Genomic DNA, 52,454 nt, shown 5'->3' on the forward strand with positions numbered 1-52,454 from the left:
ATATATATATATCGTATCTATGATGGATTCTCTCCACGCTCTCAAGGGCGCAGCCTTCGCCAGTTGGTCACGCTACACATAATAGCTGCGGCTGAATCGCACGTGCACACATTTTGCGCACATTCCTACAAGTCATTTGTTTATTTTCTGATCCTCGCTCTTCGGCACTTGTGCCGACTGAGCTATCACGTGCAGGTGGCGTTGTTTACAACCGGGACGCGAATCATCAGCGAAATCCATCGCGCGCACCTGCGCAAGCAAGCGCTGGTTTGTAGGCTTGGCAGGCGGTAAAAAACAAACCTATGAGATGCACTGAGAGAACCTATTCCAATCGGGCAGCTCGAACGTGATGCCAAGAACGTGAGTGGAAAAATGCATATATATATATAAAAGCCTAAAGCGTATACTTTTTGCCCTGTATGGAGGAAGCGGAGATATACACGCAGCGCATTTTGCAGGAAGGAGGCACTCATACGGTCGCGTGTCGTGGGGACTTGCCGTTCAGTTTGCCGACTAAATTTGTCTTCAGTTCTCGCAGTGCCTCACTGTGCATGCACGTGACTCTGGTGGTGGACGCATCGTCGTATAATAGGGGTCCCGATGGAGATCAAGATGAATCAAATTAAATCATCGGATTAAACGTGCCAGAACAACGGTCGGATTATGAGGAACGCCGTAGTGGGAGACTCCGGATCAATTTCGACCACCTGGAGTGCTTTAACGTGCACCCAATTCACGCTACACGGACACTTGTATTTCGCCCCCGTCGAAACGCAGCCGGGATTTGATCTCGCGACCTGATGCTTAGCAGCGCGACGCCATAGCCGGTCAGCCGCCTCGGCGGCTAAGGTATGTTTTCTTGTCGAAGCATTGTTCTGATCAGTTCGAGTGTATACCCATCTTCCTGTGTCGCCCTGGCCTTTTTCGCACAGCGGTGAATAAGTCCCCTTCATAATTTGTAGTAACCTGCTTACTCTAGACGTCCGCTATTTATGCTTGGCCTTGCTTGAAATGTCGAAATTCTTCTGTTAATGAGCCCGATACTATAGTGTGTATGTATCGGAGTAGGCGTGACAGGATCAAACGTTCGTGTCAGTTATCGGAATTTGCTCGACATTGTCGCAACTCGGGGTAGTGTTTAGGCTAGGAATCCTCCAGGCACAGAGATGAGTGCATCCGGCAGTAGGGGCGAAAGAAAAGGGTTTATTTTACATTTACACTGACTCCGGGTATGGAAGCCCACTCCCTGTAGGAGCACTTCAAACGTCTGAGCTCACTACATGTCTCGGCCCACATCGGAACAGGTCAGGACACGTCACTGCACGAAAGGTGCCCGCTTTTAAAGCAGTTCATTTCCCAAGGTGTATAGACTAGGGACTCTGATGACTGTGTCTCGGCCAATCGCAATCGTCGAATGGCTCGAAAAATCTCACCCAGGACGTCGCACCGTTCCGCCGGACTCAGCCTCCAATAGAGAGGTTTAGCTTGTCCGGTATTCGGGTAAACGCAGGCGGTTCGGGCGTTGGGGTGGAGGCGTAAACGGGAGCGGCCTGCATGGCGCAGCCACCTGCGTCGCAGAACTCAAACAGACAAAAACAGCTAATATTGCAGTAACCAAGTGTATTTTACTTTGCTGTGGGTGTAAATTTTTGGCAGCAACACGATTACGCCAGTGCTGAAAATTTGCGTTGCGAGATTTGTGTGGCGTTGGCAAGTACACAAATTCCGCCTGCGTTTATCCGAGCACCGGACAAGTTAAACCACTCTAATGTTTTGCAATCGCGCCCGCGTTCGAGGCAACCACGTGGCAATCTAGGAAACCGAAGTCGACGCATATGTTCCCACGGAAATCCTCGACGTTGGCCCCTTGCATCAATTAGTGGGCTTTCCCAATTATTGTCAGGGTCAAGGTTGTTAGGGTCAGGAGACTGGCCTTCGCAGTAGCTACCGCATCCACGGAGGGCGGCGGCTGTTGTCGCCTCGAAGTAAGCTCCTTTGTTTGCGGGTCACAGTCTATGTCGGGCCCCGTCGATTGCCGCCTGGGCGGGTGCTGATGATGGAGCTGCCTTGTGGCAAGTACCTAAGGAATGTCCGTTGCCGTTTTGAGACACGAGGAGGAAAGTGGAGGAGGAGGGTATGGTGAAAGCGTGAGAAGGAAAGCGTAGAGCGGCGACGATGGCTATGAGATAGCGCCAGTGTAGCGCGCGTCGTCTGTGAGGTCTTTTGCGTCGGCTGCTGACTCGCGCCCAGGCATCACCCACGCGCTGCCTCTCGCGATCTCCAGATTAGCGAGGCAGTCGCGCCACACTTCGCTCCGTTTTCAACGTACCGCACGGGACAGATTGTCCGAGCCAGCCAATATATCGCAAAATGAAAACACGTATAGAGCTGCGCTCAAATTTCACATTAGGGAGTACCGTAATCGTCGGTAGCAGTAGTAGTAATTAAACTAATTTATTGGGGTCTTGAGGAGTTAGGCAGGGGGCCTGCTAGGTACGTCCCTACCCAGCCGTTGGCTAGTCCCATGTCGGTAATCATCGGCGATTTTTTTTAACCATGGTACTGCAACAGATGGTATTCAAAATGAAAAGTGTTATGAACGAAACGGCCGCGTGCGCCATCTTTTCGCGGCGCAGTTGCGAAGCTGCTGCATTTTGGCGCTGATATGTTGACAGGCTCGGAGATCGTCGCCATGCAACTATTCATACTGCCAAAGTTCAACAATCGCCTTCATCTTCCATCGATTAACGAACGGTAAACTTCAGCGCAGTGTCACGAGTAAACGAGGCCATGCGAACAACTTGTTGCGTCCTTATGGGGCTGACAGGATGGAGCTAAACCGGAGTACCCGCACTACGGGATGCCTAATTATCGTATCATGATTTTGCCATATGAAAGCACATAATTTACTTATTTATTGAACGCTGTTGCTGTACAGATTTGACAGACCGTCAGTTACAGTACGTAGTGGGTTGTACATAGAAAGTAATGTTTAAACATCCGTTGTCATATTATATCTTAAGCAAACAAATGAACGATAACAAACGGAGCTATTGCTCCTGCATCGTTCTTTCTACGTAAGCAACATTACAGCGCTCGCTAAGCTTGGCCAGAGACCAGAGTTGCGGAGTGGAGCCCTCCATTCCATTCCCATTGAATTCCAGAGATCGGAAATCCACGTGATTCCACTCCCTTTAACTCCCGGAATGGTGAGAGTTGAACAATTCTCACTCCTGGAGTGTCCGAGTTGGTTCATTCCATTCCTCAAATTCCAGTAAATTGAACATTTCCTCCGGAATTGCTATATATATATATATATATATATATATATATATATATATATATATATATATATATATATATATATATATATATATATATATATATATATATATATATATATATATATATATATATATATAGCGAGAAAAAAATGTTTTTTGAAGTCTTAAGAACGTAATAATTAATGCTACGTACTATCATGTCGCACGAGAACAAACATGCTTTGTGGCTTCTAATTTCTTCAGGGCGTTGCTACCTGTAATCTCTCTAATTATTTAATCATTGGAGTAAAACAAAGTACAAAGGAAGCTTATACCAAGACCCCGTAATAGACAAACGCTACCATTTGACAGACAAGCAAGCAAGGTTAAGATGGCGGTGTCCAAAATTCCGCTGTCGCATTGAACGAGTTTAGAACCGTGGGAATCGATGAAAGCCAGCGGCATGTTCTTGTCTCACACTTACTGGAATACTATCGGGTGCCATCTTTCAGCACATCTTGCTGACCGCCTGTTATCGCGCGTTCTGGATACTCGGCAGCGTGCGAAAAGACAGCGTGTTTTTGAAATCACCGTAGACTCGCGCAAGGTGCAACCGGGTGCGACGTGGCTGTCTTTGGTCAGCATACATTTGTCGTAGGTCAAGCATGCTCTTGCTGAATGGAGCAATAATGTCAAGAAGTTCACAGAAACTGAGGAATTACGTATACAAGCAACATATGTAACTCCTCAACTAAGAGTTCGAGTTTGGTGTAACTAAGAGTTGCTGTCTTTAAATACACTTCAACGTTAACAAATAAAGGTTTCCAGGTCATCAGAAATGTACAATGTGTTGAATACCGTGCTGTTTATAATTACCGCGGCAGAGGAAGTCAGCCTTAGGCGGATACCGAAAGAGCAGCATTGAGTAAAAAGCGAGAAATAAAAAAAAAAGACGGGCCAAGTCTACTTAAAGTCTAATCGGCAAATTTGCCAATTTTGTAATCTCGTTTAAGATAAACACTTAGCGCCCCGGGACTATATGCCTATTATATTCCAATTCCATTCTGGAATCTCGAGCTTTCATTCCATTCCCATTCCATCTGTCCGACTGGCGCCATGATTTCATTCCCATTCCATTCCAGGTGTTTGAAAATTGGGAATGATTCCGGAATCATTCCAACTCCAGAGTTGCCACTCCGCAACTCTGCTGCAGACGCTCAATCGCAGTTTTTACCGATGGACATGTTTGCAAATGTGCTTTTGAAGCAAAGGTATGTATGTTTGCCGGCGGTCTCGGCGTCAACAGGTATCAGAACCGGTCAAGCTCAGCCACGGTACTAACGCCAGCAGCTTGATGATTCTTACGTTACTTCGATTATTTCACTGTTAAGGGGTCACGATTCGGAGTTGATGCGCGTTTAAGCGAATATACACGTATCACAACAGTCTGCCGTTGCAGCTTGACATCGCGTGACTTGAGCAGTACACATACTCGAAAGCAGCAGCGCAGCGAAACTGCGCCTGCGACTTGTCGTGCGGCGCAGCTAGTGTTCGCATTCGGCACAGCTGTTTGTCTTTTTTGGCGATAGAAGGTATGCTACGAAGCCTCCCATGCACGAAATTCTCCGAAATTTCTACCGCAGCGAAGCTCAGGTGAGCAGATACACCGCTGCGGGCTCCGTGGCTTGTACTACCCGAAACCGATGAGCGCGGCACAGAGGGCGCTGTCGGCCGGCGCTTTCGCAGCGCCGCCTGCGGGGTCGCCCGTCACGCCCATAAGCGTTTGCGTTGCCTTGCAACCGAAACCAACGTATAGCATACTTTCGCAGTGATGCAGGCTTCTGACTTGAGCTAGGTGTGCTTTGAAAAAAAAATGTTAATTCGTTAAACTTCTAAAAAAAAAAACGAGAACTTGCGCTACTATGTCTCAGATTCGTTGCGCCCTCAAGAAGACGTGCCATATATGTCTGTCGGAATTGAAGGTCTGGCACTACACAGTGTTCGCATCAAAACTGTTAATAAGGTTTCGTGCACGAAAATAATGGACACTATAGAGCTGCTTATCGTTTGCGTTGGGTTTCCGCTTCGAATGCGTGAACTGAATCTGCGCACCGGCATGGTATACGCGCTGCGAAGACAAGGTGCGAAACAAAGGTGATCGGCAAGCTGGTGGTCAGTATTCGATTCCGAGTGTCGCTTTATTTATTCTTTCACCGCGCTGACAGAAGAGGTGTCAAGCGTGCGCGCGACGGGTCGCAAAACTATGCTCTGCTTTCTCGCCACGCAAATGCGCAATGCGGCATCTGTACGCTGAGCGCGTTTTCACTCCCTCGCGTTTCCTTTGCATTGTGTTGCGAGTGTGCTTTCGTGGTAAGTACGGATGGCTTCATTGTTTCAGGAGGCTCTGGCTGGAAAGCACTGCATAGCGACTGTATAGGCGACTTCTAAAAGCGTTGCGTCTGAATACCACAGCCGACGTGTAAATAGAAGACAAAGTGCGGGAAACGGACGCACGTGCGATTCAAGGAAACGTTAACGTTGTGCAACGGCGACAGCTTATTGGCGAGAGATCGCGCGGAACCAGCCGTATTCAGCTATACTGCCAATGCGCTGACGCGAGTGAGTGCAGAACACTTCTAGAATAAAAAAAAAGCTGCGTCCTATGAGGCTTATCTTGTTTCCAAATCATCGTGGCATAACGTCCCCGAGAGGAAAGTAGAGAGCGGAGAGCGTTAGAGAAAGTAAAGTCAAACAAGTGGAGTGGCGATTATTCTTTTGACTCGAGATAAGCCCCAAAGTGTGTGATTTTTTTTCTTTGAGTATATCATATAGGAATGTACACCAGCGGTCGTATATGACTGCTCTTTCTTTCTTTTGCTTTTTATTTCGTTTGGTAATATCTGCTGTAAGGGTGGATTTTCCGGAGCCCTCTTATATATACTTTAAGTGAATAAGTGGCAATAAAGAAAAAAGCTATAGAACGCATTCTGTGTTTCAGACTGAATCAAAGTATAACTTTTGTTAATACTGATCTTGCTTTTCGGGTGTTTTCTGTATTTTTATATTTTTATTTAGACTGAAAAAAAAAATATGTAGGCTCAAATATGTGGCGCGGAAACCTGTGACGTGTTTTTCTTTTTTTCTTTTTTTGTTCCGCTCACAAAACATATTCTTTTAGGCGCGAGAATGGGAGGCTTTCGTGCTTTTGATTTATGAAGAAAGGAAAAAGACAAAAGCTGGAAACTGCGTAGTTACAACAGAGCAGTACCTCAACATTATATATATATATATATATATATATATTTATATCGTTGCACACACACACGCGTGCGCGCGGTCGTATAATAATATGACTGAGATTTTTCGTACGGAAGAGCTCAAATTAAAACGAAGCTCGCGTAATGGAAGATAACCCAACAAGAATATTTCAGAGGACTATTATACATGTCGCTGTTAGCAACAGGACTCGATGGTACGAGATGCGAAATTAAATGCTGCTTTTACGTGATAAGAATTGCACCCAGTACGTTAGGCCGACCACTGTTTCGCACGTGGGTTTGATTTTTATTTCTTCATTCTGTTGTGACAATCGCTGAGAGAGCGAGCGAGAAATAACATTTATTTAGGTAGCCGGCAGATTGGTGGCGGGCCAACCCTGCCTAGATGGCGGCCAGAAGCCCTTGAGCTCCGGCGGCATCCTCGGCCTGCTGGAAGGCCAAAAGTTGGTCTTCGGGGGCCGAGCTGAGCAGCGCGGTCTCCCGCTGCTTCCCATCCTTAATTTTTCGGCCCTGTCGGGGCGCCCGAGGGCAGGCCCAGATAATGTGATCCAGGTCCGCCCTTTCTTGACAAAATTTGCATCTGGCCGAATATTGTTCTGGATTATAGTGATTATAAGTCACCGGATCTGGATGTGTATTGGTTTGAAGGAGGCGCCATTGCTGAAAAAAAAAAAGTTGTTCCAACTTGTTGCCAACGTTACCATGGATCGCTTGCTTTGCTCATGGCCGCGCACAGCAATGGTAGAACGTGAGTGAACAAAAGAGAATGCACCAGCTGTATGTGTAGCTATGCTATACTGTCAGCTGTACTATGCTATACTGTAGCTATGCTGTCCAGTCAGCACTGTCGCTTTGCCATGTCATAGACAAGATGGTGGATGGCGCTTTGCTGCAACGTCGATAGATATCTCATTTTACATTTTGGCTACCTAGGGAGATTTTGTGTAGAATCTTTAGACAGGAATGCTTGCGCGAAAGGCACACAGTTTTTAAAGAAGATGCACCATATAATAATCCAGTTACGCTAAGTTGCGACGGCCTATAGCCAATGACACGACAGTAGATATCCGGAAGGGCCAGCGCCAGGGTTAGTCGTTTGTCACCACTCCTCTTCGTGATATACGAGATAAGCATAGAAATTACGCTAGGGGAAAACGGGGTTGCTTATAATATGCTGAAGCAAGGTGTCGAGGTGGGCAAGTTCGTTTGGAATGGCAACACACGCTAAATTGGCCATAATATTTCGCGTATAAAAGAGGTGCTGTGGCGGTGTAGAGGCGTATTGCGGGTTTAATGAACGTGGATGACATTGTTTTGTTTGTAGATATATAGCCAGCCTCTTGAACATATATGTGGAAAGGACGGCACATCTCTGGTGTTCAACTTTAACGTAAAGGCATCGAGCCTGCATAGAAAGAAATGTTGTCTCATATTGGAGGGGAAAAAACACCAACGGTAACACTCAGCCACTAAATATTACACTTGTGGTGAACAGCAGCAGAAAAAAGCGTGCTAAATGTCAGGCATGCAGAGACAGTGTCTACCTAATAGGAGAAATGCAGATGAAGCCAGTTATGGCACATTATCGACAAGCAGTAAAATGAAATCGGAAACGAAAGTGTTTTGATAACTCAAAGCGCCAGTCTCCTACTTTTCGAAGCGTGATCATAATTTCTGGGAAAGCGCGACCAATCGAAAGATTTCTTTAATGACTCGTCATTTGAATTGAATTGAAATCTGGGGTTTTGCGTGCCAGAACCACGAGGCCTATAGGCAAACTCTTAGCGCCTAGGCCTGAGCACTTTGGAGTGTACGGATGTTAGTTCTGCAGGTATTGGTCAGCATTGTCAAGCTGTACCTCAGACATTTGAGAAAGAGCGTCCGGTACAGCTGCATTATCACGTGTACTGAAGTACCCAGGCTTTTCCTCCAAGAAGCTTGAAAAGATGAGAGATGGCTTTCGGTCGCTTATTTCGGTAAGCCACATGGGGACTCCAACAGAGGTTACGGTCGATGATTACCCCTAAAAACCTATACGCCCTTACATAAGAGACATTTTCTCCATCGATGGATATGGCGTACGAAATCATTGGCTTCCGGCTACATATGCACATTTTTCTGGAGAAATCCTGAGGCCTTGTTCCCTAAGGTACGTCGATATCAACGTCGCAGATTTCTGCAGCCTTGCACGTAGTTGAGGACGTGTCACACCAGATGCCCTGACGCAGTTGTCATGGGCATATATTGACTTCACTCTGATTAACACCAAAGGTCGTGGGTTCGAGTTCCTTAACTCTCTCTTAATTAACCGTGCCATAACTAACTTGGTCGCAATTAACACCAAAGGTCGACAGTTAGACTCCCAGCAAAGGTCGCTGGTTCGGGTTCCGTAATTAACTATATCCTAGTTAACTTTGCACTAATTAACACCAGCGGTCGTGCGTTCGACTCCCACGAACGGTCGTGGGTACGAGTGCCTTAATTAACTATATCTTATATGAATTGCGCCTTAATTAACTTTGCCGTAATTAACACCAAATGTGGTAGGTTTGACTCCCACCAAAGCTCGCGGGTTCGACCCCCAATTTCGGCGCCACTGAATTTTGGCGCTATAACGCCGGACGGTCCATTTTTCGATAATGCCGGACAAGAAATGTTTCGACCCATGAGCCACTTGAGGCTTTTGCCTTAATAACAGTTCGCTTCAACTGGGAAATGCAATGCGTGTTGGTGAAGGTTAGTAGCACAGACAACAGAATGCATAATTATGTATGTAGTACTTACTCGCGCAAGTCATTCGTGTCGGCCATCTTGCCTGGTGAAATACGCTGAAATTAGGCACGCTGCGTGCGCCGAGTTCGTTCTCCAAGTTCTTAAACACACTAACACAGGTATACATGACGAATAGAGCCTCTGCCCTCCCCCCAACTCATCCCTTCCCTTATTAATAAGTCATCCAACACACTGCGCTTATCGCGGTAAGGTTCAAGCAATCGCCATACACGAAAGTATTTTAAGATTATTTGTACTCATGACGGTGCACATACTAATCACGAGCAAAAAAAGTGCCTGGCACATGGTCGAGCGCAACTAGCAGCCTAAAAGAGAAAGAAAGAGAGAGAGAAAAATGATTAATTATATGAAAGGCAGGGAGGTGTTCCTAAAATTCATCCTCTGGCCAACCACTCTGCGCTGGGGAATAGGGAAAGAAAGAGGAGCACGATGGGTGACGACGGCGACAGAGGAAAGAGGCAAACATAATGGGCAAGTCTACAACTTAAGAGTTCAATCTCGTACTTTAAAAAAAAAAATAGAAAGATAATTAGGTCCTGGACGGCCTGATAACTAGACGTGCAGTCACGCCAAGGGCGCAATATAATTTCCTCTGACAGCGGTTGGCTGTCGAGGCGGGCAAGCTCGTGAATCAACATCTGTCGCACTTCCACACACTGAGGGCAGTCATATGGTGAACGCTTTATAGACTCATGCACATGGCACAGCTCAGTCTGGAGACTCACGGTGTCTCATTAAGTGCACGTAACCACGCGTAATCACCGCTTGCAGCCCAAGCCTGTGTAGAGGACTGGCACAGCTGCGCCGAATTTTTGGTGGTTTCCTAAATGTTTTGTTAGGGTGCAGTCTCTGGAGGCCATTGCGACTATTTTACCGATGGTCCGTGTGATTTTCTGTCACTTTTCGTATAAGACTTGAGAGAAGACAATCGGCGTCCGCTCTTGCAAATGGAATTGTAAGCATTGACGAAGTCTTCGGGCGCTTTCTTCGCTTCGGTATCGGGCAGTTCCTTGCCACGTGGATCACAGTGACCAAGAATTTTTCGCTTTGCGTTCTCTCCCGCTAGAGTGTGCCGCTTGGCAGTGCGAAGAGCCGACACTCTGTAGGGGGCTTCCTTTGTTAGATCTCTAAGTATAATTGTTCTCTCTCTCTCTGGCTTCTTTATATTCCCATTTTCCCTTCTCCCCCTGTAGGGTAGTCAACCAGACGCCTTTTCGGTTAACAACCCTGCTTTCTTTCTTTCTTGTCCCTCTCTTTCTTTCTCTCTTTCTCTTTCTTCCAAGTAGCTGCAGAGACGATTTCGCATTTCGCAGCCTCAAAGGAACATAAAACAACTGCATACGCTTTTTGCGCCGCACTGAGCGGCGATCCTGCGCGAGCAAGGAGTGGCTTTACCGCGTTCCTTTGAGGCACAAGATGGCGGACGTTGGCGCAAATCTCTCGCCCTGAAGAACCACATACAAAAGCACTAGTTGCGCCTCAGCTGAGAAGGCAAGATGGAAGTAGGAGGCCGTAAACATTTCACGCCCCCACGCCGGATACGGCAGACTAAATTGCGGAAGCAGCGCAGGTGCGCTTTTGCTGCCATTGTTTTCGTTCAGAAGACGCTGTGAGATGCCACATGTCTCACGTCTTTGCTTCCTTTTGCACGTGAACAGCACGCTTTCCTGATAGGTGGCGCCGGTCTGATCTGCATCCATCCACCTTTTTTCTTCTTTTTCTTTCCCTGACGTTGAGATAACGCGCTACTACCGTCGCACGCGCAACAACAGAAAAGCGACAAAAAGAAAGCGTTTTAGACCGCGAGACGCCTTCGCTGATCTAAGCGAAGAGGACGGAAATACCATTCGCGACGAGACAGCCAAGTGAGGACGTTCCACCCCTAGCTGACAATACACCTAGAATACTTTTTTATTGGATTTGTATTCGAATGTTAAGCCATCAGGTGAACTTCAAAAAGTTGCACGTCTGTATAATATGTGGCACGGAAGGCCCGAGGCGTTGGTAGTGCTTATAGTGAGTGGGAAAATGGGCTGTATAAGCCCAAATGTGCGCCAATCATTTGGCAAATAGGTGAGAGGGAAAATAGAGAGGGCATGCAGGCCGCCAACGCCTCGAAACAATGTCTTTTGAAATAATTTAGAAAAGAAATGTGGCTCTTTGCACGAATGGGAGGCGGAAAGGGTGACCATGTGTTATCACCTTAGTGTATTTAGCCCGCACACACCTTCATTTTACGTAAAGGACTACGCACTCTGGGAAATGACGTCAGGAGGTCGAAACACCACGTATTTCAATAGGTGGACGCCAGTGACGCTTAGTGCTGCAGTGTCCCTTAATTTTTTAGCTCTATATTTTTTTCCATGTTCGTTTTTGTTGTTGTTGTTAGCATGGTTTTCAGTGGGAGTGTCGTCCTTCCTAAGTGACTTGAAAGAGCGTAAGTTTGGGCATGTTGGTATTCCGTAACTTTTACGTTTTTAGCGCACGATAAGGGACGAGAGGCAGAAGAACGACGCGGACACAGCGCTAACTTCCAACAATTGCTTTGTATTCTACGTAGCGATACACAAATATATAGGGGACAGACAGCAGCGCACGCATGCGCATATGTACTGGTTTTGAACAAATAAGACAGCAACGAGACATGTGTAATGGAAAGTTAAGATGACATCGAAGATGAAAAAAGGCGACCATGTATAGCCCCCCCCCCCCAATTTTTTTTTTTTTTTTGTAACTGCAAGATTAAAATGCTATCTCCATCGCTGTGTCCGCGTCGTTCTTCTGTCTCTCGTCCCTTTTCGTGCGCTAAATACGTAAAAGTCCTAAGTGACGTCACAATCAGAGCGGGAAAGCCTGGTATCTATAGGTGGTACTCAGTAATAAAGGGAAAATGAGACATCCACCCAATCGTTACAATTGCTACAAAGAAACCCATACGGGTTCCTCGAAAGAAAAAGCTTCGCAGTTGAAGAAAAATTCGTCCTGGTTCGGGACTACCGTTTTTCCGGGGCAGCCGCTCAACCATCTGAGCTAACCAGGCGGCTAGCCGATGATAGGGCGAAGTCCAACTCATCAACAACTCTGAAGCAAAGGCAAGAGATTGACGTGATAGTTCTGCGGAAACCCGCAAGATGGAGGGAAGTAAGTTGAGGATGAGTTCGACTTCAACCTATGTATACCGTCTTCTAGCCGCCTGGTTAGCTCAGGTGGTAGAGCGGCTGCCCTGGGAAAGCTGTAGTCCCGGGTTCGAGCCCCAGACCAGGACGAATTTTTCTTCGAAGCTTTTTCTTTCGAGGAACCCGTATGGGTTTTCTTTGCAGCAATTGCTACGATTGGATGGATGTCTCATTTTTCCTTTACTTCTTACTTCCCTCCACCTGGTGGGTTTCCGCAGAACTATTACGTCAAGGGGTATTCATTTGGAGGCGAGTCACGCAGACCTGTTTTGCGAAATACTAGTAACTTGACTTTGCAACATGGCCTGCAAGAATGAATAAAGAATGGTACAGCTGACCAGAGTTTTTCCAACATGGTGGCTCCCGTCGATTGAAAACAAAGAGGTCCGTACGCCTACTTAGCTTTAGGTATTCGCATTATTGGAGCAGTGAATTCGGTTCATTGTCCTGCAAACATGCCTACGTGACTTCTTGATGTTTATACGTAGTATTCTCGATAAGACCGTGTGAGAACTGCAGTCAGATTGTGTGTTAACGGATCAAAATACATACGAAAAGAAGTGAAAGTCAAGGAAGCTAACCAAGGCGGAAAAGTTGAATAGCTAGTCTATACTGTGAAACGGGGAAGATGAAGGCAGAAAGGTAAGGAGACCGAGAGCACTGACACTCGATTACAGCCCATCGCGATGACTGCACACTAACATTGTACAGGATCACGTGCCACACGAATTAGGATGAATCCGTTTTCTTACTTTATGTTTATACACACAGCTGCCAAAAGACTTTCGGTTAAGCCATCTAGAACAACGCAAACTACATTAGTCTGCAAGCATATCGAGCTCTTCGGTAGAGCTAGAATGTTCGACAAATAAAATTTACTGCTAGATATAACATGAAAGCTACATGCATGAGCTGGACGCAAGAGGCACAGTCCTTATATTTCACCACATCAAGAACATGAATCTATAGTAAACTATCGCTGTAAAATAATTTACACCGTTAGAAGTGAAAAGGGGTGTAAATGTGTCTATAACTCACAGCCTTTGGGATCAGTTACATAAATAACACCCTAAGGGTGCGAGTTATAGACACATTTACGCCCTTATTTTACGCTACAAATATGGGACAGAGTGCTTAGTTTTCATTGGCTAACTTTGCAGTCAAAATTGCATGACCGGAAGTTTTCTGGGGTACATGAAAACACTGCTGCCACAGTGCAGATAAAAGGGTCTATATGTTTGTCGTCCCGTGGTCTTTAAAAACTGTAAGAATGCCTTCGTCGCCCTCCGCTTCGATGTTTTGTAACGGACCATGATGTCGGCGCATTGTCTACATGCTGCATGTCATACCGTCTTTCAGTGCCGTCGCACTGGGTGCCCCTGTATTACGGTCAAAGTTATTCCTTTATTTCCTTCAGAAGTACTGTAGACTCTGCGTAATAACAACACAGATTGGAGTCAGTGACGCCACAGCAGGCCACTGACGATGTCGTCACCGCCGTCGTGCTAAAGGGCCTGAACTGAGGGGGAAAGACGTCTCTATCTAATCCGCTTAACGCCAGTGGCTTCGTGGCGACTGCGACGTCACGTGAGAGTAATATTGAGGGGGAGACGGAGAGAACACGTGGAGATTTGTCAACGCGTGCAGGTGTCTCGCTCATTGTTGCGTCGGACGACGTGCAGGAAGCTGGTCGCCTCACTGACGGGCAAAGCGGCACCGCGCTCGTCGCCGCGGCGGTCGGGCCACGTGGCCAGTGCCGACGAGGGTGGCCTACATCGCAGCGGCAACGGAGACGACGAGGGTTGCGCTGAGCACAGGACGAGCACGTACCGCAAGCGCCTCATGACGTTCGACATTGACGACCCGCTACACAGGAGCTTCCTGAAGGCTGTCCAGGACCGTGGGCCCGCCGTTGTTGTCGGTGAGTGATCTCTGCGGGTTGCGTATAACATAGGCCAGTGGGTTCTCAAGTGCCACGGAACGGGATGCCAGTAGTCTCGGTCGCAGATCGCTGTTTCTGTAGACAGACATCAGTTGGATTTTATCTTCATGTACCTACTCTGTGATTCAGTGCTGCGCCGTGTCGGTGAAAAGGGCGCAGTAACCGACCCTCATCTACCGAGCTCGCGAGCAGTTCGTGCAGCCCGCAACAAAGCAGCCTCTCCTGTCCTAACGACTCTATAAGGCACTGCCCTCTAAGCTACGCAATATGGCGGAAGGATGTGGTTCTGAGCCAGTCCTTCTCCCACCCTCATTTCACCTAAGACTGAAAACCGTATTAGCCCGAGGCAGCGGCCACCACATCAGCTAGGAGTGTGAGTTATGGTTCGAGCGAACATTCAGTACGATCGCCGTTGGTCAGCCAAACGTTGGGACCCATCAGCTTGTATACTGCGACGAGTGTGTATTGTATACCATAAGTACTAATAGCACCGCAATACGCCGAAGACCCCATTACTGACAATTTCGTACGTAACGACGCTTTCGATTACAGAAATCTATGAAACACAACTTTTACAACAAATTTGAGGCCTCGCTTACAAGGCACCGCGCCGTAATTCGCCTTGATTTCTGCATGCATCAGCACCATTTTCTGTCTTTCGCCCTTTTCAGTAACACTGCTTTTCATTTTTTTTCGGAAGCAATAATATACATTGGTCAACGACTGAAACGCCATAGTCGGACAACATGGCAGCCTGTACTTTCTTGCGCCACCGGTGGGCGCTGGTGACACTGAAACGATGCATTTTTGTGTCACATGAAAGCGAGAATATTTTTGATGCGTCGTAGCTGCATTCGGCCTCCTCAGCGATCACCAAGCGATCACCGGTAGCGCAAAAAGCGCCGGCCGCCATGCTGTCTGAGCATCGCGTTTCAATCGCTGAGCACTGTACATGTTGCGGGGCCGGTCTAGTTGAAGAAATGATGTTCAGTCGGAACTCCCCACTTGGCTTGTTGTTTATGTTCGTGCTGTCGTTGTTTAGCTTCTGCGCTGTGAATTTGCAGCAACCTACTATGGCACAAAGTATGAGCTACACAACGCGCGAGCTCTTTGCCACGAGCAAGCGCTTTGCCACGCGCTTTCTTGTTGTAGCCACCTTCATTCTGCAGCACACGACGCCATCTTTGTGGCAGAGTGTCAAAGCTGCCTGTGATGCATGAATGTACCCCTGTCTGGGCAGGAGGTAGGTAAATGTTCATCGTCACTTTCAGAAGAGCACGTAGCGCATAAGCTCATGCTGGGCCTGCTCTGTGCGCACGTGCAGGGCTACGCGAATTAATTTGGCGTTGCTGTCGATAACCGCGAGGTTTAGATGAACGTGCTAGGGCTTAATTAGCCCAGGTGCTGCGATGGCCAAGTAATTATGGCGTTCTGCTGGTGAGAACCGTGTGGCGGGTTCGAATCCAACCTGGGGCAGCCGCATTCGAATTATGGAGGCGTAATGTGAAGGCACTCGTCTTACGCGCATTGCGTGTACGTTGAAGAGCCCCGAATGGGATAGTGCAAGACCTCCACCACGGTGCATCTAGCAGTGGATGAGTTGCTTACGGAGGTTAAACGTCATAATTCATTCGAAGCTTCTTATTTAGCAAACTATTTGTCTGATAGTATATAGACTCACCACCAAAAGATAGATGAACTCACCATAACATCCCACATCGAGAACAGGCCAAGGAGGTCCTGAATACGGAGGCCTTCAGTAATGAAAGTGGTGGAAGCTTTGTAATTTTGGCCGCAGCGTTTCGATAGGAACACTCGATCCTTAGTAATTCGCTGGTTATTATGCACGCTTTCTTTCCCTCCCGACTGCAAGGTCCCAGACAATGTTACAACGCTTTACATCTTTCTGCTGGGGAGGCGAAGGCGTGACGTATCGCGTGAGCAGCAACATCCTACAGATTCCATCCCCCCCCCCCAAGGAAAGTATGGCCGCTGTTGCTTAGAGGAAGAACAAACTTTCTCGCCTGAATGTTGTCACAGGGCCATGTGGGCTCTTCATTATGCTCTTCATTACGCTCTTATTTAGTTCTTACGGAACTGCACACGGAAAGAAGCATTCGACGCATTTATTATCAGCAGACAGAACTGAGCAGTGTAACGTTATAGAAATCTGAAGCATGCGCGCCTGATGTGAACATTGCCCGCCTGTGCGCGGGATTTCTATCAGTTGTTGGCATGGGAAGCCCAGATAAGTCGCCGTCAGAGAGCGAGCAAGCGACCTGCGCTATCTGAGACTCAGCAGACGGTTATACACACATACACGCGTATATTTAATTTCGTCACTCTGTGTCTGAGCCAGGTAATCTGGGGACTGGCCCACGATGACGCATACGACTGCGCGAATCGACAAAGTTTCGCAAGCGTACGTGCTCTTATAAAAAGAGGCCAGTACAAGTCTCCTGGCATATATTATACGCACAACGCTGTCTTTAGTGCCTGCTATAAAACAGTAAGCAACGTGTTGCACCCCGTGTGGCACCTTGCAAAGCAATTGAAGAAGTCGTAATTCGACAGCTGCCCCACGCGTGTCCGCGTGGCTGCCTCGTGCACGAGCGTCGTCTCTCAAACTAAGCAACTACGTTAAACGTATCGCTTCCTTTTCTTCTGAGCACGTCGTATCGGGTGCTTTCTATGGAAGGTGCAGACGTCTTGTACGCCTTCATTATTACGCACTATAGAATTAAATGGCGTAGCCTGCAGTGATGTTTACGTGCCTCAATTTGTCGAGTCTTAAAGAATAAAGGGCTTTGCTGGCTGAACAAGACGCGTTGAGACGGCGAGGCGCACGGGCAAGCAGTACTGGCTGCCGGCGAGCACGAGGATGTGACCTCGCCCGCAACGCGTTGTCGTTGCGCCGAGGAGCTCGTTGTGCAAGTTCATCCATGGCACCGAGGAGTGTCACAAAATGATGTCGATGTGCAAGAGGAAAAAGGACAATGGGAGCATTGCCGAAACGGTGGGAGACAAAGCCGCCGCAAGTACGTTGAGAATGCTGAGGCCGGAAACAGGAAAACGGATGTTGTACATACATATATCACGAATGCACGGCGTTTTCGCATGTCCGTGTAGACGCCTAAACTCAGCACTGCGTGCTTCGAGCAACGGCCTCGAAGACTTCTGACGGGGAGAAGAGGCTAGACTGACTTGACTTCGCGGAGACGGCCGGCACTTATTTGCAGTGCAACAGCGGATTTGTATTTCATCGGAGAGAATGAAGAGATGCAAAGAAAAAAGAAAGGTGCATGAGCAGGAACCAGCTGGGCATGTTTGCAGCCCTTTGACATCTTAACGGTACTTTTCAAAATGCGCGGCTTTCTTACTTCTAAATAAAGATGATTACAAGTTGACGCCCTTTCATCGTTCGGCGTAAAACTTCTGCCGCCGCAAAGCGAAGTTTTCTATAAGGTAACTGACCTATACCACTCTAGTGCTGTCTTGTGGTGCTTTGTGATTGGAACATTCCCTGGATGAGCCGAATGTGCTGCACGAGGAGCCATTTGCTAACGTCGGTACACAGCACAATTACTTGGTTATTTTTCCAGAATAGAGGTTCAGCAAATTTCTCTGGGATAATTGGATTATATGTAAGCCTTTTCGTCAGCCGTTTTACAAGCGAATGAAGACAGCGTAGTGAAATGGTTCAGTGTTCGGTGGTGATGTCGGAACAGGCGCGCTTACCTAGCAGTCGGCACCCACGTGCACTTTCTCCGCATTTAGCGGGGTCCTTCGGGATATATAGTTTGTCACCACACGTCATGAAAGTACACTGTCTCGAAGAAATACAAGCAGAATTAAGGCGCAATATTTCCCTTCGGACGGTCTGGTGGCCTTTCGAAAACACGAGACGTTGTACGCAATTGTGTGGAAATTGCCTTATTCTTCGAATGATATCAAGTAATTCGTTCCGCAAACGCCAGCAGAACAATGTAAAACGATCTGTATTGCCAAACTCGATGTTGCCTGCACAGAGCGTGGAACGCGCGCTTTTAAATGACCAAGCCGGCGTGTGGATTCGAAAAAGTGGTGTGGCCTCCGGCCAATTGGCCTCTTGATCGCACGGGACTCGTGCGGCGGTATCCGAAGCGTTCGAAAATTACAGCGAATGTAGCCTCCTTTGATAGTCGGTAATTTTTTTAGTTAATTTGTACTTAATGGGTCTTGATTGCTCTACACATGCGATGGAATCAACTTTCACGTTTCCAGAAGGACTTACATGTGAAGGTATCCGCTGAGACTTATCTCGTAAATCCTTTGTTTTCGATGTGTTTGAAAAGGTCTAGCAATTGCCGGCAAAGCTTGTTTGGTGGCAGACGAGGCGATAATTGGCGAAGTGCCCACTTTGAGACTACAAGAGGGACCCCGTTTTCGGTAGGACATCTCTTCAGTTTCCTCGGCGCTGCAGTTATAACGGCACCCTCTGGTAACGTCGATAAAACTAAGCTGTCTATATAGCCATCCAGCCCACCCGGCTAGAGCCTACTAAAGTCATGGGACGGAACTCAGAATTCAGCAGCGCAACTACCTACATCTAAGCAGACCTACCCGTCCGTGGTTCTGAGTTGTGGTTCTGGTATGTCGCTTCCAAAGGTGCCATCACCAAGGACCTGGCCTCTTCAGTTAAGTAACAGATCGCTTGGAAAGTATAGCCCTGGAACAGTGAGGTTTCCCGTAATAATCATGCAGCATGGCGCGATTCGCTGACTCCGCTTAAATAGTTAAAAGCTGAGGACACTGATTCGGGGCTGAACAGAAATGTGAGTGAGGTCGAGCACCGATTCTCCGAAGCAAGGCTCCTCCGTAAGCCACTGTCCATATATGCTTCGCATGCTGAGCCTGAAAGCTGATTCGAGCCCACAGCGACCCTGCAGATGTCACCATCGCTCTCCGGAGCACGACATCTGCACACGCTATAAACAAATAGGACGGTGCGTACGTGCGCAGGCCCGAAATAATCCCCGTAGGATAAGATAAAATGAATGTTTGTAAACAAAGGAGGCGCTGCGTCGCATGATGCAATGGCGTTAGCCAGTATAGCATACAGGGAAGCTCCATGGTCGGGTCCCGCCCGCAAAAAGATTGTACTTGAAAGGATCGCGCGCGTGCAGCCTTCATGCCAGCGCCGACATATTTATGGCCTCCAGTCTTATATCTGCCATTCGTACAGTTACTCGATGGCTCTGGCGGACCTCTCGCGTATATTCTCGTATGAGTCCATGGACTTGCAACGAGCCATAGCTCCTCGTGAACGCGACATTTTCCTGCCTGCATCGGGGCCACCTCCTGGTTTAGAGGTGCTGCTCCCATATGGACAAGACGTTAACAACCTATCCATGTCTAATTAAAACAGGCAAATCCCGTTTTTTTTTTCGTAAGAGCTTCCCATATTAAAAAGGATCAGTGGCGATTTAGCTGTATACGCGACAGAAATGCGCCAACATTATGCGCACCTCTTTGAGGTCCCGTATCCATGACTTAAACCGCGTTTACCAGATTGTGTATTTATATATATTCACGTTCGCCACATACATACATACATACATACATACATACATACAAGCTCTTCTATTACTCTTATCCACTTCTACCTCTACCACGTGACCGGTTTCCCACACTTCTCCCACATACACGTTTTTCTGCTTTGATACTACTGCTGTTAATGCATTAAAATAAAAAATAAGGTGCCTGTAGCTCCGTGTATAGCAGATACGAAGGCGAAGGACGCAAACAAATACACTCTCCTCATCCTTCTTGGCACACCCCCGGCTTCAAAGGCAAAACGCCTGTGTGTTGTATTTTGGCCGCTCGTTATAAAGAACCTGAGGCGTTCGAAATTGTTGCGCAGTCCCCACCGTCGTCTAAGGCTCATTAATTTTGCTTTGGGATGCTATAAATCCTACAATCTAGCTTTAATTCTTGCTGCGAAGAATAATATTCCACAGGAATCAAGTAAGAACTTGCCCTTGATTGTCAATGCCGTCTTTATAGAGAAAATTCACGCTAGCAAAATTTGTCGCAATTGCTCTAATCCCGCCCACGAGCTCAGGGGAGCGCGCGCGAACTCAGCAGGGGTACGCCGTAGCACTTTGTGGTGCGTGCTTATTCTTTCCCTCTGTCTTCGATTTCTGCGCTGATCTATCGTCAAAAATCGATGGAGACTGCCTGCCCCAGTAGTCACAGTAACGTCGCTGCATTTTCATGACGTAGCATATATGTAATATATTAACTTAAGGTTTCTTTATTTTAAGTTATTTTCTTGCAGTGGCCGTCATATACCAGGGCAGGTTTAGCGCGTCTGTATTGTATGTGACAGGAGCTGCAGTGCTGTTTCACTCAGAGAGGGTTGAAATTCCGCGAGAGAGTGCAGCTGTAAGGATGCAGAGCGTTCGTGCTGATGAGCCGCGGTGTGATAGAGAGAGGGCGAAAGAAAAGGAGGACGTTATTAAATTTCATACCCGCTAGCCAGCCAAATGTGTATTTGCTGTCGCATTGGTCCCAGAAGGGAGCTACACAGTGCGTCTCGTCATAGCGGATAAATAAATGCAAACGTACTGAGCGCTCGGAACGGACGTTGGTGGAAGCTGCAGCGGTGGGCCGCGCCGTTCCTCCTCAGATAGTCAAACGTGTCACGCGCTGCAGATCACGTCATCGTCGCTAGAGGCTCGGTCAAAGGTCTGGAAACAAACTCTCTTTTTTTTGTGCATTGGGACGCACATTTGCGCGCTGGAAGTTCTTCCACTTCATGTCTATTGCATATAGATCCGTGCCGGTATTGCCAGTTCTTTTTATTATTATTCGTGTATTTGTCGATCGAAAACTCGTGAGTGTTCCGTCTACTCAAGCTCACCTGCCGTTTTACTACGGTTGCATCGAGACCAAATCGAGTAAGTCACCCGAATGAATTAGCGCATCACCGAGCTATTCACTATATGGTACGAAACTACAAGTTATTTCACACATGCCGCAGCTGTGACATTGCCGAGCACTTTGAGATTTATTTCTCCGAGCCCTACGAGGTCTGAGGTGTGGCATCTTGTTACACGTACATGTGACAATCGAGTGGCTCGTCGTTGGCGTCTCTTTTCTTCTTTCTTTCTTTTTTTTTTTTTTTGTCGAAAGCTGCCGCTGCACGCGACGCCGGCGTTGATACTTACGCATATACATGTATAGGGCAACATGGTTCCAGCAGGTGAGAAAACGCGAGCACAAGTAAAAGGAAGGACGCGAGAAATGGTGTCCATTCACCTTCATTTTACCCTTACTATGGACCAGCTAGCCCAGCAAACCACTCTACTTAATACATGTGTAGATTGTAATGTTTTAATGGCGCAGATGTTGCGATGCTTGGCGTGCAGTGTTTTTTATCGAAAGTGTAGGACTACAATTTACTATTTTAGTACAGTTTACAGCTACCAATGCGATGGCACTGCTCAAAATGGCTGGTACTAAATCGCTAGCACGGTATATATCCTACAAAGCAGAAACTAAGGGTCACACGTCTGCCTGTATATACATTACGTACCATGTCCGCTTCCTGTGACAACGTGCAGCACATCTGGCAAAGTGGATTTCTTTCTTGGCCATCAACGTAACGGCTGCTTGCTCCTGGTACCTTCTCCGCAGATGTGGGTCAGCACGGATATCTCTGCAATGCGAGCGCACTGCGACGGGTTCCACTCTCAGACGACCTGCATTCGCTTGGCGGCACTGGCCATGAACGATACGCACTGCGGCTCGCAATCACGTGCACGACAAACTCACCGCGTGTAGCGCTCGTCCACGGCGAAACTTATTCCCTAGATGAGAACAAGCAGGACATCTTGCACGTCCTCCGCCAGGCAGCTTTCCTGCTACGAAACGCACCGTGCGAGTGCCAGCTGCTTTAGGAGGTGCTCGTGGTTATTTTCTCATTACGTGCGAGGCATGATGACCCCCTTTATATAACTCTTTACCCCAACCCCTGACTCTGGTGAACTCGGGCACTGAAAATGTGGTCATACGAAATAAATGTTTCTTTTTTTTTTTTTGCCTGCTGTAACATGGAGGACGACTTTCCACACACTACCACAGCTTTTACATTCCTGCGAGGGTCGATGAGCTTGGGTGTTGCCTCGAGCGTTTCGTGATTTGTTCAAGTCGTTGTGGCTTCCAGACCACGTTTTACTACTACCACCACCACGCTATTTATACAGCGTGCGAGAAATTTAACCAATTAGAAAGCTCACGCGGTATCGCGGGACGTCTGTCACGCTGGTGAAACAATAAAAGATGGAGCGTATATTTCGGGGAAACGGTATACGAGGTGTGACACAAAAAAAACGAGACTGGTCCAATAACTTATTGTACTTACCGAATCAGTTCTCTGTGACATTATCACCTTCAAGGTAGTCCCCTTCAGCATTCACACACTTCTGCATTCGGTGCTGCCATTGCTGGTAACCGGTCTGGAACGAGGTTTTTGGAAGGCCCTTCAGGAGATTCTCCGTTTTTGCCTGAACCTCTTCAACTGAGGTAAAATGGGTTCCCTTTAAGCAAGATTTAACTTTAGGAAGTAAAACAAAGTCGCATGGAGCCAAATCAGGTGAATAAGGAGGATGCCCCATCACAGTAATGTTTTTGCTGGTCAGAAACTGATTGACAGATAGGGCCGTGTGAGCGGGTGCATTGTCCTGGTGCAACAGCCACCCATCATTCCACAACTGTGACCTTTGTTTCCTAATTTTTTCACGAAGTCTTTTTAGTACTTCAATGCAGTAGTGTTGATTAACAGTCGAACCACTGGGAACCCCCTCGATCATTACAATTACATTAATGTCGAAGAAGACAATTAACATTGCCTCGAATTTTGATTTTGACATGCGTGCTTTTTTGGGTCTTGGGGATCCTGGAGACTTCCACTGCATTGACTGGCGCTTACTTTCTGGGTCATAGGTAAAAATACATGTCTCATCACCATGTTACAACAGATTCCAACAAATTTGGCTCGTTTGCACTGCGTTCTAACATGTCCACACACACCTCTTTACAGCACTGTTTTTGGTCAACGGACAGAACTTTTGTAACAACCGTCTCACAAATCTTCCTCATGTGTAATTCGTCCGTTAAAATGCGTCAAATAGCTTCCCTATCCAAGTGAACCAACTCCGCCACTGCACGAACACTTAATCTTCGGTCACCAATCTTTGGCTCTTCCTTGGGCATCGGAGGCATCCTGGCCCCTCGAATGATCTTGCTTTTAATGCCCGCGCGGTCGGCGCTACGCCGAGCGTTGAAACCGGTGTTATGCTGAACGTCGGCCGCACTGGCATTGGCCGCGTTTCTCTTGCTCATTGAAGAACGTCTGGCGGCAACGAGCTGCCAACCGGAGTCTTTAGTGAAGTCCTCGGGGGATAAAAACTCCCCTTCCACCTCACACTCCATTACTAAGTCCGTGGAAAAGCCTACGACGAGAAGAGGTGGGCGAGCGATGCCTCGCCTCGCGAACCCTAACACGGTTAGGCACAGCACACGGTCACGGCGTAGTCGAAAGAAAAACGGCGAGAAATGCCACAACCACCCAGGGCCAGGGGAGGCCCAGGGGAGGCCTGTGTATCAGCAAGTGTGGACCTACCGCAGTCGCCGACGCCATATGGCAGGCTGTCGGGCTCGATTCGACGTCGCGGGACACCGACACGATGTGTCCCAACTTTCAACAAAACATAATGGTGGTCAGCACACCAAACAGGGACAACGCTGCACGCTACGTCGGCATCGAGGGCATCTCCGTCGCCGGCCAACGTTTCGAGGTGAGCGCTTACGAGGCCGCCCCCCACTACACGTGCAAAGGCGTCATCCGAGGCGTCTCCCTTACCGACGGGCCCGCGGCGATCGAGAAAAAACTCGTCAACCCGAGAAATCCCACGGCGCTGGGCACCAAAAGAATCAAAAACACCGGCACCGTGGTGGTCCTGTTCGAGGGGTACCGGGTGCCAAATTTTGTCTCCTACGGCGGCACTATCGTCAGGTGCACTTTATTTCGCAAGCAAATGGACGTGTGTTACAGCTGCGGGAGACTCGGGCACCGCTCTGACGTCTGCCCTTCGCCCAACGACGCCATCTGCAGAGGATGCGGAGAAGCAAACCCCGACGCTCAGCGTAGGTGCGATCCCAAATGCAAGCTGTGCGGAGGCGACCACCTTACCGCCGCCAAGGAGTGCAAGCGACGGTTTCAGACGCCATATCTCGTCAGGCGCAGACGGGGGCAACGCTCCCGCGCCCTGAACGCCGAACATTTGCCGCCCATGGAGAGCGCGAATCAAGGCCGGCAAGCATCGCCTGAACGCCAATACGATCGCAGCCGCTCCCGGCCCAGGGGGAGATCCAGGTCTCGTGGCCGCTCTAGCGGTCGCACCAGGAGCCGCTCCGTCTCCAGGGCCAGGTCGAGGTCAAGATCTCTGCTGCGATCCAGATCCAGGTCCAGATCCGGTTCCAGGGGCCTCCCGGGTTCCATAACCCAGCCAGCATCCGGGCCTCAGCCCGCCTCCACACGTTGCGGAAAGCAGCCTACCCTTCTTTGGGTCGATCTGGTACGACCCAAGCCCGGCGCCAATACCCAGGCTGCTCCGACATCTCGTAGCAACCCGCCCACAGAGCAAGCTAGAGACGCGGAAGTCATTCACTTGCGCAAAGAAAACGACGACCTCAAGAACACGATCAAGACACTAGTTAGCGAAATGGCAGAGATCAGGAAACTCGTTTCGAATGTGTCGGGTAACGGTGCGTCAATCACGGCCACCGAGACTCCAATCCCAGCTTCGGTAGACGGTACTGCGACGTCCTCCAAACGCAGGGCAGTACTCAAACAAACATGTGAATCGGGAGCGTTGTCTGCAGAAGTCAGCGAGATTAAGCAAAGTCTCATTGGCCTGGCAGACGGCCTAAAACAGGTCACCGCTAGCGTCGCTTGCCTCAGTGATAACGTTCACCAAATTCAGGTTGCGCTCGGGGACCCCAACAGGGGCCTCGGAGCTCTCGCAGATCGCATTGACGCCATTGAGGCGCGAATGGCTTCATCCGCCTCCGTCGTACAACCGCTAACCGTTCCCGCCATACTAAAGGAAGCTACACTTCATTATCCCACCAGCGCGGCAACAGGAGGACCCATTCTTTGCGCAGGCCTAACTGCCCCGTTAGGTGGTAGTCCGTCAGGTCAGCCATAATGGATAATGGTCATCCATAATAAATCCCTCGCCCGGGGGGCGAGGGATTTGCACCTTGATCGATAAACGACTAACTCATATCACCCACGACCTCAAGCTGGCGAGTGGTAGAATCGAATATGTCATGGTTGAGATCCTGCTCGACGTTCCGCAGCGGAATCAGCGCAGAAACAGCGTGTTCGTCCTCAATGTGTATAGCAATCCCAGAGACACGCGCCAGCAGTTCAAGACCATTCTCAAGAAGGCGACCGACTTGGCCGGCCCTCGACCCTTCGTCGTCGTCGGCGACTTCAACGCACCATATGGCATCTGGGGTTACGTCTACGACATTACTAAGGGGCGAAACCTGTGGCAAGACGCCAACGAGGTGGACCTCACTCTGGTCACTGACAAGAATTTTCCTACGTGCATTGGCAACTCCATCACCCGGGACTCGACACCCGACCTCGCCTTCGTGAGGAACGTCGAGGACGTTGGTTGGGAGAACACCGCCATGGAGTTCGGCAGCGACCGCTACATTCTCGAGACCAACTTCAAGGTGTCTCAGTGTAGGGTCAGGGAATTCACGTTCATTGATTGGGACCATTTTCGCAAGATTCGTGACGAACCCGGGAGAGCCAGGGCACCCGCCACTCTCGAAGAATGGTGTGAAGGCATCCGGAACGACGCTTCCGCGGCCACCAAGAAAGTGGAAACAGATCTCGACGTCGAGCGGATGGACAGCAGACTCGCCCACCTGATCGAGGCCAAAACCGCCATGCTCCGCCGATGGAAGGGTCAAAGGCTCAATCGCAGACTCCGAAAGAAGATTTCGGAGCTCAACAAGGTCATCGAAGACCACTGCAAGGCGCTATGCCAGCAGCAGTGGGACGAGCTCTGCGAATCCATCGACGGACAAATGCGCAACGGCAAATCCTGGGGTATGCTGAAGCACCTTCTCGATGAAAGCGGCTCGAAGTCAAATCAAAGGCATACGTTGGCCCGGGCCCTTCACGAAGCCACCAGGTCTAACACGGTCGATGAACTCGTCGCAAAACTCATACAGAAGTACCTGCCTGTCCGTCGCGACGGAGATCCGTCGACCCAACTCCCGGACTACCGAGGCCCTCCACGCCCCGAGCTGGATGAAGACTTCTCCATTGCCGAGGTCAGACAGGCCATCTTCGCGCTCAACCGCAAGTCTTCGCCGGGTCCGGACGGAGTCACCAACAGAATGTTGAGAAACCTCGACGACACGTCGATTGTCTTTCTGACCGACAAGATAAACGAGTCCTGGAAGAGCGGCATTGTACCTGCAGAATGGAAGACGGCCTGCACGGTGCTCATTCCCAAGCCCGGCAAGGCCCCGAACATCGAAAACTTGAGGCCGATTTCTCTGACCTCCTGCGTCGGCAAGGTCATGGAGCGCGTCGTCCTCAACAGGCTTAACGGGTACCTCGAAGACAACGAGGTTTACACGTACAACATGATCGGCTTCCGCACCGGACTCTCAACGCAGGATGCCATGAAACTAATCAAGCATCAGATTGTGGATGGCCGTTCCAGAGACGTCAATGCTCTGCTCGGTCTGGACCTCGAGAAGGCTTTCGACAACGTGCTCCACACCTTCATCGTCAAGACCATTTCAGACCTGGGTCTCGGTTCCAGATTCCACAACTACGTCAGCTCTTTTCTAACTGACAGGAAGGCCAAGCTTCGCATTGGAGACTTCCGCTCCGAAGATGTGCCCCTCGGAGGGCGGGGCACTCCTCAGGGCGCCGTCATCTCCCCAACATTGTTTAACATCTGTATGATTGGTCTTTCCGATAGGTTGGCGCGCGTCGAGAACGCCAAGCACACCATTTACGCCGATGACATCACCATATGGTGCTCCCGCGGCTGCGAGGGCAGAGTCGAAGAAGCCACGCAGGAGGCGATTGACGTGCTCGAGGAGTATCTCCGCCCCACCGGACTTCGATGCTCCCCCGCCAAGTCGAAGCTGCTACTTTACAGAAAAGAGAAGGGAGGCAGACCCAAAGATTGGAAGCCAGTCTCTGAAAGCAGCATCAGACTTCGCACTTGTGACGGGGGTGGGGGGCGGGGGCGGGGTGATACCCAGGGTCGACGTTATTCGGGTCCTGGGCATGTTAGTCGAATTCAACGGCGGAAACGGAACTGCTCTCCGCAAGATTATCGCAAAGACGGACAACGCTTTCCGCCTCGTTCGCAGAATCGCAAACCGGCATCGAGGCATGAAGGAAAGCAATCTTCTCAGGCTGATCAATGCCTTCGTACTCTGCCACCTCACGTACACGATTTCTATGCACAACTGGCTCATAGCGGAGCGAGACAAGCTCAACGTTCTTATCCGCAAAATAGTCAAGAGGGCTCTCGGGCTACCCATCAGGACCCATACCGAGGATCTCTTGAAGCTGGGGGTACATAACACCACCGAGGAGATTGCCGAAGTCCAAGAACGCGCGCAACTCAGTCGCCTGGGCACCACAGCAGCAGGTAAACGCATCCTCGAAGAGCTGGGTTACCACCCTGCGGGATTCCCGATGGTCAGTACCCCGATCCCTAGGTGCATTTGAGACAAGTTCGAAGTGGCCCCTGTGCCCCGAAACGTCCATCCCGTCCACAACGAGGGCAGACGCAAGGCTAGAGCAGCCGCCATCCTCAAACAGATCAAGCGACACGACATTAGCGCAAGCTTCGTCGACGCTGCGGAGTACAGTGACGGGAAGACCTTTGCCGTCGTTGTGGTCGACTCGGGCGGCAACATTTCCAATAGCGCCTCGATTCGCACTTCAGACCCCGGAGTCGCCGAGCAAGTCGCCATCGCCCTCGCCCTGCTAGACGGTCGTGGGTCCGAAATCTATAGTGATTCCAAAACGGCAGTTAGGGCTTTTAAAAAGGGTTGCATCGCCAAGGAAGCTGTTCGTCTTCTTAGCGGCTCGAGTCCACATGCTCTCACAAACCATTCAATTCACTGGTTTCCCGCTCACGTAGGATCGGTCGAGGGTGCTCCCCCGAACCTCAATGAGTCTGCCCACGAGGCTGCGCGTGACCTCACCGACCGCGCTTCTTCTATAAGGAGCACTGACTCCCCTCCTCTCTACGGTAACAGGGACGCTCCCGCTACTCACAACGAGATTATTAAATATTTCTACATGTCCAGAAGAGTCTTTCCACCCCCTCACCCCAAGTTGAATAGGGCGCAAGCCGTTTCGCTTAGGCTCCTACAGACCAGCACATATCCGTGTCTGTCCGCTCTCCACGAGGCTTACCCCGACGTGTATCGCGACGACGCCTGCCCGTCCTGCGGCCAGACCTCCACTCTACCTCACATGCTCTGGGAGTGCGGGTCGACATACCCCAAGTTCATCAAGGAGGAGTGGGACTCGCTTTTGCGTAGCCCCGCTCTAGAAAAGCAAATCCTGGCCGTCCGGCGTGCCCGCGACCGGGCCGGTGGGCTAGACCTGCCGGTCCCGACGTGGGACTAGCCGGGTGCGCGACGAGTTCGCGTCCTCGCCGGACCTACAATAAAGTTTATTCACTTACTCACTCACTCATTCGGTCACCACTGATCACATCACGAACTTTGGCAATGTTTTGGACTGCAATCGCTGACCTTGGGCGCCCAGTGCGTTCATCATCTTCCACACTATCCCTTCCCCATGAAAACCGCTTATTCCATTCAAACACACGTGCACGAGACAAAGTTACGTCTCCATAAGCCTCGGTTATTATTTGAAATGTTTCCGTGGCTGATTTCTTAAGTTTCACAAGAAACTTGATGTTGATTCGACGAATACTGTGGGCAGTTGCCTGAGCTCCTTTTCTTTTTCTTTTTTTGCGCGGGGGGGGGGGGGGGTTACGCGCCAAAACACCGATCTCATTGTCAGGCACGCCGTAGTGAGGTACTCCGGAATAATTTTGACCAGCTGGTATATTCTTTAACGTGCACCTAAATGAAAGTACACGAGTTTTTACATTTCGGCATCATCGAAATGCGGCCGCCATGGCCGGGATTTGTTCCCGCAACCTCATGCTTAGCAGCGTGCCTGAGCTCTGACGACCGAACAACATCCGTCTTAAAATCGTATCTGGCAGGTAGTTTTTTAATCATTTTTTAAACTGTTAGGCTAGCATTAGCTGCGGGACACACACACACACACACACACACACACACACACACACACACACACACACACACACACACACACACACACACACACACACACACACACACACACACACACACACACACACACACACACACACACACACACACACACACACACACACACACACACACACACACACACACACACACACACACACACACACACACACACACACACACACACACACACACACACACACACACACACACACACACACACACACACACACACACACACACACACACACACACACACACACACACACACACACACACACACACACACACACACACACACACACACACACACACACACACACACACACACACACACACACACACACACACACACACACACACACACACACACACACACACACACACACACACACACACACACACACACACACACACACACACACACACACACACACACACACACACACACACACACACACACACACACACACACACACACACACACACACACACACACACACACACACACACACACACACACACACACACACACACACACACACACACACACACACACACACACACACACACACACACACACACACACACACACACACACACACACACACACACACACACACACACACACACACACACACACACACACACACACACACACACACACACACACACACACACACACACACACACACACACACACACACACACACACACACACACACACACACACACACACACACACACACACACAACCCGGCAAAATTCTCTGTTTTTCTAATAAAGAGCCTCCTCTCTCTCTCTCTCGCTCGCTCTCTTTTGTTTCCCTATTGAAGCACGTATACATGCATGTGAAACTCAGAAATGCTTTCCATATTTGACAATCGATGGAACGACTTGAATAAAACTCGCTGCATTTGATAGTGAAAGGTAAATTCCAGCAACTGTAGGTAGCAGAATTTTGATTTAAGTAAGGCCTCGTATTTTTTTTTTTTTTTACAGACGTTTGTCGAATTGGTAGGCCCGAAAAAAAAAACTGAAACACGAAGTTTACAAATCTGTAACTCCCCACCAAACCAAATATCGCAGTCGCTAAGCCCTATAGGGCGTGGGATCAAATTCCGGCCGCGGCGGCCGCATTTTGATGGGTGCGAAATGCGAAGAACGCCTGTGCACCGTGCGTGTGTACACGTTAAAAAATTCCAGGTGGTCAAAATTATTCTGAAGTCAGCCACTACGGCGTGCCTCATAACTTTATCGTGGTTTTGACACGTAAAACCTAAAGAAAAGGCGGTATCAGAGTTCTGTAACCTGCACGTGGGCATTTAAAGCGGACAAATCTGATAGATGGGTTTACAGCTTACGCTATGTTAACGAGGGTTTTGGAAAATTCTGTTCACAAATTAGTGACATATTTTAGAGCCGCGTATAATACGAAAATTTGTACGCTTTAGATGTGTTATTAGGTGCCGCTTACATAGTTTTGATATCGCGCTTTATTGCTGAGCTACAGAGTTGTAAACTTGATGCATGAGTACTCTAAGTTTTGCAGTTCTTAAGAATGAAAAAAATATTATGGCATAAATTGAAAATTTACTTCTACAGTTACGAAATTTTAACTTCTTTTAAATCCGACAAACCTCATCGAAGTCGCTGCTGTGGTTGTAGGTAAGCCCGACGTCTCCGTTATCTGGTACTTAGATAGGGGTTCGCGAGCTCTAAAGGCGAGAAGGCTGGGGCCTTGGTGCGCGCCATGTATATTGGGTATTAGAATATACTTATCCATCTAGGAAAGATTTCCCCATAATGGGCCTAGTTTTGGAGATAGCGGGATCTTAGTTTCGCCACCAGCAACACCGCCAGCTGGCGGTACAATGAAATGGCAAAGGAAGCGGCCGTTCGGAACTTTCACTTCGGGACAAGCACGCAGGCTCCACGCTGCAGGCACTAGTCATCACGTTGTCGTTATGACCGCGAACGCTCGCGGTCGTCGAGTGATTTTCACGTGCATCTTTCTGCGCGTGACACCACGCGTACGTGTTTCGCTAGTAAGGGAATGCTTACTGCAATTCGTACTGGCCATAAAGCTACGAGTATTGGTGCAATATTGTAGGCACTACTATTGCAATTGCTGACAATGCTTCGCCCTTCGTGCGGAACTGCGATGTTCTTTTAATAGTACGTCGACATGTTCGGCAACGCTGGAGATGATTTGCGACAAGTGATTGAGGACTTTAACTGGCAAACTCTAAGGGTGAACATTTGCAAATTAAACTGAACAGAGTAAACTGAAGTGACGTTCAGTAGCCTGACAAGAGAACAAGAGTTCTTACCCTCGGTACGGTGGCAAGTTGGACTAGTTGGTATGGTTTCACCGGTGTGTGACAGCGCGACAGACGAAACACAGCGAAAAGAAGAAACAGAAACACACAGTAGGAGCGCTAACTTCGAACTAAAGCTTTACTGTCAAATCGATGCAATACGCATACACCCTAGAACGCGCCCGGAAATGACCAGCATGAAAAGATATAGGTATTTCAACACCTTTTTAGGTACTCAAGTTTTCTTAGAATGCAAGGCAATCGAAGACTGCGCTACACATGCTGCGGATAGTTTGCTCATCCGAGCTGCTTCAACAATATCCCGTTGCCTCTGCACCTATAGCTGTGACTTACAATATGGTGGCGTTGGCAAACATGGGGGACGCATCCACAGTCCCGACAGTGGTGTGACGAGTGCGAAAGTGGTGCCGCAATAGCGAGTTATTATCCTCTTGAAGCTGGGAAGGGGTACGTTTACCTGCGGATGAAGAATGTATCGGAGAGCATATGACAGACATTCTCAGGTATAGTGAACGACAGATTACTGATATCTTTGAAAAGTGTACAAACAGTATAATCCACCAGCGGTGACCTATGGCGCCGGAACTTGGAGGATAAGAGGGATAAGCGTGAGGGGAAGATATACGGAGCGTGAAATTATCGATGGAACGGAAAAGCACTAGGCACAACATTAAGGAGCAGTAAGCTGTTAGTACGTGTTAGTGGAGTACGGCATTTGAATAAATTCGTAGAGCACGTAACTAGTAATCTATTAGGCCTGACTCACACGGCCATCATCCACCCCGTCCCGTCACCGTCACGGCACGGGCGTCCGTCAGGAGTGTTTCCTCACCGGTTTCTTCCCGAAACGGGACACCGGCGACCTTAACAACATCGGCCAGCGTCGCCGGCGTCCTGTTTCTGGACAGAAAGCACCGAGAAAACGCCGTCTCCTCGCGGAGGCCAGTGACGCGTGACGGAACGGGGCGGATGATGGCTGCGTGAAGCGGGCCTTAGAGTCACAGAATAGAGATGGCAAGGAAAACGAAACGTAACTGGTGGTGACAGAGGATTAGGTGATGTGTCATGAGATTATGAAGTTTACAAGCATACACGATCGAGTCAACCAACACAAAGCAGGGGTAACTGGAGGCCGCTGGGGAAGGCCTTCGCCCTGCACTTGACATAAATGTATTCGGATGGTGATGACGACGGCGGAGACTCGGAAAATGAAAACTGCACCAAAACAGATTAAAATGAAATTGTGGGGTTTTACGTGCCAACACCACAATTGCATAATGAGGCGCGCAGTTTAGCCGGATACTCCGCATTAATTCTGACCACCTGATATTCTTTAACGAAAACGCAATTTTATTATAATTGTAATTATTATAATTATATTATTATAGAGCAAGAGAGAGAGAGTGTGTGTGTGTGTGCGTGTGTGTGCGTGTGTGTGTGTGTGCGTGTGTGCGTGCGTGCGTGCGTGCGTGCGTGTGCGTGTGTGCGTGTGTGTGCGCGCGCGCGCGCGCATTTCGCCCTGGTCTAAATGCGGCCGTCGTGAACGGGTTCGAACCCTCGACCTCAAGCTCAGTAGCACGACGTCACAGACACTGAGTACACTGCTGCGGATGTCAAAACAAAGCGAATTCTAGAGGCGGCGACAGTGATTGGCGCACTTTCTCTGAGCGTGAATCCCGCGGTTTCTGTTTAAAATCGGTTTGTTAATGAGATCATTCGCTTAGAGCGTGGCATTACAAGGAAGTTATTATTTTTTCTCGGTTTTTTTCCGCACAATTAGGTCCTTTCTACATTGCATACTTTGTCAGTAGAGAGTGTTCAAAGCGTTTCAAGACAAGTGTAATAAGAATTTCAGTTTGGCCTACTTGGTGTTTACGGCATATCATATGGACCGCAAATAAAGACGAGGACAGCGGAAGAGAACACATAAACGACACGGGCGGTAACTTTCAACTGTCAACTGGTTTATTCACGGCAGCCCGTGGGCATATATAGACAAATAGAACATGCGCAGAACGCAGCAAACAAGAACACTCATCAGCCTGTAGCGGGGCACCCAATTATATAAAAAAATAAATTATTTCCGATTGAAACAACCTAATGGAAGTGTTACTAACACAGTCTTGGCCTTTCTTTTTTATGTGATAAGCCTCCATCAGCTCGCGTGCAGTCTGGTCCTGGCTTCTCCCCAGAATCTTTATCTCCTTAAATAGAGGTGCACAGTGACAGGCATTGCAGTGCGCAGGCAAGTGCGCCAATTCATATTTCGTTAACTTTTGTTCATGTTCCCTGGCTCGATCATTCAGGCACCGTCCTGTCTGCCCTATGTAGGACTTGCCACACGCCAGGGGGATTTCGTACACAACTCCTACATTGCATTTTGAATACGGCTTGGTATGGTTCTTGCCACAGCCTTGCCTTCCTTTAGGATCACCGGAGGTGATCCTAAAGTGCAGGGGCTGAGCTGCGCCAGCTTAAAAGGGGCTGAAAAGACAAGGGGGACTCCAAACCTGCCTGCCACCTTCCTTAGGTTGTGAGTGACTCTGTTCATATACAGTGCCATTTCAGGTCTTACGGCCATAGTAGTCGTCCTCACCCTTGCTTTGCTCCTAGATCCTTTTGCGTTCTGCAGGAAGTAAAAGTTACCGCTCGTGTCGTTTATGTGTTCTCGTCCGCTGACCCCGTCTTTATTTGCGGTCAATATGATATGAAGTGCGTTATGTCCCCCTGAGATCAGAGGAAATACCTTCGTTTTAATGCAGCGCTGGTAGCCGGAGTAAGACTCGAAGTGGTCGATCGCGAGATCTCTTTTATCTTCACTCGCTTCGAACGACTGCGAATGAGCCCTCATAGGTCGAAGGGCAAAGGACAAACTCGCGCATAAGCCTCACTACTTTGTCCCGGATGTGAAAAACGATTCAGCTCATACTATACAGCTTGATTGGTCAGTGCGGCTACGCACGTACGCTTGTTCCCTTTCCGTACAGAATGCAAGAGCCGGGCAAATGGCGAAACGGCTCATTCGCTCGTGCTGTGCTTATACAGTGCGGAAATAGAGACGCTACTTGGTTGGCATCTGGCAGACGCTTTCCTTTACGGTGTACGAATCGTGTTCTCAGGAGGGCGCCACGTTAGTGCTAAACGAGCTGTTGCGCCAACTTGCATTCCTCCGCGACACGTCATTCGGCTGGCGATACGGACACCGCATTCCAGGAGCAAGAGTTTACTTGGCAGCGCACATATTATGCGCCGTCAAGTACGCTCACAGCGCTGGCCTGGACTGAGGCAGCCTGCTCATTAAGCCACTGACAGCTATAGCTATATATATATATATATATATATATAGGCAGATCATAAGAAGATAACAAACAATCACACGGACAGCATAGGCTAAATTATTTGTAGTTTTTAATTGAAGTGAAGCAATGATAAATAAATAAAGATATATGAAGAAACAACTGACCGCAGGTGGGATACGAACCTACGTCCTCGCATTACGCGTGCGATGCTATTACCAACAGATTTACCGGGGCCCAGTTTTCCCATCCGCTTTCTGGGGTATTTATATTTGTCTACTAGAACTAACCCTGGGAGCGTTAGACAGCGCCACCACTCACTGCCATGGCAGTGGGTGTCACGTGTCACGTAGTACGTGAACTTTTTGGATGAAGGCAACGGGTCAATAAACCCACACACGCTACCTCAAGGCGTGAAAGCTGCGGGATTCGAGACCGTCGCTATTTATCGAACGTGAAGAAAGGAAACAGAGTGGTTATAATTTTTATTAGTCATATCATAAGAAGCCATAAGGATCATAATCATAAATAGGCAAAACTCTTTGCAGTTCTTCATTGAAGTAACGAAATTATAAATAAATTAAAATTAAATATTGCAAGGGCGCGTTCGGAACGAAGAAGCGACGTCCTAATTGAAAAAAGAAAAATAAAGCGGGTAATATCCTGCCGGGCGGATAGTTTCTGGCATGCTGACTAGAGAGAACACTAAAGGGAAACAGCTGACAAAGTTGACAGCATCTGCATCGATTGAACGTTGTCTCATGCACACCTGCTAGCTGGAACTTGAACGGAACGACGCGATCTGTAACAGAAAAAAGAAGCGAACACGCAGAAATCGATGTTATCTTAACCGGTAACATTTATTTTGAATCACTGATCATCGTTAGTCCTTCTTGAAAACTGAATTACAGAGCGAAGAATTGCTCCGTGAGACTGTTGACTTTGCCCAAGTATATTGCTCTCATATACGCAGCAGAACCGCGGCCCATATAGGCAGTCACGTGAGCTTCACAATTCCTGTGCCGCACATCGCCCGTGCACTGACATTGCATAATGGGACACGTACATAATGCCAACCCGTGCGTGGTATGCGCTCTTGAAAATCGAGCGGCAGCTCGCGTGCGTCTCCCCTTTTGCGCCGGCTGGCACTTGGCAATGGATGGAGGCCGTTCGACACTCCAGCGCGGCCACGCATGCCAGCTGCGCTGTCACCCGACGCGTATGTCAAACTGCCCGCAAGAATGTGACGGCACGATGAGCTAGACGCTCTAAGAATGCGTATAGTGCAGGGTTGATTTAATGGGGCTTGCACATCCTCGTTCAGCTGCACTGCAGGTCTGTCATTCCACTTGCGGGCCATAGCAATCTCCGTCCACACCGGGGGCCTCCGTGGCGGCGTTTGTTCCTGGACGAAGGATAGGGGCGCTCACGGACGTTACAATGCTGTACCAGGTGACCGACGAGCGCAAGCTGGCCGGTGATAGAAAACGCTGGGCGTTTACTTGCATGCGTGACTGGAGCTCTACCATCGCCCCTTTTCCTCGAAAGGAAGAATGTGAGTGGCTGTTTTACCGCCAACGATTCGGTGCTTTAGTAATGCTGTTACGCATCTACTTCCTCGATCAGCCGTTCTCAGCTTGTAGCTGAGCCCGCGAGGCGAGGACGTTCCAAAGCTCTTACGCGCGCTTCGCGCTCGAGGTGTCCTGCGCATATTCGGAGGATTTCACTTTGGCCGTCTGTATACAGTATTCTTCGAAGATGACCACTCGCACAGCGCTGTCGGCAGCGTACGACAAAACCGTTAAAAGTGCTATAGCCGCGTGATCTGTCCAAACTAATGCCTTAATGCAGGGTAAATGCTTTTCCCAATTCTATATTCTGCTCCACTTCATCATTTATTACGCCCCAAGCTACAGAACGACAGAACGTGCTTGCTCTCTAATCACATGCAAGGAAATACCACCAAAACCTTAATCGAGCTGCTCCTATTGCGCATCGAATCGAGGCCCCGGCTACCAGTGACGGAGTGGTCAATGATACCAGCTAAATAGGGGGAGCGCGGCATCAGGAATCCTGCTTTTCGATAGGCGCCCATCGCGTCACTGAGGGAATAGCTCAAACGAAATGGGATTAACTTCGAAAAGAAAAAAAAAAGAAAGGGTAAAATACTCACACGTGTCTGTCGCGTTATAAATTGTAGAGAAAATCAGACTAAACAAAACACTGAGCTATGTTACGCTCGCGCGGAGTCCTACAGCACCGACCCAACCGTTCATCGCACGTCGGTGCGGTCGTTGGCGTTTATATCAGTCTCGCTTACATTCCAACCTATTTGCGTCTCCTATTACTTCGTAACGTCTGGGTTTGGTCTGGCTCGTTTATGTTAGATTGGCTGGTTGCACTGACACAGCCGTTCGTGGACTAATTCTCGCCCCTCATTTTCTCAGGATCATGCACCAGCCACGTTCGTTAAGGCTTAAATCAATTGCGTTTTCATTCCGATTTATATATTTCTGCATTTTCTTCGCTATGTGTCCTTTTGGTCTGTTTAAGTTGTATTATGTTGGCTGGGCGTGCTAATGGGTGTATAGACTATCCTATAGCATTAACGCTGACTTTCATGAGCAGATGATGGTGCCTAATGTCTACAGGATGACGCATCAGTTAAATCGTTGAACATTGCGTTACTTCCGTCTACATTCAGATCCATTTGTGCTTTGTCTTGCTTATACGCGTCTGCTTTTGGTTTGGTTCGATTATATTCGATTAGTTGGCGTGGACTGTCCTTGTTATTTGGGTCTAAGAAGGCGAACCTTTTTATATAGAGAATGTGAGGATGCGTCGGACCAAGAGTGTGTGCTCTTGTTAATGAATTAGCATCGGCCTATCAATAAAGAACTAAGGAGGCAAGTGCGGGAGTCTTTAACTTGTGCGTATGGATCACAGCGAAGTACAGCATTCAACGACTTGTTTTTCAGGTGTGACTCTCAGGAAGTATAAATAAGATGAGCCTCGGAAGAAGCATCGTACAAACAACCATGTGTGGCCAACAGGGATTAGCTGGTTTGGTTAAAGTCTGCTAACTTTGCCTTACGATAACAGCACTCGACACGAAAGTCAGTCGACGCTACATCTTAAAGACGTTCAACTGATTACGGCCAGTTATTCCTCGGGATCAACTTATTTTGATGTGCACCTAATGAAACGCGTGCTCCATGATCAGCCATGACCAGTATACCGGTAACTATATGGAGGACGCCCTCCGGTTGGAGAAATACACTGCTTCGATCCATAGCGTTGAGGTCCTGTAATGGTCGACCATTTAGCCAGGAACGCACTTGCGCCTACTTTACCGGCAGGTGCCCGGCGGCAGCTGTAGTCTGCTTCCCGCAGCTGCAACGGGTGCTCTGCGCAAGGCCGTTTGTGGTTCGACTAGGGACGCCCAGATGCCACGCCTAGAAATCTATGGCTCCGAGAAGGCAGACGGTACCCCCGCAAGTTATATGTTGTACATGTTGTACCCACTCCCTGCTATAATGCTTCGGCGCTGCAGGGTGTACTGTAAATAAAATAAATAAAGCAGCCGAGCACAAGGCCAGGGCACACCTCTTTTCACTAGAAAAACCAGTGGGATTCCGACGGCTCCGGGATTTGAGCCCAGTACCTACAGCATGTGATGCAGATGGTCAACCACCGCTGCCGTTACTGACTGATTGATTGATTGATTGATTGATTGATTGATTGATTGATTGATTGATTGATTGATTGATTGATTGATTGGAGTGAGTGAGTGAGTGAGTGAGTGAGTGAGTGAGTGAGTGAGTGAGTGAGTGAGTGAGTGAGTGAGTGAGTGAGTGAGTGAGTGAGTGAGTGAGTGAGTGAGTGAGTGAGTGCAGCCCCCCGGGAGCATATAGCGCTCACTCGCATCCTCTCTTGCATGCAGTGGAGCCGGTGCAAGGCGTGTCAAACGGCAAGTCGCCGTCCAACCAACAAAACGGCGCCACCGTCACACACCCGGATCCGTGGCTGTACACGGACGAGTCAGTGAAGGAAGCGGGGGAGCCCGACCGGCGGGCCAGCACTTGGTCCGACTGCTGCGACCCCAGCTCGGTGTGCCTGCCGTCGAGAAGGCGCCGCAATGCCAGCTTCTTTGGCAGCACCGAAGAGCTCAACCGCGAGCGCAGCCGCCAGGAGTCATCGGGCCACTGCATCATACACCCCTGCAGCGTCTTCAGGTGCGCACAGGCTCAGCATGGATCAGGTGCTGCAGCCACATAATGTCGTATTGCGTGTTTGTGTCTTTGCATGTGCTTGTGTGTTATGTGCTTTATGTACGAGTGGACCATTTTGTCATCTGGATTGACGTGTTAGGCGTATTTCCAGGCAAACGTCTTCGCCACCCAATAAAAATAAATATCTCTCCGTCGCTATCCCTCTTGCTGTCGGGATACTACAGCGGAAAATCTTACGTTTAGCATCGATCAGCTATGACAACTCTACGAAACGTTAGATATTTATCAGTGTATCAACACGGTAGTTTGGACGTCTATTAAGTATGACATCTGGATAAATCAAGTATATGTTCAACCGCATGCGCGCTTTAACGCTTGTGAATTGACCCCATTTTTCTTCTCCTATTTTTCTGCTGGTAACCACTGGAACGACGTCAAATAGACCGTCGTTGCCTAAGTGAACCTCACCAGTGACAAATTATATTGCAATCGAAGTTAATGAGCACTACAGCAAGCAGATATAGAAGCGTATAAAAAAATTGAGTGAGAATGTTTATACTTGATGGCTAACTTGCACATACCTTTGCCACGGCAATCTAAACGGGTCTATTTTCCTCTTGATGATGTGACAGCGCAAACGAGTGACTCAGAAACATTCTAAAGTTACCTTAGTAAATTGAAAAAAAAAACGAAGAACAGGTAAAAAACGTGAATACAACACACATATTCCTACCTGAACCCTCGTCGACAATCTCTTATGGAATGTGAGATAATTTAGTGATTGAAACGGCAAACTTACTACAATACATACGTATATGCAACAAACGACACCTGAGCGTTGGTGCATATCTTGCTCTAGAACTTGCTACGGACACCAAATTATCAGATTCTAGTTTTCAAGGGTTAGTAAGCTCGTACCTTGAATTTGGTATTGACGCTAAGGCCATGACAGAAGTGGAGCTGGTATCACTTTTGTATCATAGCCGGTGTTTCCCACTTCGGCAATAGGAATAATATCTCTATGAAAGTTGTAATTTTCTTATTTACTTTAACAGTGCATGTTTCTGTGCAAGTTGTAGTCAACAGCGATTTCGCCTGTACGAAATTACCAATGGGTTCTTTTTTTCTTTTTCCTCTTTCCAGTTTCTTTATGCGCGCTGCATAGTGATAACTTTGTAAAACGGCCCTGAGAGCTTTTAGAGCTGCGTTACAGCAACTTTAACCTCGGCGTCATCCATTTGTTGTAGATGAACTCAAAGAATAAATGAACGAGTGTTAGAGCATGCATGTGTGCATGTGCAGGATGTATTGGGACCTGTGCCTGACGGTACTTCTGGTGGCCAACCTGGTGCTCATTCCTGTGGACGTGGCATTCTTTGCCGACCCTGGCGATCTCTACTGGATGGCTTTTCACCTGACGTCAGACGCAATCTTCTTCGTGGACATCGTCTTCAACTTTCGCACCGGTACGCGCGCAATGCTCAAATATACTGCACATCTAAGATGCGAGCGGTGGGCGTTTAGAAACAATCAATTGTGAACAGCGTGCAGCGTGGTAGGACGTGCGGGTAGTACTGCATATGAAGAAACCGCAGAATCGATCCCTTACCGCAGTGACCTTGTTCGAACATAGGATTACGGAAACGCTAGGGTATTTATATTTCAACTCGCATGAAACAACAAGGGGGCAAATTTAATTCAGTGGCCCCTCAGCATGAACCCTCCGTACGCACATATAAACGAGCCCCTTCGGCGTCCGTCATAGCTGATTTGTAGCTTTAAACCCAAATTGGAGTCGGACGGTTGTCACTCGCGACGACATTGACGGAGGCTTGCTGGTGCAGGCGTGATCACCACCGAAGGCGTAGAGCGAGTGAACCTGGACCCGAAGTACATTGCGCGTCATTACCTTCGGACCTGGTTCCTGCTAGACTTCCTAAGCACGGTGCCGTTTGACTACATCTGCGTGCTGGTGGAGAGCACGTTCAAAAGCCTGCGGCAGCCGGGTGCCCTGTCCGCCATCCGGCTGCTGCACCTCGCCAAACTGCTGTGCTTGCTCAAGCTGCTCAGGCTGTCCAGACTGTGCAGGTACATCAGCAGCCTCCAAGAGCACACGGTGCGTATAAGCAATGCCTTTAGGCCTATCCTGAGTCGGTGCGAACCTTCCACTATGCGCGAAACTGTGTTCTCTCTATCCTGTCTCTCTCTCTTCATCCCCATACTCCCTTCCCCCAGGGCAGGGTAGCAAACCGGACGTGCGTCTGGTTAACCTCCCTGCCTTTCCTGTCTTCTATTTCTCTCTTTCTTTAGGCCTATCCGCACAAAGTACGCGTTTCTCCCGCTGAGCACGTCAGTGCGCGGTCAGGTTAGCAGAAAACGCAAAAGCTATTGCTATAGCTTGAGCGTCACAAGCTGCCGTTTATTCATTATATGTAACAGTATTCAGGGGTATAGCAGCATTTAATATACAATATTGTCTTATGGTGAAATAGCAATCCATGTGCACTTTAAGATGTGCTTCCAGCCTGACGGCTGCTGAAAATTTACGAGCCGTCAGAATGTTTACTGAATTTCAGCGCTGGCTTCTGCGGAACCATACAGTGCTCGTCTGCCAACAAGTCAGACTTGCGAAGTGCGTCCACCTTTTACTTCATACAGCCCACCTATAGATCCATGTTTTGTGTCATCGCTCGTGGCTCGCAGTTAAGTCAACGTATCATTGATTTAGGTTGATTAGATGAGTGCTTACGCGGAACCAGCTTGTTTCTTGCTCGGGAATTATGCGTCACGCAGCAACCGCATTCACATGTGTGCCTGAATGCGCAGTTTGTGTACTGCTCAACGGTATACCTGAGCCTGACAAACATGGTCGGCCTGATGCTGCTCATTGCCCACTGGAACGGCTGCCTGCAGTTCTTCGTAGCCATGATGCAGGGATTTCCCGAGGGCAGCTGGGTACAGAGAAATGGCATCCAGGTACGTGTTTTGGGGAGCAATACAATGGTACAGTTCTGTTCATAGCGCTCGCCTATAACAGGGTATTGAAAACGTTGGGACGTGGGATAGTTATGAAGCATATTGATTTGAACATCACCAATAGATACGAAGATACGGTGTGTGTGTGTGTGTGTGTGTGTGTGTGTGTGTGTGTGTGTGTGTGTGTGTGTGTGTGTGTGTGTGTGTGTGTGTGTGTGTGTGTGTGTGTGTGTGTGTGTGTGTGTGTGTGTGTGTGTGTGTGTGTGTGTGTGTGTGTGTGTGTGTGTGTGTGTGTGTGTGTGTGTGTGTGTGTGTGTGTGTGTGTGTGTGTGTGTGTGTGTGTGTGTGTGTGTGTGTGTGTGTGTGTGTGTGTGTGTGTGTGTGTGTGTGTGTGTGTGTGTGTGTGTGTGTGTGTGTGTGTGTGTGTGTGTGTGTGTGTGTGTGTGTGTGTGTGTGTGTGTGTGTGTGTGTGTGTGTGTGTGTGTGTGTGTGTGTGTGTGTGTGTGTGTGTGTGTGTGTGTGTGTGTGTGTGTGTGTGTGTGTGTGTGTGTGTGTGTGTGTGTGTGTGTGTGTGTGTGTGTGTGTGTGTGTGTGTGTGTGTGTGTGTGTGTGTGTGTGTGTGTGTGTGTGTGTGTGTGTGTGTGTGTGTGTGTGTGTGTGTGTGTGTGTGTGTGTGTGTGTGTGTGTGTGTGTGTGTGTGTGTGTGTGTGTGTGTGTGTGTGTGTGTGTGTGTGTGTGTGTGTGTGTGTGTGTGTGTGTGTGTGTGTGTGTGTGTGTGTGTGTGTGTGTGTGTGTGTGTGTGTGTGTGTGTGTGTGTGTGTGTGTGTGTGTGTGTGTGTGTGTGTGTGTGTGTGTGTGTGTGTGTGTGTGTGTGTGTGTGTCGGTTACGCCCATGCTAAGGGCTGTGCTCCCTATCCTGTCCAGGACACCATTTGAGATGAATTGGCACGTGATAGGCGAGCCCTCCTTTCCCGGACGCGTTGCTTTTGATGCAATTAATTGAATTATTGAGAAGGATATATCCTATGCCGTGCTTCCAAATGGGTAAACTTTCTTGCACGCTCAATCATAACCATTTCATAACGTATCAATCTGCCTGACTGTGTTATTCCTCTAAAGACTGTCCATACTGAACGCAGTTATTGGTAAAGTGCAAACTAATATGTGCGTTTACATTTGTTTTGCAGCACCGACCTATATTTGAGCAGTACTCCTGGTCCCTGTTCAATGCGCTGTCTCAAATGCTATCCATCGGGTATGGACAGAATGCACCGGCCACAGTCGTCGATATGTGGCTCGTCACTGTTGGCATGGTCACCGGTGCCACTGGCTACGCGCTCCTGATTGGCCACGCCACAACGCTCATCCAGAGCCTGGATTACACCAAGCGGTTGCACCGGGAGAAGGTGCGACCTCACTTAATATATGAGGGCATAAACGCGAGAGCTTCACTTTCATGGTGTTCAGCAAAGCCACAAGGCTACGTAGCTCATCTTTAACCGTGTGTCATCGGGTGCGTTCTAATGCTGGTCAGCAATGAGGACAAAAAAAAAAAAATGAGGACAATCTACTTTGACTGCTAAGAATACAGCTTTTAGCCAAAGTAACAGAACGCATTTGGAAGAAGTTTCTGGGACTTGACGCCACCTCGCCATAAGAGCACATGTTATCGGCGTATTTTGAAGCTTTTCGTGTGCTAGAATATGAAAAACAAAACATGGCTTACATTAACCGCATAAAAAAAGCGTGAATAGGTTTTCTTGCGCGCAGCGGACATTGCCGGGGAGTTCGCAAGCATTCTGCTCTACCATCATCTTGGTTGGACCACGAAGTAGGCTGCACGTCTTTTTTTTTTTTTCACTTTAATGCTGTCTACACGAAGCTGCATCTTTTGCGATCTTTGTAAATATTGGACTTAAAACGGTCGCTGTCCACTCAGCTGTCCGTTTAGAGATCTATAGCGAGTACTGGAACACAGCTATTGTATCAACTGTGCGCACAATAAGGCATCGACAACGCCACTTCGCTGCTTCAAGGTATACCAAATGAGCTGTAAACATTCGCAAGTAGTCTGTGTTCAAAGCATTGAATCTGTATACGCGTGCTTTGCTGAAGTTCTCGACAGTCTTGCGACAATTCAAAGGACAAGTGGGCTTAGAGCTGCAATGGGGCAAAAGTCTTTTGGATATCGATGCATCCTTATGCTTAGAGAGATGCGGACGTAAGCGAACGACGAAGCCAGACATTGCAGAACGATGGATAGGTGAGCTAGTTGGTAAAGCATTTATATAGAAACTTAGAGCGCTATAAAAACACAGGGACGTAGAAAAAGAAACAGACACCACACGCGTGAGCACGTGTGGGGTGTGTTCCTTTTTCTACGTCCCTGTGTGTTTAAAGTGCTCTTAAGTCTCTATATTGAAACCAGACATTATAACCTTTTCTTTTTTTTAACGCACGACCACACTTGCTATACCGGTATGACAAGTCTTTGAGCACTCGTCTTGTTCTGTCAAGTTTTATAATGCGTGTGTGGAAGGGAAATGATGGGAAAGTGGCCGAATGCAAACGTCTAAAGAGATCTGCCTCTTGGTTTGCACGAGATGTCGAATTCTGCGTGCATGTTTGGTGATGTGAATAGCATGTTAAAGGATGACGAAGATGATAACGTCGCTATCAGTGTCCTTCAGCTGATGCATTATCTTCTGTCGTTTCCACGCAGATGGAGCGCGTGGAGGAGTACATGCAGTACCGGCGCATGCCCAAGGAGCTTCGTTTCCGCGTGCGCAATTACTTCGAGCATCGGCACGAAGGAAAGGCTTTCGACGAAGATGCCATACTGGCTGAACTTTCGCAGCCCCTCAAGGAGGTGAGCACTGCTTTACATGTAGAGTGCCAGTGCACATTCGCACAACGTACTCATTTGAGCACAAGAGCTCATTAAATGGAGGTAGACGTGCTTTATGCTTTGCTGGGAACGTCAAAGGCCTGATCTTCTGTTAATTTTCAGCGAAACTCTTCCTGCTGCACTACGATTTTGCCCCCTACTTCATCTCAAATATTTCGCCTGTTTCGTTTCTTTTTCGTCGTCTCCGCACTGCTATCATCGCTTGCTTCGCCCCTCGCCTTTGGAGAGTAGGAGAGTAACAAACAGTTCGTACAACGTGTGCAGTTGTCTTGTACACGCAGTAAAATAGCGGGTTGCAATGCGCGAATGCATGCTGTGTGGCTGCTGTTGTGCGACGCAAGCCTCGTGCTATTATAAAACGGTCTTTTGTGACTTCGCTGTGTGGAGAAGGTTTGTACCCTTCAAATGGCAGCACTCTTACCTGACGTCATGTTCTGCTGCTTTATACGTCATAAAAAAATTCATCAACGATTATGATACTCCCTAATGCGAAATTTCAGTGTAGCTCTATACGCATCTTTATTTTGCGATATATTGGCGACCGCGGACAATCTGTCTCGTGCGGCACTTTGCGAATGGAGCGAAGTGCGGTGCGACTGCACCGCTAACCTGGAAGTCGCGAGAGTCAGCACGCTGGTGACGCGTGGGCGCGATTCACAGCAGCCGCCGTCGACAGACCTCCCAGGCGACGGGCGCTCCTCTGGCGCATCTCTTAGCCATCGTCGCCGCACTACGCTTTTCTTCTCACGCTTTCAACCATAACCTCCTCCGCTTTCTGCCTCACAGTTCCACTGCACCCACCTCTCCGCTTTCCTCCTGGCGTCTTTCATCCCCCGCTGTGCTCCGCGTTCGCTTTCATCTTCCGCTGTGCTCGTTCGCTCGGTTACGCCGCCGACGCCGACGCTCTTCGCAGGAGTGGGTGCCTAAGTGCTCCGCTCTAAAATGCATCTGATGTACGGCAACGTTCTGTGGGGCTGGAAAGCTCATAGTTATTCAGAGCAAAGAAATTGCTTGCTCGGATGATCACTGCGGTGTCCACGTTCGTGTTCGTATATACGACGTGACTCTCCGTGGCACAGGACGTGATGAAGCACAACTGCCGGGCCACGCTTCGAGCGGTGCCGTTCCTGTCGCACGTGGACCCGGGCTTCGTGAGTGACCTGGTGACGAGGCTGCGCTACGAGTTCTTCCAACCTGGTGACGTCATCATACAGCAGGGGTCCGTGGGTCGCAAGATGTACTTCATCCAGTCGGGCACCGTCAAGCTGCTCCTCGACGGCTCGCGGTTCCTCGGCACACTGTCCGAGGGCAGCTACTTCGGAGGTGCGTGTGAACACATCCTGCAAGACGAACGCGTGCGTACCACATGCACGTTAGTGCATGCGAAGCGTAGCCATTCACGTCGGACAACTCTCCATCACTTCGATGGCAATCCTATGCTTTGCTCGAGTCACTAGAGACTCTAAGAGATAGCGCACAGTGAACAGTGAGCTACGTGGTTACTTTTCTTTGTGATGCACCTTTTTTTTGCCACAGAAAGGGAGTGGCACTTAAGGAAATACTCTACACGACATACGTACACCGTCCACATTGTAGAACAGAGTCGTATGTTGCTTGCCATTCCATGCATGTTTTTCATACCCTTCTTATTGTATGGCATGTCCAATTGCGTGAAACTTACTAGTGGTTCCGCATGCAGTTGCAAAATTGTCGGCGAACACGAGGACCTTAACGGCGACGTGGACTAGATTTGGGCCATTGACATGAGGGTGCGCTGGAATTCCTGGCTTGAAAATTTTTAAGCGGTCTATTCCAGCAGGGCACATACAATAAATTGTGACTGTCCCTAAGGTTGTACTTCGTGTTTCTGAAACTGTGAAACTACATGCCAACCTCGTTCTTTTTTTCTTTTCTTCGGCGAGTTCATCATTGAAGTACTTATTCGTACGACTTAACGGGTTTATGCAGACAACTTGCACAAGGCCAATGTGTGAAAGTTCGCCAGGACACCAAGCACGTAACTGCGTAAATTACCATGCAAGTTATAAAAATGTTACGCGAATGAGACCATTTCATATAACTACTGTATTTCCATATGCACTATTTACTCACGACAGACAATGTATCTGCTTTGGCCTCTTTAAATATAACATAGCACTACTTCGGTTCCTTTGAAAGTTAAGAACCACTATAGTATAAGTTATTTCATCAAAGCAAAGTGCACGGAAGAGCCTCTTAAGTACATGTCGACCATTGAAACAGATTTGTGTCCTCGGACACGGACCTGTGATTGACAATATTTTGCTTTCCCCTCCTCTTGACGGCATGCCTTGTGTGAGTGCCGCTGGCGCGACATTTGCAGCAAAGGAGCAGTTCATAACAATAAAAAATAATTACTCTATCGGAACGACTTGCTATAGGCGAAGTATAGACGTAAGGATCAATCTCTGGATGCTAGAGACACAACGTTGTTTCACCTTAATCATTTATTTTTCCGGCTCTAAAATTCTAACTTCATTCGTCCGTCCGCGCAGAGATCTGCCTGCTGACGAAGACGACGAGGAACGCGAGCGTCATAGCGGACACCTACTGCGACCTCTTCTCGCTGTCCGCGGAGAACTTCAACGAGGTGCTGCTCCAGTACCCGCTGCTGCGCAGCTCACTCGAGGCCACCGCGGCTCAGCGCATCGCGCACAACTCAGCATTCCGCGCGTGCGACAGCGAGCATTTATGAGGGTTGCCCGTCTCCCGCACAAGTCACGAGTGTCACATTAGTTAGCACGGCAGGAGCGAGAACCGTGCTCTCGGTGCCAAAGAGAGACCAGCAGGAAAAGCAAGGCAAGGTGTGGCCGGTGTTGTCTTGCGGTTACGACAAAGGCTGCGCCCGACAACGGCTGTTTCTACCGAGCGAGTCGGTGCAGGGCTGAGCCTAGAACCAACAGCAATACACGGATGACATAAGACGACGCACAGATGTCGTCTGTGGGGCAGCCAAGTGTCGTTTTCCTTCTTATGTGCCTCGCCATTGCACCTAGTCTGTAAGTGGTAACTTGTGATCAGCCTGTGCTCATATTTGTTCCCTTGTACTAGCGTTGGTTCGGTTTAATTATTTTCTGTATTATAGTGCGTCATTCTTGCCCTTTTGTTTTGTAGTGATCTCGATCCAAGGAGAAGAGTACGTTTTTCATCTCGTCGCCACTTTCATAGTTCACAGCCATTTTCTTTTTGTTTTTCTTCACGAGACGGCGTTTCAAGGTCTTGACAAAAAGACAAAAGCTAGTCATAGATAAATGGTTACAATATGTCGAACAAAGTGGCCTCAGTGATCTTGCAGTATAACATCAGACCAGTGCAGGCAAAGGAACACAAAGTAAAAGTCTACCTAGCACTGCGCTCGTCTCGGAATTGGGGCACGAAAAGGACCACAAGTGTCAGTGATGCATCGCCGCTGTTTGACGCATCGCCGCTGTTTGATGGCGCACGACTGTAACATATTTGCATGAATATTACGTGAATTCCTTGTTAATTTTCAGAATTTCAGAAAAAAAATGAACTTCACCTTAAATTCAGAGCAGTGCTTCGAAAATACCGCTAAATTACGTTTGCCCTCCCCCCCCCCCCCCTTTATTGTCGCTCAAGTCTGAGACAAACTGCCATTAGGCGAATGAACTTTGCAGGAAAGCTCACATCCCACAATATTGCTGAGTACAGGTTTTCAAACGGCGAGGGGAACTCGGCGCAATGCAAAGGAATGATGTCGATGGCACGAAGTGGTCGGGCTACAGTAAGAAAGGTGTCCGCGGAAGTTCAGCTTAATGGTCCGACCTACAACAGCGACAAACGCCCGCCCCGCCGCCTCACGACATCCTTTTTTTATATGCATAATCGCGCGATATTTGTGCAAATTATGCTACTTTAATGCTCAATGGAGCTCTTCCTGCAAATTCTGTGGAACCTGAAATTGTGCTGAAAGATGCACTGTGTGATGGCTAAATGTTCATTGTTGTGATCGCAGAAATCCATGTCGCGACGTTAGGATACACGTGCAACCTTGTAAACACAAGATTCGTTATATTTGTGTAAATTGTACATATGTCTGAGAACGCCCTGCATACATGCTAGGTGCCCGGGTGCAATTTACTCCTGCTTCCCTACTGTCAAGTGCCAACCACTGTGCGGACATTTGCTGCCCAATATTTTAATGGACCTTAGACTGGCATGTCGACGTACAAGCAGCTACCGCCAACGTCACGTGCATCCCACACACGCAGAAAAAGATCCGTGAGGTTAAATCAAACATCGTCGCATTTGACTGGTAGGATATATGACAAAGTGAGCAAGCAGATAAGGTGTTATGGTGAAACAGCATACCGGGCGCAACGAGGAAGGCATGACATTTAACTGGGCATTCACCAGGGAAAATTGTGCATTTTATCATTAACGCGGCAGACGCTCTTCATTTTTAGGAGTTTTCAGCTCACTACACTGAGGTATTGTAAATGGCGTCCGTCAGCGAGGTTGATCGCTTCAGTTTCACTGCAGCGTCTATTCTTTCATTAAAGGGACACTAAAGCGAAACACTAAATCAATTTAGACTAATGAAGCATTGTTTGAGATCCCTGCAGGCAGTCATTTCAAAAAAATAGTTTGATTATTAGATGAGAAAACGAAGGTCCAAGCATCAGTATTTGAATTTCGCGCTGAAACCCCAGCGCCGGTACATCAGTGTGACGTCAGGGATTCCAAAGTATGTTTTCGCGTTTGGGCCGCGTTGGCTGAATAAAGGTTCTCGAAACTTGCCATGTTTAATATTTGGTTCCTTTAGAACACAATGTAGTCAATCTGTACAGCTGTATATAATTAGTAGGCCCTAGAAGATGCCATCAAAATCCACGACGTCACAGCCCCCAGGTGCGGGAACTTATAGGCGTCGCCACCCGTATTTCGTTCTTGCGCTTTATCTGGCTTACCAAACGTCTTATCCTTGTAAGAGTGGTGTTTTTGGTGTTGTAGAACGGTAATTTACTGATGCAGCAGAAATCATTTTTCACTTTAGTGTCCCTTTAAGCTGCCATCACTGTGCGGCAGGTTTAGATAATTCCAGACGGTTTGACAAAAAACGATTTCTTGGAACTTGGTCAAGCTGCCTTCGGCCTAGCATTTATACCGACACCAACGTAACCTTCGCTGCGTACGATGCTATATGCTCGTAAAGCTCGGTCGAAGCGCACATTCGCACAGTCTTTGTTAAGTGCTTCGAAGCGATTTCGCGAGTGACGACTTGCCGCTCATCGCCGTTGCGAGGCTGCCGGAGCACGCCCGTCCAACCTGACCCGCTAAACTTAGTAGTGTGAAAAGCACTGCCCCTCTCATTTTCGGGAGTGTGGAGGCAAGAACGTTTCGCAAGGGGCTCCGGTACGCAACCCAAAACAACTGTGTGGTCACACGAGCCCATGCTTCGAACCTTTTGACGAAAGGCTGTACTTACATATCCTCTAAAATCCAGAAACGAAAAAAAAAATCGTATGACGCACACGTTACTGTGGATCCAAGGAAGCGCACGTGTCCATAAGAAACGTGGAGGGTCAGACTGTTTTGTTTTCATACAAAAACACGTTCGCATCGACAGTCGTCAATGTTCACGCATTTCAGTCCTGTCACCATTTCTCATTATAAATCCAGAAAATGCCAAAGAAAGCGGAAGTCAATTGCGTGTCTTTCATGTGTCATCTATTGTGATCGCTACATAGAACTGTATTCGTCCTTCTCAAGTACGTGTAATAAATGTCATGAAGTAAATGTCGGCCACTTGTGTAATCATTTGTGTCTTGTCACTTCCCGAGTGCAGGCCAAATAACAAACCTCACACAAATAAATTAACGCATTTCTCTTCGCATCACTTCAAATATTTGAATTCGGCTGACAGGTTGCAGTTTGTTGTGTTTTACCGAATTATCGCAACGATAAGATGGTAGACTAAATCATACTTTAGACGGCATCGTTTCACGACATTTCAGCACTTTCGGTGCCTCGCATCTTGAACGAGGCGCCGACGTAAACTATGTGCAGAATAAACACGGAGTATACTGCGCAAACACACCTTATCGGATGGGCCCGAGTGGGCCTTATCTGTACATACGCGCAAGCACCTTCGCAAGGGCATGACGTGTCCCGGCCGCCACCGTTAACTGACCACCGACGGTGTGGCATTATCACCATCTTGGTATATTTATGGCTACAAATGCGTGGAAGAGCCGGAAACACATGCTCGTCGGTAACGACAATGGTGATAACATCTCTGGCAATGTCCATTCGAGTACCTGTATTCCTTCGAGATAAAGTTCGATGAGAGGAACCATAAACATTGTTTTCTATCAGTTTCGCGGTTTCCTCTTTCATATTTTTTTTTTAATCGCGACCCCTTTAGTAAATTACCAAGGGGTTTTAAGTAGCATATGTTTGCAGCTTACATAAGAAAGAATAAGTATGCAGATGTATATATCTATGCCGGACGCAATAAGCGTTGATGGCTAGTGGATAATTTACCTCCCTCTCGAACTCCACGACAAAATTATAGAAACTGTAAACGTTAATCGTTCCAAAGGCGTAAATCCTCGACCGGGCTATACAACTTCATAAACGGGAGCAATTTCAATTAGCTTAGTTTTGACATGCAACGTTTATTTACAAACAATGATGCTATAGCACTAAAAATGTGAAGTTACCCCAATGCTGTTGATAAAAACCATCAATTAGTCTTGCGTTGAACGTATCAACGCGGTGGGAAAACCTTGCAAATCAGGTAGTGCAGAGTGTGGAAGTGTTGTA

General features: G+C 48.5%; 1 protein-coding gene across 2 annotated transcripts; it reads left to right on the plus strand.

Annotated features, from left to right (window-relative positions):
- Nucleotides 1-235: 235 nt before the first annotated feature.
- Nucleotides 236-48,764, plus strand: LOC126540680 (potassium/sodium hyperpolarization-activated cyclic nucleotide-gated channel 2-like). 2 transcript variants are annotated; one of them, XM_050187516.3, is made up of 10 exons: nucleotides 236-360; nucleotides 14,193-14,431; nucleotides 39,454-39,745; nucleotides 41,045-41,208; nucleotides 41,587-41,858; nucleotides 42,569-42,718; nucleotides 43,906-44,124; nucleotides 45,441-45,587; nucleotides 46,706-46,949; nucleotides 48,161-48,764. In XM_050187516.3, the coding sequence occupies exons 1-10, from the start codon at nucleotides 350-352 to the stop codon at nucleotides 48,358-48,360; spliced, it is 1,938 nt and encodes a 645-aa protein (XP_050043473.1). In that variant the 5' UTR covers nucleotides 236-349; the 3' UTR covers nucleotides 48,361-48,764. The 2 variants fall into 2 exon arrangements, with proteins under 2 accessions (XP_050043473.1, XP_054932201.1); XM_055076226.2 differs by lacking the exon at nucleotides 236-360 and adding an exon at nucleotides 4,439-4,534.
- Nucleotides 48,765-52,454: the final 3,690 nt, after the last annotated feature.

The sequence above is a fragment of the Dermacentor andersoni genome, chromosome 2 (assembly GCF_023375885.2).
Source record: "Dermacentor andersoni chromosome 2, qqDerAnde1_hic_scaffold, whole genome shotgun sequence".
Classification (NCBI taxonomy): Eukaryota; Metazoa; Arthropoda; class Arachnida; order Ixodida; family Ixodidae; genus Dermacentor; species Dermacentor andersoni.

What these genes read in the sequence shown, in the direction of transcription:
- LOC126540680 (XM_055076226.2), top strand. Translation starts at nt 4,500, where the DNA reads ATGGACATGTTTGCAAATGTGCTTTTGAAGCAAAG. An exon ending in CACCCCTGCAGCGTCTTCAG is followed by an intron (nt 39,746 to 41,044) that starts GTGCGCACAGGC and finishes GTGCATGTGCAG; the next exon opens with GATGTATTGGGACCTGTGCC. An exon ending in TACAGAGAAATGGCATCCAG is followed by an intron (nt 42,719 to 43,905) that starts GTACGTGTTTTG and finishes TTTGTTTTGCAG; the next exon opens with CACCGACCTATATTTGAGCA.